Below are 72,089 nucleotides of genomic sequence, written 5' to 3' on the forward strand. Positions count from 1 at the left end.
TGAACTCTGACAATTTTCACCCAGTCTTTGGAGTGCTTCGAATCTTGGGAATTCATGTTAAGATTCACAGAACTTTAATGGCTACTTCTACATATAATAGAAAAAAAACAGGAGATTTCACTCCACTTACAACCTTTTGTAAATCCCCAGCTAATATCCAGATGCTAAAAGGACGACTGGTGTCCATAACAAATAAAGAAGAGAACTGCAAATATATATACAGTAAATATAATGTCTTGGGTGTAAGAAATGTAGCGCACAGGGACCATATAAATCAGGTGGTGTGAGAAAACATCGATTGGGACATAGAAGTGAAAACTACATATATAAAAATCAGGACACACAGCATCTGTTCAGTGTAACGGAAAAAAAATAAGTAGTAGATGTTTGATGCATTTTGGTTTATATTTTTATGCAGCTGGCACATCTCACGTCAACAGAAAAGGCAGAAAACAAAACAAAGTGCTTAAATCATATGTAATAATAAGTTACTGAATACTTTCTAAAATATAATAACTATTCTATTATTTTACATTTGTAAAGTTAAATCTTAGACCAACAATGGATACAAATGAAACTTTAACGCAAATGTAAAAAAAAACCCATATAAAACTAGTCTGGTAGGTTGTGGGAGGCGGAGGGCTTCCGTCATCACAGGCACCGCTACATTAGGTGAAGGAGGGCATGCCGGAGTAAAAAGAAACAGGTAGTGAGTGACACATTGGTAACATTTAACACTTTACAAGAGGCAGGAAAGACATGCTCGAGAGGGCCTGTCAACGAGAAGAGAAAAAGTCCAGCTACAAACACAGAGCAGATTACAGCAAAGTGCTGATGGTGTCTGAACCTTGAGAGGCCAAAAGTGCTAGAAAAACAAATATATATGTACACACGAATGAATTAGCTGCACACCAAAGGGCTAAATACTGTACATAAGGTAACAGTTTCTTACACTAATAGAATAAGCTTTTAAAACAACTGAACAGGCTACACTAATACAGGGCTTCTCTCTTTGGTGTTTATTCACTAACACCAAAGAGTCAGACCCCCAAAATTTGGGGAAAGTGTTTTACGCTCTCAGGTTGCGTCACCTCCACCTCAGGTGTGAGTTCTGGCAAATCCTTTAAAAACTTTGCAGTTGTGATATTTGATGATTTTGTCCTGAGTTGACCCGTCTGGCTATTGTAGGACCCAGCTCTGGAGTTGAAGTCATCCAACTTGCAGCCACAGACTTGCTGGGCATTTTCCGGTGTCTATTCAGATGGGGATGTTGATATATTTTTTAGGTAGTAGTAAAGGCAACATTATAATTCACAATTACATCAGAATACATTTTTATATATAACTCCAATTGTCTTTTTTTACAAAAAAAAAAGGTAATTTGGCCTCCACAATTCAATAGTTTTAAAATTAGATTTAATAATTTCAGCGTTCAGGTTACATAAAAACACATGCATATGATAGCGTCACCTCTGGTGCTGTAGTGTTGTTTTTTTACACAAGGTTAAGTGTTGTTTGCTGGTGGGGCTGTATGGAGATTACACTTTCCCTTTAACGGTATCCAAATTGTGGCTACGCGGAAAACATAACATGCAGAAATACATACTTTGGTTAATGTAATAATGCTCCAGATGCGGCTGGCTTCACTATTCCCTCTGGTGGGAGATACTGGGATATACAGTACTTTAACATTTTTTTTATTATTTAGCCTAAACTAGAGGGTTACTTTAGTTAATTGGATGCTGGATATTTATCCTATCTGACTTAAAGGGGCGCTCCAATTTTTCGTATAGCTTCACCAATTAAATGTTTTTTATTTATTGTTTTATATAGCACCATCATATTCCATAGCGCTGTAAAAATGCATATTGAAGAGCTTTGTGCGTGTAAGAAATACAGTCTGCTCTTGCTGACAGTTTTGGATGCTGGAAAAGCCCAATAGCTGGCAGGAAGGTACTCCAATTGAAATCAATAGAAAAGCTGCTTATCAGGGGGCACATTTATTAATGGAGTGTCTGTGGTTTCCAAAGCACATTATTATTACAAGCAAAGGAGTGGGAAAAATAACACTTTAATTGACAATATACAAAATTGAACTTAACATTAACACACGTTAAGACATACTGGTACAAAACGAGTAGAGGGCACTGCTCTTGCAAATTTACAATCTTTGGCAGAAGGGCACAATAAAAACATACCTTGCAGGATTCTCGTAAACAAGAGACGTCCACTACAGCCCTGTATATGCGTAGGGGCCCGCTTTAACTCATGTGTTGACGGACTGCTTACCTTAAAGGGAAACCCCCATGGCAAAAAAAAAAAAAAGTTTTTATCCTTGAGCAGAGATTACAGTGCTGTATACAGTAATGTCCGTAAGCATTGACAGGTTTTATCACTTTTAAACTTCCTTTTCTGCAGACCTGGAGGCTGCCATTGTCAGTGAAATGAAATTAGGGATGGCTTTCCCTGTGCAATCACCACACAGAGTTTGAACATATACAAATGGCTAATATACATTGCATGAACTACAACTATCTTAAGAAAAAGAAAACAGCACAATATTTGTACGGAAGGGCACTTCATTCTCAAGACAGGGCAGCCAACCGTACATAATAGGAAGGATCATCGGGGGTTATCAAAGATCTCCCTCCTTTGGGTGCCTCCCAAAGCATGCCACACTTGAGACAGTTGGAAAATCTAACAACCGTTATCAGCCAGAGTGAAGACATCATAATAGCTTCCTCCAGGCTTCCGTAGCAGCATCGCTTACATCCTTTCATATACGCTGCAGCCCATCCTCTTCACAAACACCCAAAACACCACAGCAGACCAAGGGCTACATGAGAAGCAGGGAAATACAAGACATTAAAGACACTCTCCTTCATTTCTGTCACCACATAAAGCAATTATTTCTAGTTTGCAGGGTCTTATAATCACGTTTTAGAGTGATAGGGGGGAAAAAAATCCCTTTGACAGAGTTAATCCTTCCCACCGACGATAACTCCAGAAGTACCCAACTCTCAAGATCTTTATATATATATACTGTGTAGTATAGGGTGTTTGTTGTGACAATACAGCTGTCCATGATCCTTGGAAGATTCCTAATTTTTGTGGAGCCAACGTTTAGTGAAATTAGCTTTTGTTTATGGAGCAGGAAATTATTTGCTAAAGCCTCTGTCCTGTCCAAGTTAAATTGTAAAGGATGATAAAGGGTGAGAGAGTGAGATCATATCATCTGGGCATGCAGTTACTTTATATTGTCACTGCCCCCACAGCAATCCCCTTAATATTAGAGCGTGAATGAATGACACGAAGCAAGGGTTCCAAAGCAACAGGAAACAATAAAAGAAATAGGGGACAACCTTGCCTTGTGCAATTATCAATGGGCACCCTTTCTGTGACTGCAAAAGGGCTGTTGGACAGTGTGGAGGAAGAACCGCCTTAAGAGCTGTTGTGAAGTGTGGGGTAAAATTAGGACTAAATAGGACTGCAAACATAAAAGGCTAGCTGAGCCAATCAAAAGTAGATCATGGTTGAAGAGGGAATCTTCTGATACACTACTGAATAATGCTTCTAGAAGAGGGATTAATATGCTAGAAAAAGTGTTTCTATTAGAAATTAAACCAAGTCCAGAGGCTTTGTTGGGCATTAATCATTTGATGGTATCGGCTACCTTCAAGTCTGTAATAGGTGAACATAAAGACTATCTGGTACTTTAAGGTGAGCAAGTCTAGGAAACCTATGTAACAACATATTCACTCCTGAAAGACTGCATCGCCCAATATATTAGTGGGGGAGTGATGGAGGGAGAGCCTGGATCTGAAGACTTGCCTGATCCATCAATTCTGTGCGGATAACTTTTATGTGCATGCTCTAACCGGCTTAGTAACATCTGATGGTTGGTTAATTGTTGATATTTATGTTTTTTGCAGCGTGACCCAAGGCTTATGAGAGCCTGTTATGTGTCACCAAACTGTAGACATGGGCCCCTCAGGAGAAGAATTTATTAAAGCAAGATTTAATCACATCGCCACCAAGTCAGGATGATGGAATACATTAGACATGCGCAAATGGGCCAAAATGATTTTGACAAACTTTTCGCCCTATTAGTTTTCGAGCAACGACTTTCATTCCCTGACCATTTGGTTCGGCAGCAAACCTGAGGGCATTTTTCATCTCAAAACTAAATTCTTTGCCCAGCGCCCACATTTACTTGCTGTCTCATTCTCGTTCACTCTCTCTCTCAAGCTCCCTAAACGTTTCTCTACCTTCTCTCCTGACCACTTCTACTTCTTTTTCACCTTCTCTCTTGAATCCTTAATCTTCTTTCTTCATCTGCACCGCCGCAGACATAACCCAGCAACTTCCGCCAAAATGGTGGCACCGTGGTGATGCCCTCCTTGATGCTCCAATTAGGGGTGAAAACATGACCGCAAGCACCGTCCAGGAGAGGACGTCACCACAAGAGCCACTATATTGCTCACAGTTGGCGCTTGCGGTGACATCCTCTTCCCCAATTAGATGATCGAGGAGAACAGCACCACAGTGCCGCCATTGTGGTGGAAGTTGCCGGGTTACGGACGAAGAAAGAAGCTTAAGGATTAAAGGGAGATGATAGAAGAGGATGTAGATGCAGAAGATGTGTAAGCAGACATGGCAGGTAGAGAAGGTAGGGGAGCCTTTAGAGAGCGTAAGTGAATGTGGATGAAAATGTTGAGCTGTTTGATTCATTTTTGGTCCGATTAACTTTCATCCAGTAAATTTATGATTCGTAGGAATCCGAATGAATAGACCATGGTCTAACTCAGGGCTCGACAAACCCCGGGTGTGCAATGGCGACTGTAAACCAGTTCCTGGCACCCAGTGTTTTAGCTTGAGTGTGTACGTCAGCATATAGTGCTAGACTGTGTGTGTTAGTGTATGGTCTTAGCAACTGTGTACATGGGTGTAAAACATTAGTGTGTGTTACTGTAAGGTGTTGTGTTTGTGAGCATAAGATGTTAGCCTGCATCTGTTACAGTATAGTGTGTGGACTGTGTAACTGTATGTTAGTGTAGTGCAAGGCTCAACCAACCCTGGCTGCCAGGAAAATAAAAATATGATTTGATGCACCAGGGTAATTAACTCATACTAACTTTTTAAGTGAAACTGGTCCAGCCCTATACGTCGCTCTTAGAGGTAAGTATGTATTAGGGGGATACTTAAGCATTAGAGGTCAGTTTAAGTGTCAGTGTCAAGATACCTCATAAAGAGGGGAACCACAGCCAGGAGCACCATCGTATTCCACAGTCCTGCACAAAGGCTAAACAGGACATAACTAGCCCATCACAGAAGAATTTGGACTTCTGGAAGGTAAAGAAGACCTTTTAAAAGAAGTGTTCTCTAGCGAACTTATTTCCCAAGTACCTATAGGCATTAGCTGCCCCCATGTCTGCGGCGTACAAGGCCACCTCACACCAGATCATGGAATGTAGTATTTCACACACAAACACTCTCTATGGTAACAGAAAGCCGGTCATTTTGTTGGGCTATATCATCTAAGCGCTACGCTAGTATGCTCCGTTCCATGGTTTCCCGCGTTTCTTTTGAAGCATTAGAAGGCCACCATCCACCCGCATGTCCTCACCGTACCACGGGCTTCATTCCTCAGGCGCGCGCACCTGACTCCCCGACCCCGCTGCAGCTCGCTCTAACCCTACGCTATCCAGTCACACCGCCGTCTCTCAGCCGCCCTTAGTTACCAAGCGGCCCGAAGCATTCCACTGCCAGCACACGGAAAGGGGGAGCCTAACACGGTATTTTTCGATTTGGGTCTCACATTACCCGCAATCCCCCGTTTGTTGGAAACCGTGTTCAATATAATACACATTCTAGGTTTACTGTTTCCTCGCTTTTTCACGCACGAGAAAAACAAATCTTTTGTCAACGCCAGTTTCGGCGTCCCCTGCGAGCAGCTATGGATGGAGCCGCATCCCTGGCCAGTGACAAGCTACGCGGGGAAGATGGCGTCCGGTTGCTTAGCGCTGCTCCTGTAAATCCGGTCTGTTAATCCCTAGTATAGTAATTGGTGTCGAACAAGGCCCAGGGAGAAATGTCTGACTCGGAGGAGGAGAGCCAAGACCGGCAGCTCAAAATAGTCGTTTTGGGAGATGGAGCCTGTGGGAAGGTTAGTGTCCCCGTCCTCTACGGTGTCCACTTTCTCACACAGTGACCGTATAGTCATACATAGTGCTATTCTCCTCACCCGTACTTACTACAGAATTAATTCCCAACACACGCCATGTGTCTTATTTATATATACCCTGGTGCTTCATACTGTGTCCTTACTACACAAGCAAGGCAGTGATAAGGCTCTTCACACATTGGTCTTTATCACCCCAATTTTTAAGTATCAGTTACCGCTACCCTTGCAGGGCTTATTCACTAAGTAGTGTGATAAAGATGTGGTAAATAATAAAACGTGCCTTTTGCCTGGGTAGCATTGGGTAGAGAGGAGGTACTTGGGGAAGTTCCCAATGTTCCCTGTTGTGATTTGAGTACATGGTGATCCGATACTTACTGAAGTCATCTTGCAGAAAATGTTAACATCCTATTTTTTTGGTTATGAAACTTGCATATATTGTAAATGTGTTTAAATGAGAGGTTCTAAGCTGTAAATGTGAAGATGAACTGAGTGGCGAATCCCACCCTAGACAATAACTCAAGATCATCTTGGGCCATCTCTCATATTTTAGTCTCATTTCACAAATTTAGCTTCTGGTATTAAGTGCCGGTTTGGCCCCTTACTTACTGGGATTGGCTCTTTATGACACATAGGGAAGTGACTATAAACCCCTATAGGATATTAATCTTTCCCCGTCCGTGTACAGACTACTGCTTCCACCATAGCATCTGCCTATGACATCAAGCCACTCACCCGATTCTCTGTTACTCCCAAGCGTATGAAATATGGATTGCTCAACATGCGCCTTTGAAGCACATTGTCCCCCTCATGTTGTTAATGGGACATTAAAGTGTCCCAGGCAACCTAAGCAATGAATCATACACATGTAAGGACTTTGAGTATTTAATATACATTGTTCAGAATGTTAAAAAATAAACAAATCACTTAATTTTACAATTAGCGGCAACACACGCATGCACAGACACGCGCACGCACATACAGCGCCTCATCTGTGGTCTTGTTTTCACACCACTGATTGGCAGGTGGAAGCAGTTATTCGGCGGCAGGAAAGAGCTCTCATCGATAGGCTGAGTTGCTATTTTTATTATTTGATGTGCACAATCTGTTTTTGGCACTTTGGAATCCGTAGGAGAGGTCTCATTAGATCACGGTTTCAACTCCCTGATGTCACTATTCATTATAAAGGACAAACACTGGCAGTTTATCCGGTAAGAAGTGCTGAGCTGGCCCTGTATAATGCACAATTCAATGGATGAGAAGAGATCTCGCTGATCTAACTATACTTAATACAAGGCCAGTCAAACTCTTCCTGCAGCGGGGGCTCGTTAGGGTGAGACATTCATCAAGGAGCTAAGCCACAACTCTCCTGCCAACTCTTTATTTAGTAAATAGGCCTCGTTGTTACTTATGTCAGCGTCCATGATCTGAAACAAAATATCATTGTGTTGTGTGAAAGGAGCACAAATTTCTAAATTGTTGCATAGTTTCACGTTGATTTAGAGATCATTTTATGGATCATAGCGATGTATAGATATAATAGGCTGTAAGCTCACAAGAGGGCCTTCATCATCTTCTGTACTAATGTGTTTGAACATGTTAATATTATTATCATGCTTTTTTTGTGTATTGTTGTTAATTTTCACTTCCCTTGTTGTAGTAATGCCACAAAATCTGCTGGGTGGTGGAAATAAGATGAAATCCAACTCCAACCAAATTACACCCAAATTTGGTGCTTGTCTGATTTGTTTGACACGCTAGGTCGTGTGCCTCTATATTCAGTGAAAGCAGTTATTATGGAGAAGTGTTTTAAGACCGTGGTAAACAATATCTGGCCTGATTAGGGCCAAGCTTGCCCAACATATATTGGCCCTTGCTGTCAGGTTGAAGTAGCACAGTGCGCACAGTGGTTCAAAGCTACATCATACCATGTTCCAACGAAGATCCTAAACACTTTGCATAGTTGTTGATGCGTCATAGTCTGAAAACAGTTACACAGCCATTTCTAAGACTCATTTCTAATATCATCCAGGAATCTACAAATGCCTGTAGAACAACTTCCAGGGATCTGATGGGCTTTCTTGCCTTCAGTGTTCAAGAACGATTCAGAAAGACGCTGGCAAAGCATGGGACTCATGGCAGTGTAGCACTGAGGAAGCCACTTATCTATAACGATACTCTTCTAGGGTCTGCACATGAATGCTCCTCAAGATTTCTGGAACAATATTCTATGGGCATGGATTTCTCAGGCCTAGTTGTGTCTGGAGGAAATAAAGTACTGACTAAGAACCTTATGCCAACAGCCAAGTATATTGGTGGCAGTGTCATGGTGCACGGATGCCTTGCTGCTTCAGGACATGTACAACCTGTTGTCGTTGATGCCGTCAATAGGCAGCTTAAAGCTCACAGAGATATTGTGGCAAGGCTTGAAACAAGCCATTCGTGCTCATAAACCCACATATGTCATGGTGTTATTATAAGCAGTTCTTCATAGATGAGCTGGCTACAATTCCTCCACAGCACTGTGAAAGACTGATCAGTGACTAGTTGATGGCTTGACATGGTTTTAAATGTAAGGAGGAGATTACCTTTTCCATCAGGAGTGTTGGGTACATTCAGAATGATGTGTTGTTTCTTCATTCAGGATCTCTTTTGTCTAATTTTAAAATTATAACACTGATCAACAAAAAAAATAAAATAAATGAAAGCCCTCAGGTTGGGAGGTGACAGCCCTCTCCTGCATACAAAATAGCTGGAGGAAGGGGCATATACATATGAGGGACACTAAAAGCAACACCATGAAAATTGAATGGGAGCACACAGCTTATCCATATGCATCAAAGTGCATTTGATGGCTGGATTGTTTAACCATGTTTCCCCTTTTCTATATTGGCTTTTCAAGTTAGTTGGTGGTTGTCATGGTAACATCAGTAACCACGAAGATAGCTATGCTGACAGGGGAGACTCCAGGCTGTCTGACAGTCTGATCTCCGGTGTTTGAGTGGGGACGTGTCTTTGCCAGTGCAAAAACCGTAGGACATGTTATTACGTCCTTGGTCGTCTAGACCATATTTTATAGTTTTGAGGTCCCGTCATGCAACAATGTATTTGTCTCAAGTAAACTTGAGGGTTTGGTATTTCAGCCAAAAACATATGAACTCCTCTTTAATGCCAAGGCGCCACGTGAGAGTTAAGAACATGACATGCAAGCCCAGGCCAGTGGCACTCACACTCGCCTTTACTGCAGTGTCCCCTTTAATAAAAAATGGACTAAAATCTTTGACAACATTGTAATGTAGGGATACGGTTTCCAGCAGCATATAGACATAGGCATAATACTTTCAGCATGTAAAGAAGTATATTAACATATATTTCAAAAATAGCCAGATATAATAATTAGTTGATTTATATAGCACTATTTTATTAGGACATAAATATGCTTATTTTTTCTTACGGACTTTATATTGTTTAATTATTGGGGGTTTGTAGGTCTTAAGAGAAAACGTGGCCAAAACGGAATGACTAGCAAACCTGAATATCATAAAATAAGAAGAAAACCATGAACACATAATCATACAATTGTAATTGGTAAAAATGTGAACTTTTTATCCTACTTACTATAAGGGTTATAACCTCTGACTGTTTTATAGTTCTCTGATGGAATCTAACTCTAGTTTCCCATATTTATTTTCTATAATATGTGAGCAACTGTAGCCGTTTAGTATCTGATTTGTGGTTTAAAACCATGGGTTTGGCAGATGTAGGATTAGGGGCTTAAGGTATAATTCTTATAATGTTTATAAAGGCTTGTATATATATTTTTTCTGTGTGTGTATATATGTATATATATATATATGGGTGTCTAAGTTAAATGCACGTGATTGTGTTTAATGATCTTAATCACACACGTCATATCTCTTGAGGCTTGATCTTGGCCAGTGCCCCCTAAACCCCCCTAAGGTCGGCATTCTTAATACATTCAAAGCTTTTTAAGACGCTGGTCCCCGGAATATGTAAAAGATCTCCCTTGTTTCCTTAAGATATATCTATATATTTACAGGAACTCTTAATTCATGTGACACAAGCATGCACTGATTGGTTGTTGCCATAGAAAGTCGAAAAAGGTCTCTGCATTGTTTTTATGTGATTAAACCCTCAGAGATAATGAAATCTCAGTGCTACTTACATTTATTTGCTTAACATTCTAGAAAGGGCAATTCATGTTTTGTCTAAGTGGAACAGCACATTTAATACATGAAGTGATTAGTCTTTTTTAGCCACAGTAATGGATCTACGGCTCTCGGTTGCTTGCAGCACCTAATCCTCTCATCCTATTACAAGCCACTTGTTTCTGTCCAGAGCTTTGCTTCGCCGTTCATTTAGTTTCTGGAATGATGAACAGAGATCCTAATTGTAGCGCTACTAGTACTTCTTCCACATGAGTTATTGGGTTTAGTTAAGGGTTGTTTTGAAAGTGCAAGTACCTTTTTTTGCCAGACCAAACTGTTTAAATGTGAACATTTCACACATTTTCTTTTAGACATCTTTGGCCATGCGGTTTGCTCAGGAATCGTTTGGAAAACAGTACAAACAAACAGTGGGACTGGACTTCTTTCTAAAAAGAATAACATTGCCAGGTAGGATTTTGCTAGCTTTTTTTAGGTAACTGCTGGAACCTCATTCTTTGGTGTTATTTACTATGAAATATGCCTAATCCTCTTTTTCAGATTAACTAATCCACAAAGAGTTGTATAACATTGTATTTTGTTGGAAATATTTCAATTGCGTTGGCAGAATTTTCCATTCATGACCAAGCCTTGGTGTGGAGTCTTCTTTCTGGATGGATGTTGGATTCGGTTGGATCCCAGCATAATTTGCCTCTTCTCTCTCAACTTTGAGCTGAGAACTATGATTCACGAGAATGCTTTTTTGAACAGTATCCAAATATATTACTTAATTTAAAAAAAAAAAGGGGGGAAACTGTTAAAGGGTAAGGTAAAATTATTTTTTTCAACCCGCATATTTTACTATAATGAAAAAAATAAATTCAAGACAATCCCTGTGCCCTCATGCCATTATAATGATTATAATAATGTAGCACCCATTGAAAGGCTCATTAGCAATAGCCAGTGATATAGCCAATGACATGTCCCATCCTACTAGAGGTTACCCAAAATTCCCCAAGCAAATTGTACCTCCCTTCCAGGTATGATCCGGATAATAGGGGGTTAATAAAGGGTAACACTTATTTAAGTAGAGTATATATAGATGTATGCTGTTTAAATCAACAAGTGCACCATCCTTGCTGTTCTCAGTCTCCGGCTAAACTTTCTCTATTCCCTTAACATAGCTTTTGGACACATAACATGTTGCAAATCCAACCTGCGTTCCACCGCAACAAACTGCTTCAGTATTTTACTGTTGCGCTTTTGAGTGATTCATTTTCCTACACAAAATCTGCAGCCCTTTGTGGGCAAAGCCAAGGCATTTCACTCAAATTTTCCCTTTTCTACCCAAGATTCTTCAGTGAAGAAGGCGTTGGAATCCTACTCGGTGCATTAAGAAAATAAAATGCAGTTCCTCTCTAAAGCCATTATCCAACATTTTTTGGGTGAGGCACCAGTTTAAAACATGTGATGCGATAACATTGTTGCAGCTCCAATGTATAGAGCAACAGAGATTTATAGATGCTAAGAAAAAGTAAAAACAAACAAAAAAAAAATATTAATATGCTGTAGATGAGTAAAGACTTGGGATGGAACATTTGGGTTAATTAACCTTTGTGATCGTCCCGTATAGAAATTGCAATGAAATGTATGTAACTTTTGTGTCAGAATAAGAACAGTCTGCAAGAAATCTGTACTTGAGGGCACAGCACAATATTACTTTTATTTCACGTAATATGTACATGATCTTGGCTGAGAAGTGTGTTTATAAGAAACAAAGCATAATGTTTTTAATGGAAATTAGTAATCTCATACGTCTTAAAAAGCTAATACATAGCTATGTAACCACCGTGTTCTAATATGTGAATGCTGTTTTATGCAAGGCAGCATGAAATTGCTGGCATTTAATAGACCACTAAAATTTAGTGTCCCAGGACACTCGTAAAAATACAGTTTGAGCATTCAAGATGTTTCAGTTCGTGGTGCAAAGAAACCATTTAAATGCTAGCTGCCGTACATTTCGCAGAAAAATAAGATTGTTCGTTAACTATTTTACTGCTTGGCCCTGGAATCTACTTAAACGGTTATCAGATTATTGCATAGTTCAGAAAAAAACCCATGATTAAGTCAAGCTAAGATTCATTTATACACCAGTCACTGAGTTAATAGATATTTGAGTATGTTAATAAACTTGAGCTTCACACCGTCACTAAGAGCATTCAACTTGTGAATCTGATTTAAATTTAAATTGAATGCCACAAAAAAATTGGTTGCTATAGGTTAATAATACCGGTGGCGGCATACACAAACATGAATCATGCTTATTTTATTATTATTATTAATATTATTTTTATTATTAGTATTATTATTATCAGTATTATCATTTATCATTTGTTTTACACAGCTGATTTGTTAGTCCATGAAACATGATTATCCTATTGAAATTGGTTGTGTTGAATATTGAGGGTGTTTATGACCAATTATAAAGTGAAAATGGCAGATCTGTCCAATTTCACAGCTCATTATATGAGAGCAGCCATCTATACTTTCTGGTTACAGGATCTATATGATAATTCCTCCTCATGAGCTTTTCCTTATCCCACTTTAAGTTAATGTCAGTCTTTGGTGGCAGCTGATTGGTTAGGTTAGGCTTTGTAAAGACTTGGTAAGGCGAGAGAAGATATAAGAAACTAACCGAAAAGCTTGTTCTACCTCGTCTCCGATAGCTTGTCTCTTAGAGATTTGATGGTTTTTACAGCTTTGTTGATATGAATCTTTTATTAGTTTTTACTTTAGTACATAAAGTTTAATGAAAGTGGGAGGAAATTAACTACATAACCGTGTAACAGGCAGGAATAGGGATATGGGAGATATATTTCACCATCATTGTGGTAGAATAGCCCCTTACTTACAAATTAGATACCAACAAAACACATAATTGAACAAAGAGCAAAAAGTATACGCTACGGGTAGTTTCTTTAATTTAGTTCTGCTGAAGGCTGTAAACCTGGCAGCTTTTTTTCTACATGATCTGTATGTTACTATTACATCAGGTAAGCAAAGCGTGCCGCTGTCGGCTGGTTAAAGCCCCTGCAGATCAGGCCTGAGCGGGCCGGAGTGTTGAGAGGAAGCGAAACCAGCTGCCTGCGGCTTTCTGTGCCGCAAAGCACTGACAGTCTGTGCAACAGGCGAACGAGAGGCCGCACTGATGGGACGCTGTACCCACGGGAAGGCTTCGCTTCATCAAGAGTAAGGCCCAATAGAAACCTATTTCAAACGAGGAGAAATGTTAGAACAAGAGGTCATGGTCTAAAACTAGATGGTCAGAGGCTATAGGACCTGAACAAAGACTGATAGGGGTCTAAACCCTTTACCTCAGGAAAACGGTCGGACTAGATGGGCCGAATGGTTCTTATCTGCCGTCCAATTCCATGTTTCTATGTTTGCACCAGTATAGGCCGGGGAAGCTGAAGAGCCTATAATGGGTGAGCAATGAGCGAGGGAAAGGGCTGGCAGTGGGGTGAGACACTGGTCTGAATCTGGTAACGCGAGAGAGGGAGATAGTTTTTAGCAGCGTAACCATCATCCTTGGTTCTGTGACATCACATGAGTCAGTAGATTTGTGGGAAGCATTAGTTGGTATGTGGTCGTTTAGTGAACCTCAACAGGATGCGGGTTAGTGTCAAGTTTTGCCTGACCTTCCTTGTGTTCTTATCTGCACATTTCTACATAGAGTCCTAAAAGCGAATTAGAAGCTTTGCATGTTTAGTATTCTGAGGAAGATTCAGTTTAGTTGTGACATCGTTGTAGTTATGTACTTTTGCTATACACACATACACACATATAATGCATATTTCTATACAGCAAATTAAGTTTGATTGGATTTTCAGCTATCCACAAACTCTTCTAGGAATTGGTCAACTACTACATGCTGAATGATCATGAATAATAAATATAACAAACTGTCTGTGTTAAAATTAGGCAAGTAAATATGAGAGTTAGTGGTTAATATAGATTCTTGTGAAAGCAGAGCCTCAGAGATGCGTCAGAGCTTGTTATTAAATGACAGCTTTCCGTTTCCAGGAGCAGATAACTTGGTCCTCTGCACTGAGAGGACACAGATCGGAGTAGTATATGAGTATATTAATGAGGATACTTATGACATGGGTCTCTTTTCCCAACATTGAACAGAGCATTAATGATGTACAGAGTGTTTGTGACAGCCTGTCCATTTAAAGAACCGTATACTTGTATTGAAACGTGTAATAAATACATTTTTTAGCCTTCCCATTAAATGTTATCATATTAAGACTCTTCAGCTGCAATGAAAGTGGTCATTTTTATGGTAAATTTTTTTGCAGTCGGTGAAGCAGATGCGGCTTTGTGTCATTTAGTGCAATGTTCTCTTCCTTCTGAGTCGGACCATCTGAAAGCAGTTACAGACAATGGAGCAGTGTTGCCGTTTGCAATGTAGGAAACGTTTGCAATGAGTAATATCCACATAACATATAACCGCTAATAAAAAAATATTTACAGCCAATAAAATTGGAAAATAATCCAAGGAAATGTTGTTTTGTTTATATCACACAGTAACCACCCAGGGAAACTAAATAATTATACCTAATAAAAAAAAAAAAATACAACTTCAGATTCAAAGTTTATTTTAAAGGGATTCTGTCGTCCAGACCAGAAAGAGTCCATCAAGAGTTGCTGCTACAAGGAACTCTTCCTGTAATTGACCACCACAGGTCTATCCAGCTGGTCCTAAAAGCGGGCTCAGACTTGGCAGGTTTTCAGCGTTTCTTTAACATAGACCAGTCACGATTTTATGAGGGTTACAGCATTGGTAGTCTCACAGTATATACACAGAATGTTAGGCAGCGCTGAGCTACCGTACTTAATGAATGCAGGTGCCCCAAGAACTACACAGCTCGTAATTTTATGTTTACCCGCCAATACCCCCCCCAGTATACTTGTGCCATATGTATGGCGCCATCTCTCATGGCACACAGAGGGATCTTGAGGTTACAAGGCTCTCCACCCATTTAGTGCCTTCGCTTCTTGCGGAGTATGATTTATAGGTAGTTGGTTCTTATTATTTTATCTTGAGGCAACTTTCGGTTATTGTGTCTCCTGATATTTGTGTTGCCGCAGTACAGATCAAAGTGATTTTCACAAAAGCCCCCCACTTCATGTATAAGGCAATTATAACAGCGTTTTGCTTCACGTGAAGAGGCGTGTTCTAACCATCTATATTATTCACATAACCCCGACATCTACAGCGTCCAAAGCAATACACTGTTGTGGCCATGGAACTCCGCTGGGGAATAATCTGAGATGGGTCCTTAAATGAAAATGTATCTGCACCTGAAGGTCATTGCAGTAGGATTGTGGGATATGTCAGCGCTCTGGCTTATTAGGTCATGAAGGACCTGCGATTAAGGTCTGCGCTCCACAAGGACAGTCCTCGATCGGTTCTTCAGATAAGTAGGCCGTCTCTTTGAGGTCCTTTTAATCTCTCTCACCGGCCTCTGATCACCACTGCCCAAAAAAAGCAAGACACGTGGGCATCTTGGTGGGACACCGGGACAATACCTGAAAATTATGGTTGGGGGAGGTATATATGTGCTGGTGCAGACTACAAAATTTGGTCTCCTCAAAACAGTTAATGTATTAATTTGTTGCCATGGGAATGGAGGCTTGTCTAGAAATGTATATAACGAACCTTACTATGTACTGTGTGAACCCGCCAAGTTTGTTTGGTTCTGGCGAAATTTAATGATTTCTAGACCATTTCCCAGAATCATTTTTTACCGGGATGCAAATTTTATAGGTTGTTATGTATTTAATGCAAATACTATTTGAATATTTATATACATACAATTATGTGGTTATATGATCCAATAAAACAAGATTTCAGAATCCCCATATGGGGTTGTGGGACCAAAACATTTTCCATTTAATATAGTTAGAAATATGTTTTACATTATTAAAGTTTTATATCATTTGTCTGTCTTTTTTATATTCTGTGGGATGGGGTTTTCACCTGATACTGCTGTGATTGTTGTAATTGATGCCTGTTAACTTACTAAAATAGTCCCTGAGCTCCAAGTAAAATTGCCCCCCCCCCCCATTAAATGATCCCGGGTGCCGGTTAATATATATATTTTTTTCTTGCTTTTTTTTTTTTTCTTTTTTTTTTATTGGGGAAAAAAAAAAGTTTTTCTAAAACATAGGTAATCCAACAGACATCCAACTAGCGATGGCTTTAGGAATATTTATACAATTTGATTAAATTTGTGAACGCCCTCCGCATTTAGAATCATGCACACGAAGCATGTGTAAAGGTATACAATATGTGTGTCTAAATCATATACACATACAAGCATGCACATATAGTTGTGTATGCATTTATTTGCATGTGTGTGTGTGTAAATATATATGTGTGTGTATATATAATATATATGTATGTAATATATATATATATATATATATATATATATAATTTGCTCGTAATAATACATATATGGAGAACGAGGTGGATTTATATTCTCGTATAGTAGTAGTAGTCTGCATACCATTAGCACAGGAGGGTCCTACAACGCTTGCAGCCAAACGTGTCACACACCCTTCAACGGTGAAAGCGTTAATTGTGTATGGGCGTTTAACTCGAATCTCATAAATATTTTCTGAGACCATTACATCGCAAATACTGGCCCATTCCGGAACGCTTGTAAGCCAGTGCTCTGTGTAGTCTAGATGCATTCACTGTGCACATTTTATAGCTCGCTATGGTGGACCACTGAACCAGCAACGGCAGAAAAAAAAAAAAGATTTGTTTGGTTCGCAGACAAAATACCTCCAGGAAGCTTGTGGGTATAAGCCAGCAAAAAGGTTTCTACTGTGCCGAAGATATTTTAAGCCCTTAGTGCTAGAAGTGGGCTGGCGCGTGTTTTCACTTACATTTTGGCCGTGCAGCACTTACATTTTAGGTTAACCGAAGAACCTTGGATAATTTTATGAGTTTACTGACAGAAATTCAGGGTGGCAATATACCAATAATCAAAAGCACCCCGTTCATCCTGACAACGTCAGTTTTGTTCTCGTATTTTTCGCTACCCTGGGTTATTAATCATTGGAAATTCTATTTTTAATGTAATTTGGAAAAATCTTTTTGAAATGAGGTTGTTTGCGTAACGGTTTGCAGCTAAACTTAATCTGCTCTCGATTGCTGTTTTTTTTTTCTTTCATAATTTCCTTATTTATTTTTTTTAACAATTGCTGTTTGTTTCAGTATTTGACAGTTCTGGTAGATATTTGTATATCTATTATCTATTTATAATACGTGTGTGCATGTGTATATGTATGTATATATATATATATATATATATATATATATATATATATCTTATACACATACACTAGCTAATGTGTCCATCGTTACAATCAAAATAGATGATTAAAATGATTAAATGATGATTAAATTTCAGCGGCTTGTGTGATTGATTTGGGTGCCGATTTATACAGCTCATATTGACAGCAGTTTTGATCATTTGTAAGCAAATTGAAATTGATTTGTCATAAATAAAACCAGTGATGGTAGACTTTTGGACCGTCGTGTGTGTTTCATATACACACACATCCCGTCTAAAATACCCCGGAATGTTTCATTTCATGTTTCTTGTGTATGTTCAGTCCGATAGCCCCCTAATGCTATGAAGCGTATCTTTTTGTGATCGTTTGGTTTTCTCCTTGTTTTAATATGGGGAAGGTAGGCTAGAACACCATCGGTGCAGGAGGCAGCTGGCCTGGAGAGACATAAACACAGTTGTGCTGACATGACCATAGAGCCCCGTAAGCTTCAAGAGATGGGGAGTTTGTTAAAGGATATTATTATGCAATTTGGGGAAAAAAAATCTGTCAACATTACCATTATTACGTACTTTTTATTAATTAGTATAGTGATTGTAAACGCCTTAACTGCTTTAATTCACCATGGGCATTCTTCCACTTTATTGTGTTTTAATGTTTTGTTTTTTTTTCCTTCCAATACAATGGTTTAGTGCCCCCAAACTTTAGAATATGTGAATTTAGTTTCTTTTTTCTTCTAACCTTGGAGGTGTTTTTTTTTTTTTTTTAGAACCCTGGTGGTGTCGGAACAGAAATGTCTCATTTTCAATGCTTATTGGAGTCCATTTTACCCCCTCCATGTCTGTCTATACTGGAAGCAGGAATTGAATTTCTTTTCATACCTCCAACACGACCTCTTTCTGCACATCAGTAGTATTCATTTGTATCGTGCCCATTAACAGGCAAGAAGGAGCCTGCAGTTTCAATTATTTGCTTAAGATATATATATATATATATATATATATATATATATATATATATATATATATATATATATCTATTGTAAGGAAAATACATGTTTGTGATGACTGTATAATGTGTTGATATTGCTGAATAACATTTTCCAACACCTTCTACATCAAGTACACTTAAAGAAATATTTATCACCTTGAACTTGATTGTTTTTGCGAACAGATACCTTTTTGTAGGTTTTGTAATCATTATAGCCTTTTGAGCAATTAGTGGTTTTCACTTCACAATTTGACTCCCGCTGATGTGCTGTGAGATTATTTTGAATGGTGTTAGGGATGGTAATGGCATCATTATATACAGTTACGTGTAAACCCCGTTTGCAGTACATTTATTTTGATTGGATTAAGGTATAATTACTTTAAATACGAGCCACATGGATTCTTATACAGGTAGACTGTGTAGCTACAAATGGAAGTGGAGTCTTAGAAGATGGTTGGACAGAAGACCAAGACATTATTGGGTGACCTCACGAGGATAGATGGCTCTATGGTCCAAGTTTGCAAGTGATACATGCACTGACAAATGACTGAAAATGGAAATTGAATTACGTTAGGGTAGAATCAGCCGTATTAAAGATAGATTAGTATACCTTGGGGGTCTGTTGGGCAAATGATGATAACACAGTTTCTATTCTGTTTCATTTATCTATAAGGTACTGTTTTCTTGCTGCCATCAAATGGTTTAGTACATTAGATTCTCAGTAAAATTGACCACCTCCTATATAATTACATTTTTGCCATTATTTTTGGCTTGTGTTAAAGTTTTAATTTAAAGAATTTTACAAAAATTTAATAGTACCCAAACAACTCACGGAAGTTATACAAAGGAATTGCATGAAACTGTCCTTGGTGTTATCTCAGCACTTTGGGGAATGATCATTTCGATCAGATTTTGTATTTATTTATAGAGATGTGTCAATGGAAAAGCACTTTTAAGCAAAAATAAAGAAATGTCCATTACAAGGCAGGTAGGCCAATAAAAATGGTATATGTACGAACTGTATCATTAAATTTACTTGAAATAAAGGAGGAGAATTGTGGAAAACATTAAAATTATAAATGTATTAAAGGGACAGTCTAATGTCCCTGATGCCCATGTAGAGGAATGCATATTAAAGAAGTCTGTGAGTAGCCCTAACCTTCCGTGAGTACTTTAAAAATAATTCATACAAAAATAAAAAACTTTACAGACAGAATTTGCAGCCATGGTGCAAAATCCTTTCTTCCTCAATGATCAAAACGTTCTTGCTGCTGATTAGCTGTTTAAGCTGTCAATCAATGGCTAGAAAGTATTCCCATCAAAATCAATTGGGAGACATTACACATGTGCACCGGGGTCTAAATATATCTCCCTGGCCCTGAAGTGCTCACCTCCTGACTCTGCTGGACCTTGGCATGCAGGAGCTGATTACATCGGGTGCGGGAAGATATTTGACCGAACGCATTTCTTGTAGAAATCGCCATGCGTTTTGCAAAATGGACCACATTAAACACATACATTTTTAAAGTGTGCGTTATGATGGCTTGAGTGTCCATTTAATTCCTTGATAAAACAGCATTTTCAATACCACAATATAGAAATATGTATAAAAGCACACAAAACAAAAACCCTGAAGACTGGGAAGCCTACAAGTTATATAGTTACACAACAATAATATGTAGTCACGGCAGTAATTCATAGCAGACTGCAGTGCCAAAGAAGGAATAAACCTGTAAAAGGGTAACAAATAGTGTGTGAAGACCAGGGACAGTCCTTGCGGAAGACATGGTGGCAGAGTTGAAGTGCTTCTTGGGTGGCACACTGAGTGGATAACTAGAAAGATAAGATGGTAGTTAAGATAGTGTGATAAGATGAAGGCCAGAAGAGCTGCAGGACAAGAGGAGTGTGGTGCAGTTTGTCAGAACATCAGAGAGATCAAAGAGCATTGGTATCCAGCAGTAAACCTTTGACTCGGCAGAGGGCAGCCGGTTGACCACTGAGCTCTGTGTGGTTGTGGTTCAGCGCTGTGGGAAGAATTGTATTGGAAGTGGTTCAGTAGGGAGCTATGGGAGAAACACGCACAAATATCCCAGGCAAACGACGGTGAAAGAGCTGGGATAAGGAAACTCATTATAAAAAGTGTGTATTTCTAAAAGCCATTTTCAAAAGATGCTCCGTGCTATAATGGCAGGACCGTTCATACTTTATTGTCAAAGGTTTCAGAATATGTTTAACCCCCGAAGAATACCTCTCATCCCTCCGTGTAGCAACTTAAATGCGGATTTTCAATTTGGGTTCTGACGTGTCCGTGATTCAAATAATCTCCATGAAATTCATTTCAACCTCGGCCATGACTTCATAATTTTTATGCCATGTTTAGTTCCATGCGCAATCGTAAAGTTTTTTATTTTCTGCGCTAATGAGGAACGTTTACATTTGCACATAGTTGCTTTGAATATGTCTTCGCGCGAAGGAAATGTTGCTTTTACTGTTAGTTATATTTGTGTTCCTTCTGAAGTTTTAGTACATACTCTGGCTTTCCAGGATGAGTTTAAGGCCTGGAATGCACATGGCGCAGCAGAATTTAAAAGTGTTGCGTCTATATGCGTATAAACAGACTGAAATGCAAACCAGATATGCTTTCCAGCGCTGTAAAAGCACCTTTCTGTAATTACATGTTAATTGTAGACCACCTTTCAGGGGAATGTTATACATTTTATAGCGCGGTTAACCTTTTATCTGCCAGTAGGGACTGCAAAATATTCCCTTGCAATATTTTACTGTCCCGTAAGATCCATCTTAATACGATGTACGTTCTTTATTATTGAAATTTTCATTTTTTTCCCGCTTTTTAAAAATTGGACCGTGAACTATGATGAGTTGAAGTACAGTAAGCTACATACATTTATTTCTGGTTACATCGTAACGGTAAGATATTGGTCTAGAAATGATTAGCATAACTATGAGCAGAGCAGCAGGGCTCCCCGGATATCCCACTCTTCCCTTTTTGCTGTTTAAATGAAAATCACTCGTTTGAGTAGGGCCCTCCTCACCTGTTGTCTCTGTAAGTCAAATTGTTATGTTACATACTACTTGTTATGTCCTGTCCTCCCATTGTACAGCGCTACGGCATTTGATGGCGCTATATTAAACAAAAAAAAATAATAAAAAGAAGGTGTATAAGTTTTAAACTCTGCAGGCACTACATTTCTCAGGTTTACAATGGAAAGTCTAAAGACGTGCAAGATATGATGAACATATTACTTCTACATCATAGGAAAATGTGTATCAAAGTCATTACCGGCTACATATAATTTGGCGGTGTTTGGTTTGGCATTAAAGGCTCTCTTGTCCCAGGTTACCTGAGGCAAGATGTTAGAAAATCTGAACCTATAAGCTGTTTCATAAGTTTTCACAAATACATTCATGTAATACATATTGAGACGTTATAATTTGGAGCAATATGTTTAATAGATTCATATGTGAAAATGGCTACGGAAACAAATAACGGAAATAAATAATAATAATAATATGGAACAAAATACTGTCAAATGCTTACATATACAACTAAAGGGTCTGTAACGGCATGGATTAGAACATTGTCGATTGAAGATTTATTTGCCATCTTCCTGCATTCATTTTTGTAGCTTATTTTTGTTTTGTTTTTTATCTTTTTATATAGGAAGCATAAATGTTACTCTCCAAGTCTGGGATATTGGAGGGCAGACAATAGGAGGCAAGATGCTGGATAAATATATTTATGGGACCCAGGTATTGTATTATCATACATTGTGTTCATTAATTTTAATGTGGAATTGAAACCACCTTTCCTTTTTATGTCATTGTATAATATTTCTAACTCAAGATCGGTTACGCAATAATCAGAGAAATTATGACATGATTGCATCACAAGAAACTAAACTGTGAAAAACAAACAGAAAAACCCTGGAACTTCAGAGGCATTTAATAAAATCCACTTTCTTACTTTTGTAGCAGATCTGTTAAAGTTCCTAAATACTAATTTGTCCAGTACACTAAATACTATGTAATAGTGCTTACAGATCAATTACAAAGCCATTTCATGTGTATATCGCACAAGTTTGTTTAATGGTCTTACAACCATGCTGGTCCCTCCGAAAAAGTTCTGACAAAACCTGCGCCGCTGAGGGAAAATACCTTTTAGTGAAATAGAGCTGCTTTGTGACAGATGTGTGATCAGCGCACTGGGAGAATTAGAACATGTAAAACAAACAAAAAAAGTAATTCAGATAAAAATATACGGCCCCCAGTGGTGTCTCATCATCATTATCATGGTTACCCTCTAGTTACAAGGGTGTCGCATTGTAGTGTATCTAATAACATCTATGCAAAAGGCAAAAATAGTCCTCATTAAAAATATCAAATTATCCCTACCAGTGATAAAAATATATAGAAGATAAAACATGACAGGTGTAAGGGAGCATTTTTCCCCCAAAAAACATAAAAATACAAGCTTATCGGGTATGTCTGTGTTGAAGAGGTTGGCTTTATGAAAAGTGTGAGTTATTGCCCATTTTTAAATTTTAGTTCCAATAATTTTTGGGTTGTATGTGCAAAAACAGCGTAGACTTCATTTTATATCTGTCCTTATTAATCTTACTGATTTTTCCATGAGCCAGCCCTAGAGTGCCCCTTCCAGCCCAACGCTATGCTTTTCCTACGCTTAACCTGCCTTTGGTTCAAAGTTATTTTCAGTGGGTTTTTATACAATGCACTAAAAAACTAATCTAATGGTAATAAAAAAATAAAATAAGGATATGTGTGTGTGTGTGTGTGTGTATGTAAATATATGTATGTATGTGTGTGTATATGTGTATATATATATATATATATATAATTATTCATTTTTCTATTTATTTCTGTAAATTTTCTTGACACTTCCAGCCAAGATTTGTGATCCAGAGATAGGATGATTGACATTAACTATTTTGGCCACAACAGAGAGATTAATTGCTCAATCATCTTTTTTTCTTTACTTTTAAGGTGTAATAATTATACATATATATAACTTCTAACAGAATCCCTCATAAAGTTGTAAAGCAAACATTAAGTCGCCAGTCAGAATGTTACATGCCTGAGTGCTTTTACTTTATTGCAAATCCAATATATGTAGCTAAGTGAGACTGGAGATTTGAGGAGCAATAAGGTTTAATATTAATATAATTTGGATTTATGTAGACATGCAGTAAAGCTGTCTTGACCTGACTTGCCAGTTCAGCGCCGAGAACGGCCTCGTTTGTAGATCCCCAGCTGCCTGGAAGAGACGACTTCTCATTTCCAGGCATTGTGGCTTGGGTCAGATGTGAAAATCGCAGTAATTAGTAGAGGATTTTGGGGGAAACCAACACCGCAGGTACAATTTTCAGAGTATGTGTCCCCTGGAGAGAAAGCAAGGGAGTGAAATAAGTACAAGAGGAAATTAACAGTGATCCTACACCCTCCAGTTTAATAATAAACCATTAGGATGATGTAGCAATGGTTAAAAAAAGGTAGAGAGAGATTTCTCCAGATTTTACTATAATAGAACTCCCACCAATACGTTTTTATTAGTATCAGATTAAAAATATTTCATAAAAATCATGCTGCTTTAAGTTTTAAAACTATTTTTTTGCATAATGTTTTCAGGCATCTGCATAGTAGTCATGTATATGTGCCAAGTCTACCCTGACTCCTTATCATACTGCTTTGGTACAGAATACAATGGCTCTGTCTTAATAACTTAGCCATACACTCAGACTCATGAAAGTCTAAGGAGAAACAGTCTTCATTAGCATTGCCATAAAGTATCAACTCCGTGCGGTGTCCGAGCAGACTGGCAACAATAGCAGCCCTTAGGTTTGCATATAAAGGAAGTTTATTGGAACAAATTGGAAAACAACCAGTTTTTGTCAAGTCTAACTTACAGTACAGTATATACAGCACTGTATTTTAGGCTGGGGGATATAAATATTTCCCCCTTTTAATAAGATGATCATTTATTATTAAAATAACCAATTTTAACATGATCAAGTCAATGTATACTAGGAAACTTTCTGTCTGTCCATCTAATGTGTATAATGTATGCTAAATGTTGTTCTGTTTTGGTTGTTTAAGTATGTTAAGTAGGCGCTGTCTATCAGGCAGGTATCATTTGATGGCAGCACACAAGTCTCATAAATAATGTAGAGCATGGGGGGACCTTTTACATATTACGCTAATATGACAGTCTGGACCGATATTGCGACGTTAGCACCTGCTCTTCTCTAAGATTTAGTAACGCCATAAGCTCTAGACGGTTTTACAATCTTTGGAGTTGACGGCTCTTTACAATATAAAACATGTACTGATGTTGGACTGATCCCAGGAGCCAAGCAGCCTTGGGCCCTAAAACGTTAAAGCTGATTTTGTGCTCTTTTACATTGGTCTCTATAGATGCAAAGCTTCCTGACATCTGTAAAATATAGTCTACTCCGCATACATACTGCTCAGTGCTCGGTTCGGTCACCGGGCCTGTTGCTCACACAGCAGGTTACATTAAACCTCATATTGCAGAGATTTTTTAACCATTGCCGAAAACGATCACTTGCAGGGTGCAAGCCACATGGTAGGATTGTAGCCCAGTTAGCCACTTACATTATGTTCTGTATAGCGGGCACTCTAGGTTTTAAACTAGATTGAACACTTCCGTCCCACCCTCGCATATCTCAGGACCCCAATCAGGACGATAAATTGTTTAAAAATGGCTGTGTTGAAATAGTTATCATCGGTTAAGCTTCAGATAACCTTAACTAATCCCCGAAATGCATGCACAGAATTAGTATTTGTCATAGCATCTAAACATTCCCATTGTTTAAATGATATGTAAATGTTTATCATCAGGTACAATATCGGGTTTATGGTGATTATTAACAAATGCAAAGTAAGCTGTTGGGGTGTTTGTCTTATTTTCTCAGGGAGTCCTGTTGGTGTATGACATCACAAATTACCAGAGTTTTGAGAATTTAGAAGACTGGTTTTCCATGGTAAAAAAAGTTAATGAAGAATCTGAAACGCAACCATTTGTAGCCCTAGTAGGCAATAAAAGTAAGTTATTCTTATTTAGTTATTAATATTGCATACATTTTGTAACACATATACAAAATAAACTGTAACGCCAAATGTCCTCTTAATTTAGAACTCACTCACGTTCTAGATTATCCTGTTCCCCTCGTACCTAAATCTATATACTGCTTGCCAACATATTTTTTTACATAAAAATGATAACTTTTTTCCTTCTGTGTTAAGTAAGAGAACCACATAAGGTTTTAAATTACCGCAACAGTAGCTATATAGAGTAACTAGCACATGTGCAGTTTGATGAAACAAATATGGTAGAGACTGGAAATGTTACAACGCCACTTGGTTTGACAATAAGATTCCTAAACAATCTTCACGAAGGGATTATGGGACATGAAGGAAAACATGCTTTAAATACCTGGCTGTCCCTCCAGTGGATGGAAGAGCTGGAATATATCAGAATAAATTTCAAGGGATACTTTAATGCACACCGAACGTTCCTTTATGTTTTTATGGTGTCCCTATTGCAAATGCATGGAGGGGACTCTGCAGAAGGACCCTATATGTATTTGCCCCTTTCCCCACCCCTGGCTAAAATGAAACAATAAAAGCAAATAAAAAAAGCAATCAATGACAGATGTGCCTTAAGGTCTTTATATCAGTTGTGGTTTTATCTCTTAAATATGACAGTTCTCTGTTAAAGTCTGAGACATGAGAAGGCTCTTCCCCTCTTATAATTGACATTAGTGCACATTGTTGCTATGGCAGAAGCTCATTGCCGCTAGCGTGGTCAGCTATTGTTTGTTGATGTTTGTTTATTTTTTTTCTCCTTTTGCCTCTCTGTAATTGGGGTTTTGTATTTTACAAATTATAACCTGTACAAGATTAACAATATTTCTGAATACCTTTCCCACTGGGAGGTCTCATTTTCTCGCCCATAAAAAAACGATGTTAACAGTGTTACGGAAATCATTTTCGAAGTCTGAATATTTGTCGCCATTTATTTTGTCTATATTTACTAGAGAACGGTTCCGTGTATAGAAAGACTGCCGTTTTACATTTTAATATGAGATAAACCCTGGAGCTTCCTGAGAATTGCTTTTAACACATCACATGTTTGAAAAATGTTTATTGCTTAATCTTCTTTTTGCATTCTGCCTGTTCACTCTCTAAGATGACTCCTTAAGTGTCAAACATACATTCGGAGTAGAGGTATTATAAACAGATATTAACCCAGGATGTATAAGAACTGCACTTCTCGTGATTTATAGCCCCTTTGATAGTCTCAGGGGCACTGGTTATCTACAGCCGCTAGTAAGGGCAGGAATTATCAGGCACCAGAGTACCATAGATGGATGAATGATTTCATCATACAGATATTAACCAGATCTGTTCCCTAATACGGACTAATAACTTAGATTTTTAAACAGTCTTCTTGACAGATAGGGCCAAGGATGAGAGTGCCTCAACCCTAATTAAGAATGTTGACTGTATGTAGCTTTAGCCGTGATTAATTGTTCCATTGTGGCTATCTCTCTGTAAAATGTGATGGGCTGTTACCCAGCGAAGTTTAAAGGTTACATCTTAATGTACTTTTTAACTTGTGTTTTCAGCTTTCAGGCATGATAAATTATGCTTACAACACTCCTCAAAAAAAAAAACAATTTTTTGTTGCTGAACGATATTTAAGACTAGGTCCCTGTATTGAATACATTTTTAGAAATATTATACAACAATTTAACTGCTTGTGGTACAGCAGCTTATGGATAGTCTTTATTTTATATATATAATCGTTCTTTTGTTTATACTTTTAAAATATACATTAAGCTATGTCTGCATTTTCTTGGTCTAAATCACACAGGAACAAAAATATGTTCAGTGTTTCAAAAACCGGAACCTTATTGTCTTCTTCTGTAAACCTGACTGGGCCCACTTTAGACCACTCTTTACCTGATTTAGGCTCACAGCGTAACTGGGAGCAGCATTTATGTATTGAGTCCTATAGAACCGATAAAGGAATCTGTGCTTTATTGGAAAAACATTATTATACCATCAACAGTATGCAGCAGGATCAGAGACGACGCAAAAGCAAGCGATATGTTTTGGTCTTAGCATCATTAATCTTTTCACTTATTTGGTTTTAAATGAGGCTTAAATTATTACGTATAAATGGCATTTATTGGGGACATCATAATTGTTCCATTGGCGGTGATGGTAACTGTTCCTCAAGACAAATAATCCAAGGAAAGGAATGTAAGCAGTTGAAACGTACACAACATGAAACCGGATGTTACAAATGTTCCAAGGAAGCGTTCTTGGTGCTGTAACAATGTGTCATATTTACACTTCTCTAACGCAATGATTTGACCTTATGGATGGGCTGGTCATTATTAGGGCTGCAACAACTACTCGATAATATCGATAATAATCGAAAATAAAAATCGTTGCCAACAAATTTCATTATCGATTAGTTGAGCAAATGCTCTGAAAAATACCCCTCATTTTATAATCGGTTTCATTCAGTGTGACTCACAGCAGCAGTTACTACTTACCAGTCCCTCCCTGCAGCCACACTCAAGATTGGCCCCGCCCATTTCCTATAGCGTCCACATGGCTCAGACACTCATCTAACTGTGAGTATAAAATTAATATTTGGGGAGGTGGGGGTTAATTTAGGGGCAGTTAGGGTTAATGGGGTGTTTAGGATTAATTTAATAGTTACCTTAAGGTTATGGTTGATGGGGTCTTTAGGATTAATTTAGGGGCAGTTATGGTTAATGGGGTGTTAAGGGTTAATTTGGGGGCAGCTATGGTTGATGGGGTCTTTAGGGTTAATTCAGGGGCCGCTATGGTTGATGGAGTCTTTAGGGTTAATTTAGGGGCAACTATGGTTTATGGGGTGTTTAGGGTTATTTTAATGCGGAGGACTGAGGGTTAATTTAATAAAGTTGACTTAAGGTGCCGTTAGAGGTAAAGGGGGCCAAACTAAGGGGAATCTGAATCCGGGGGCAGTGAAGATTAACCCTGTATTTATTAATAAAAGTATTGTATCAGTGTGCTATGAACGAGTATGACTCTATGAGGGCACTATGGGATATCTGGGGGGTATAAGGCATATCAGGGTGCACAGTGGCATATCAGTGGCTTATAAGGCATACTGGGGTATAAGGCATATCTGGGGAGGACGGAGTGATATATCTGGGGTATAAGGCATATCAGGGGACACAGTGTCATGTCTGGGGTATAAGGTATATAAGGCATATGTGGGGGAGGCAGTGTGGAAAGCCTGGGCTCAAATGTGCATAACTGGGGGGGGGGGAATAAAAGCAAGAAATGCTTTTATCAGTTTTTTTTATTCTGCTGTTTGTTTTTAACATCCTGTTTGTTAAATTATTTTTTTTCATCCGAAATAAAATGGAAATAATCGTTAGTTGCAGCCCTGGTCATGATTGAAGTCTTTTACATTTAGACAAGTCATAACCACTACATGGCGAGTAATCACACAATCTAATACATATTAGAACAATAAATAATAATATTAGAGAATACAAAACAAAGCAAGAATTCAGAGCATACCCAGTGAACATCCTTCAAAAAACATATCAGTTTGTGGTCACTTAGAAATGTCCTTGTTTTTAAAATAAATTCTGCCCATTAAAATAACACCAAATGGATCAGAAATACAGTGTAGACATTATCAATGCTTCAAATGACTATTTTGAAACAGCTGATTTTTAATGGAATACCTTCATAGGCGTACAAAGTGCTTTTATCAGCAACCATTACGCCTGTGTTATATTGCCGTGTTGTGTTAGCTAATCCGTTTAAAAGCATGTGAAGACGAATGGGGAGCGGGAAGCAGAATATCTGTCCTGAGCCAACAAAGGTGTGTGTTTGTGTGTGACTAAGTATCTTATTGTGTGTTAGTGTGGGTGTACGTTTGTTAGTGCATGTGTAAGTAAATACAGTACTATGTATGTTAGTATATAGGTAAACAAGCATGTCACAAAGTGTGTTAAGTGAGTAGGGTAGTACGTTAATGTGTCTTATTATTGTGTGTGTGTATATATATATAATTACACCCTGTCATAATTTATTCAACAAAAATAAAGCCAAAAAAGAGAAGCCATGTGTGAAAAGCTAAGTACACTCTTACCGCTTCCATAGTAATTAAGAAGCTAAGTAGCAGGCAGCTGCTGATAATCAAATACCCTTGATTACTAGATCGCCAGCAAGTGTGACCACCTTTATAAAAGCAATTTGCTCTATACGTTAGCAATTTGCTTGTTTGGAGCATTCAGGTGTGTCTTAACACAATGCCGAGGAGGAAAGACTTCAGCAATGATCTTAGAGAAGTGATTGTTGCTGCCCATCAATCAGTGAAGGGTTACAAGGCCATTTCCAAACAATTTAAAGTCTATCATTCTACAATGAGAAAGCTTACTCAAAAGTGAAAAACATTCAAGACAAGATTGCCAATCTTTCCAGGAACGGATGTCCTAGCAAATTCACCTCAAGCTCAGTGGCTATGGGAAATGGGAAGTGACAAAGAAAATAGCAACAGCTTTAACAATACCCATTTCCACCACCAGACCAACAATTAAAAAGTTCGTCAACTGAAAATGTTATGAAGCAACATCGAAAAGTATGTGTGTCTATATTGTCTCAAGGCATTGTGAAGAGTAGTTTGAGTGGCCAAAAAATTTCCAATGATCACAGCTGGAGAATTTCAGAAGTTGGTTGCGTCTTGGGGTCAGTCTCCAAACTGAACTGTCTTCAGTTTGCCAGACACTACTGGAACTTCAAATGGGATCGGGTTCTATGGTCAGATGAAACCAAAATAGTGTTTTGGCGGTAAGCACCATAGTTGGATTTTGTGCACACAAGTGGAAAAGTAACTTATGTCCATGAAATAAATATGGTGGCGGCTCTTTAATGTTTTGGGGCTGTTTTTCTGCCAGAGGACCTGGACATTTTGTTAGGATATATGGAATCATGGACTCTATGAAATATCAACAGATATTAAGTGAACACCTGGCTGCCTGACGATGGTTAAATCTAGACACGTGCAAATGGGTCAAAAACGATTTAGACAAGTTTTCAGGTCGTTTTTTGCCCATTAGTTTCCGGGCAACAAATTGTGTTCCCTGTCCATTCAGTTCTGCTGAAAATTCGGGGGCATTTTTTATTTGTGATAAATGATTCCCTACCTTCTCTGACGACCACTTCCGATTACCACTTCAGTATCTTTTTTTTGAATCTTCTATGTTCTCCTTTCTCTTCTCTCTTCTTTATACTATCTTAAATCCTTAATCTGGTATCTTCTTTCATCGTCTGCATCTCCCCCGACATAACCCGGGAACTACTGCCAAAATGGCGGAGCTGTGGTGACGTCTACCCCGATCCCCCAATCCCCCAATCAGGAAAAAGGATGTCCGCCAAGATTAAGGATTGATGATTAAAGATAGAAGAGAGAAGATGCAGGAAACATTTAAAGTGAGAGAGTAGCAAAGGCAAGCAGCACAAAGTATTGACTAAAAGGGTGCCAATAATTAAAAGTTAAAAATAATATAATTTAATACTGGATTTTTAGAAAATACCTTCTTCCTGGTGGTAGTGACAGATAAATTGCTAGAAAGTAGTCAGGCACTAGAATTATGGAAATAAATATAGGAAGGTACAAATTCATTATGGGCAAGTCATATTTACATGCATTACACATTCTGTTTGGTGTGCATAAACCATTTTTTAACAAAACAATTTTCAACATATGTTTTTTCTGGATTAATTTACCTGTGTTTAGATAAATTCACTGCAGCCTGATTATCAACCTAAATGTACATATATATATATATATATATATATATATATATATATATATATATATATATATATATATATATATATATAGTTTGGCTAGCCTTTGTAGCTTAGGCCGAATTGGCAAATGGCTGTTGCTAGTATAGTTTGACTATTTTAGTATCCGTACGTTCTCCCTGATTATTTCTTCATCTGAAGAAAACACCACTGATATTCCAGAAGTTTGTAACTTTACAAATATTTCATATAGGGCCAGTAAAAGGTGTGGTACCGACAAAAGGTATCCAACCAAAACACTCCCAAATGCAAAGAATGCAAGTGAAGTTAAGGAGGTTCTGATGCACCCTGAGATCCTTTCAGAAGTTCCTCTTTTAGGACCTTTACTACAGCCGGATACACCTTATTATGTTGCTGTGTAGGCCAGTAGCTGAAGGTTAATGGTGGCCAACTCCGTCCTTTGAACTCACCTAAATGGCCACCTGTGCGAAAAATTAAGTAAAGGAAATTTTACAATTTATGTTCAAAACACACCGTATATGAATACATAACATAGTAACAGTTATATTATAAAGCATTACCACATAAAGTCTCAATCTTGGCGATCCTTACATAAATTATTTGTTTTTTTAATTTAATTTGCAAAAATATTTATTTTTTCTTCAGTTAAAATTCTGCACAAATCAACCATTTCTAGATGTTTTCCGAGACTAGGGAAACAATAGGGTGTTAAAAACGTTCCACTGTCTAAAACAAATATTCTGGCTGGGGCCGTGAATTTAGCTTTCGGTTTATTTAGTAATGTGGACATATGTCTAATGAAAAGATTCTGCATAGTTATTTTTTCTATTTTTTTTTTTTTTTCCTTGAATGTGCTTCTGTTTTTAGTTTAGGTAGAAATGTTGTTTCTGGCTGTGTCCTTCATACTCAGATCTTCTTACAACAAATGGAAAGCACTAACTGCACCCAGGGGAATAGTTAATCTACAGTGGACATATGGTGGACAAAAGTGGAGTCTGGTAAACGATAGAAAATTATAAACAGAAAATGTGTGAATGTCTGGATCGTCTACGCGAGGTATCATGACGCATATATTTAACTCACTTGTGGCTCAGTTGACAATCCCGTTTTATTGGCCGCATTCGTGTTTTAACGCAGTGGAGATTGAAGTTCAACTTCCATTTAATTATAGTGATCCGTATCTGTTTCCGCTTTGTGTTTCAGCCTCATCTGTTGGCTTATAATATTAATAAACATAATGTAGAAAGTTAAAAATAATATATATTTCGTACCATATTACATTCTGACGATTAATCATTTTTACTTTGGCAATTTTATATGTTTAAAAGTATTAAAATTTCTGTTTATAGCGGTGAATAAAAAATTAACTATGGGTAACATTTGAGCTTCCTGAATATAACCATTACATGTGGTTGAGCTACTCCAGCAAAAGGTTAAGTATTAATGGAAAATGTTCACAGCCTTTTTACTCAGAGAAAACATGTTACTTGTAAGTTTTCTTTTGATTTTTTTACTTTTTTTTACAGTTACGTTGAATGTCTTCATTCATTTAGCCATCCATAAAGCAAATATTGTTGCACATGCAGTGGATAATAAGTCTTTTTAGGACTTCTTGTGTGGCATGTCACAGATCATTAACTGCGAGTAACCACCTGACTTGAGGGAAGTCTGGGTGCATCATTACAGTGAAATAGTCTTTTATTTCTCTGCCCTGTACCACACTGATTGGAAAGAATGTCTCCACAAGTGAACTCGTAAACATCTTTCCTTGTGCATTATCACACAGAACAACTAATGATAGAACAGAACCAACCAGCAATAGTAAACTGTTCTACGAAGGACAAAATAAGAGAACGATAAAGAAAGCCAGATGCATTTGGCTTAAAGGTATTATTGTAGGCCTGAGATAAATCTGTCACAAGCCATCGAGGAGCATCGAAGGCAATGGAAAAAATGAAATAAAAATTAGAGCTATATTGTCTCGGACATGTTATCTGAGATGAAATGAATCGCTGTTTTTAAGTATTTCCTATTGTAGTCTATAGGAGGATTGCTGTGTTAGATTTATCACTGGCATTTAATCCATCATCAAATATTATATCTATCTGTAGAAACGTTATCTTTCTGGGCACTTTTGCGAATTTGTATTATGTGACTTTTACAAAAGCCCAGAACTATAGGAAAGGTGTGGTGGTACTTCTGTAAAGGGGTTTGGCAGTTGTACTAAATTAACTGGCCAGGAACACTCATAAGTGCCATCTATTGGGAATTTATTGAACATAGCGAATAGATCAATCAATAGAGTTTTACCTACAAAGAAAGTTTATGAAGACTTTGCAGTAGTGCAAACAGACACATGAAATAGGACACCAGAAAGACAAAGTAGTAACCTTTCATCCTTACACTCTAAGCCATCTCCTAATGAATTAGTCTGAACGATCAACAGATCATACAGACCCTATGAACTCATCCCCGTCCAAGCAGTCCTCACCTATCGTTTCACTTCCCCCCTTTACCACTGACTAGATTGTAAACTCACAAAAAGCAGGGCCCTTGTAGACTGGAGTAGAAGTTAATCTTTCAGAATTAAAACACTTATTACCCAACCAAAGCTATTTGAATAAAACATATTGATATTGCCTAATAAAGCCTTTTTTCTATTAGCATAGCTGATGTTTCTGCCATTAGTGCTTTAACAAAGTGGTTTTTCTAGGGAATTTGGCCACTAAAATGTTTATTTTTTTTTCTACACTGTAGACAAATGGAACACTTTTAATTAAATTAATGAAAATTAGGAATCTGCACAATCAGTTGGTTTGTGAATACCAGTTCTTCTTAACATAGAAGACCGAAATAATTGACAATTACAATTTAGACTTTTACCGGCTGGTGGGGCTCCTATCACAAACATGTAGCTATTATTAAAACCTTTTTGTCTTCATTATGTCAATAAACCTCTCTGTGAGGAAATTCAGGAATGTAACTATGCGTTATATAGTGACTTATTAGGTTTGTGAGGTGTAAGTTGGTGAGGTGAAAGCTTGCAACAGACGTACAATTCTTGGCACAGTTCCACATTTAATCCCTTAGCTCGGGACCAGTAGCATTGGTTCCAATTTACTCTATGATTTGCCATAACTGGTTGTGTTTTATGTTTTTGAGAATAGGTGGAGGTTCTTGTTTGGAAGATGTCCATGTTCGCGAACGAAGGCAGATCTTTGTAGGGTTTACAAGTGACAGATGTTTGTCTCAAAGTTTTGGGACAGAACTCTCACCAGATTGGTTACCTTCTCTGTGGGTTCTAGATAAATGGAAAAAAGAACACAAAAAGAAGTGCTTGACTGTCTAAACCTTACATTTAGGCTATTTCACCAGAGTTTTTCTAAAACGTTTAATGCAGCCATTACCCTACTAACCTCTTCCAAATTATGTAGGGCTGCAACTAACTATTTTTATATCGATTATATCGATTAGTTATTTTTTCGATCAATCGGATAAAAAAAATAAATGTACATTTTTTTTTCTCTTATTTAAAAGAATTTAATGAACAAACAGCAGAAAAAAAACCTCTGAGAAACATTTCTTGTTTTTAATTCCCAACCTGCCCCCCCATTACGAACATTCGAGCCCAGGCTTGCCACACTGCCTCCCAGATTTGCCTTATACCCCCAGATATGCCACTCCGCCCTCCTCAGATATGCCACTCCGCCCTCCTCAGATATGCCACTCCGCCCTCCTCAGATATGCCACTCCGCCCTCCTCAGATATGCTACTGTACCCTCTGATATGCTAGTGTACCCCCTATATGCCACTGTACCCCTGATATGCCTTATAACCCCTGATATTCCACTCTGCACCCCTCCCACACTTACCCCCATGCTTCAGACTCCTTGGTGTCTAGTAGGGGCAGCCGGTGAACGTCTGCGCCATGCACATAGACAAACCTCTCCTGCTGGCCGGCACTTTCTCTGGAGCTTCTATGACTCAGCACCGGAAGGTCATGTGACTCCGGTGCTCCATCGTAGAAGCCCCAGCGAAAGTGCTGGCAGTAGCGAAGGTTGTCTGCGTGCATCGTCAGGTTGTCTGCCAGAGAGGAGGATCCCCCGCAGCGCTGCAGGGGACCTGGATCTTCCTCTCTGGCAGACAACCTGACCATGCGCAACCGGCGTGCAGACAACCTCCGCCACTGCTGGACGGTACTTCCACCAGGGCTTCTGTGATGGAGGACCAGAAGGTCATGTCACGCTGATGCTCCATCATAGAAGCCCTGGCGGAAGTGAAGGACAGTAGCGGAGGATGTCTGTGCGCATGGCAAACGCCCTCCGGCTGTCGGAGAGGAGGATCCAGGTCCCCTGCAGCGCTGCCCTGTTGTTATCCGACCTCTATTTGAGGTCGGATTATAAAATGAGGGTTTTTTCAGAGCAAATGTTCTTATATTCGATAAAATCGATTCAACTAATCGATAATGAAATTCGTTATCGATTTTATCGATTAGTTGTTACAGCCCTAAAATTATGTGGTATTTTTTCCATACCCCACCCAGTTTGGGATTACATCCAAGTGCAACTGTTCAGCAACATGTATGGATGCAAATGATACAAAAGCCAGTAACTCACAAATCTGTGCTCATTTAGATTTACATGATGTGTATGTGACTATGACAAATAGTCACCAATACAGTAAACATCAATCAGTAAAATAAGCTACTTAAAATAAGCTACTTAAAGGCACACTCTGACCACCATATGCACTTTAATGCATATAATGGCTAATAAGTTACTAATTTTACTTGGTATTCCCCTTGCAACTTTATGGACGAATTCTGCAGGATCATCCCTTTGATCGTAATATAGTTATTGAGACACTTCTGTGTGTTAAACTCAATGGAAAATTAAACAGCCGGTCACTGCAAGAGTTCACTGACCACAGAGTGGGTGGGAAGCTGCGCGCCTCTGCTGGTTCTCCCTGAAGTAAGGACACACTTTTTTGAACTGTGAACTTTCACATTTTAACATCAGTGTTCTCAAAAACTACAGTACTCATTCTTAGTGCGGTTGATACAGAATTAAATGTTATTTAGCAAATTAGGACAAATTATGCCCTTCCCAATGTTGTAACTCTACTTCATGGGTCAACAACATTCAAAAAACAACAAGATATGCGCAAGAAAAAAAGGCAACTTTTTTTTGCACTGAATGAAATGCCCCAGCTATTCCACCATTAAATAAAGACAATTTTACACATTTTTAAGTAAAGTATGAGTTCTCTTTGTTTTCAGCCGATCTAAAAACAGGTGGAATTGAAATGACAGACAGAGAAGAATTAACTAGTAGCAGCAGATGGTCTGCTATAATCTGAGGAAATAAAACAAAAAAAAAATGCATGATCCCAATAACCGCTACATATATGTCAAACTCCTGTAAATATTATATTTCATGTAAGTTAAACATAAGTTGAAACTTTACCCTCTCCAGCTACATTGCACATATTGGTGTCTGCTCTGTAGTATGAATAACAAACCTTTTTGGTTTTGATATATTGCCTTTGGTATTTGTGGTTTTTCGTATGAAAAAAATCATCCTTGTCTTTTCAATGTAGGCATATATTTAACAGATTAAAATGTAAACTTTAAAATAACTACTTGATCTCATGTAATAATGTTTTTGGAAACCAATTTTGAAATGAGATCATGTTATGGTCACTGTTCCTCAAATGCCCCATACTTGAGCAAGTTATTTTCTTCTAATTGAAGTGTGTCATTAAAGTATTTAAGGACAGCAGGAAACTTTATGAGGAGCATAGTCATTTTATTTAGGTATATGTAATTAAAAAAACCTGCAGTCAATTATCCATGTTAGGTTTCTGGACGAAGAAATTCAAATTTGTTTTTTAACCATTTTTCATCAAGTTGCAGGACAGAATATATAAAGGGGCTTTAGTGTAGTATTCCCCTATTTTATTAAAGATCAGCAGGGCAAACGGTGATTACCTTACTAATGCCTTTCTTTTCTAGATTTATTTTTTTTCATTCCCATATAAACAATATGTGCACAAAATTTTAAAAGTCTAGGAAACTATTTTGTAATGTTTAAACATTTATTATTGTAACACGATCATGCAAAATGTGGCATATCTGTATGTAATCAAGCAATCCAGATAACATTGCCTCAATAGATTGTTAACTATACGCAGTTCTCGAGATGCACAAAAGCAGAAGTGGCCATAAGAAAATATACCATCAGGGCAATAATTAAGAAGTTCCAGTCAACAGGAAACATTATGAATCGACCTGGAAGAGGACGTGTGTCTATATTCTGTCAAAACACTGTGAAGACGATGGTTCCAGTGCCCAAAAATCTCCAAGGATCACAGCTGGAGAATTGCAGAGTTTTAGTTGTGTCATGGGGTCAGAGAGTCTCCAGAAGTACAATCCAATGTCACCTACATCACCACAAGTTGTTTGGAAGGGTTTCAAGAAAAAAAGCCTAAACTTTAAATGGGATTGGGTTCTATGTTCAGGTGAAACCAAGAAAGAGCTTGTTGGCAATACCCATTGAGTTGGATTTTGTGCACACAGAGCAGTAGCTGTATGAGCTGTACCTCATGCCCATGGTTAAATATGGTTTTGGCTCGTTAATGTTTTGGGGCTGTTTTTCTGCCAGAGGACCTGGACATTTTGTTAGGATACATGGTGGCATGATCTATGATCTCAACAGATATTAAATGAACACTTGACTGCCTCTGCCAGAAAGCTTAACATGGGCCATGGTGGGATCTTTCAGCAAGACACTGATCTAAAACATGCATCAAAATCAACACAAAAATGGTTTACTGGCCACAAAATCAAGCTCCTACCATGGTCATCCCAGTCCCCATGGGGACTCCGATCCCTTGTATTCTCCAATCTTAGGCATTATAGGAGAAGTCTTAGAGCTGCTAAGTTGGCAAAGGGAGGTAGCACAGAGAATTGAGTAATAGGGTGTCAGTAATTGTGCTACACATATATATCACTTTTTTTTTTAAACATGTGTTGTGTTTGTAGTTGTTTGATATCCATGAGAACACAGTATGTTTTTTAAGTAAAAGCTCAAAGGGTTAAAAAAGGACACTTTTTTTTCACAACATTCTTTGATCTTATTTACAAAGGTTGCCAATATTAGAGGAGAACACTGTACATCCATAATAGTAATTAAACATTGCAAAGTAACTTGACGACTTTACCTGATGTTCTTTTTAATTATCCCCAGAAATTTTTAGTCAACTACAGCAATAATAAAATACAATTTTTAAATTGAAAGTGTTTAAAATGAAAAGTAATTGTAAATATGATTATTTGGCACATTACAGACCGTTTTATTAAATGGCATTGTGTCAGAAAGCTCCCTTTTAACGTAATGATACTGAAGCCCCGATTTTCTCGAGCCTTATAAAAAGAAAGGAGCAGTTGGACTTTCTACCCAGGACTGTGGATGAAAACTGCCAATTGATTCAAAAAACTTTTAATGCAAATTGACTAGTTATGGAAGCTAAATGTCAAACAGTGTAATACTGTTTAAACATTAGTTTAATTCAGTAATATTTTGGTGATAGATTCCCCTTAAGGGCATTGGAAATATTTGCGATATTATGATTGAGTTTGTTCCCTCTTTCAAATTACCTCTCAAAATAACCCAGCAGTCCATAGCGAAGGGCTTTTAATATTCGATTTCATTTTGTACCAACATTTATTTAAAAAAAAATAAAAAAAAAATCTCATAAATCTCCTTGTTTTTGATGCTGATTATTTTAAAGGCTAAAGCAAAATAAAAGGGAATAATAAAAAATACAATTAATAAAGAGTGTAAGAACCCCCTCCCCCACCCCCAAAAAAATCTATGTTGCAAAGTTTAAAGGTTGAGAATGTATAACATTAGCCAAGGATAATTTGAACAGCCTCTTTTAATACTATAATTATGTTTCCCTTAAGTGATTGCTTTATAAGTGGAGAGTAACAGCTTGGTCCCAGCTGGCAGTGTATAAAAATGCTTGGGCAAATATTGGAGCTCTTATCAAAATGAATAATCTCAAATCCCACAAAGAATAATACGATCATTTTGCCAGCTCTTCATGAATAGCCTTTAGACTTGTAGACAAGAAGCGCATTTATGAGAAAGTGTGCATTGAAGACTAGGTATGATTCAGTAATATTTTGGTTTGATTCTGAACAACACTTGAAGAATAAGTTTGGGCAAATGTTTATCTATAACCCAGTACGCAAACAGCAATCGCTAAGATTTTAATTCAAATCAAATTGCTCGTTGCATGTTCCGCACACATTTTCTGTGTGTATGAAATTAAACATTTCCATTTATTTTTCTCTTAAGACCGATGTCCAACTGAACACCGATCTGTCGCTTTTCCCAAATTTGACATTTACATACGGTTCGGTGTGATGTCTAAGCCTCCGACGTGACGTTTATATTTTAAAAATAAGAAAAGTACAGGTAATAAGACCACACCTTATACGGATAACGTCCTTCTCTTTCAAACATTCTCCTGCGATCTGGATGATGATGATGATTACTTGGCCAGGAAAAAACAGACGTAATAGCCTGTTGCCATAATAAGTTAAGAGTTTCAGGGCTGTACTCATAGTGGGAATTGATGTCTAGAAGTCCAAGTCTTGGGAAAATGGCCTATCTTCTTTAAGAGCTGATGAATAGCCAATTTCATTTACCTATACAGTAGAAAAGATGTAGCCACTCTGCTTACATGTAATGGGGTTTATTTACTAAAGGGGGGGGTTGCATGGGAGTTGCAGTTTCACCTCCCCCACCTACAACAAGAAAAAATCTCACTGATTTGACAATACATTATACAGGTCCAGACAAGGTCTTCCTGCAGCAGAAGCTCACTGGGGTTGGACCTTCATATTACATCCATGTAAATAAAAGATACATCATGGGAGAAGCGCAGCACTATTTTTTTTTGTATGTTTTAGGAAATGTAAAACAGGTTCAAATTAAATTTGAGCCCAAAACATATACATCTACTACATTTTTATACTATATGTATTACAAATGTGCATTACATACAACACCTTACTGTATATGGATTCTCCAATGCAATACATAGATATTGTTATTTAAGACAGCTGTAATTTTTTTTTTAGAAATGTTTTGGAAGGTAAACCAAAAGTGTAACATTTGCCATTGTTTTAATCACTACTTGGCCATTTCCAACAATACTTACAATACAAGGGGTGTGATTTGTTACAGTGTCATCGTAATGAGGCATCAGATTTGAGCGTATGCGGCAGTTAAAATGTAAACACATGCTCATGATCAAATTAATGTATTTCATCTGTCTTCAACTAATAACAGTCTGTCATGCTATCTATCGGAGCAGGGGCATAAACAGTTTATTTTGTGTTTGGACTAACTTCCTGGAGGTAGTTAATGTGACATGCAGTTTGTCTAAAATGAAGGAAACCAGATCAACACTCTAGATTTTTTCCGATAACTGAAAAATGTTGTCAGAAATCTGAACTGGAATTACAAATGTGGATCAATTTCAATGTGTGTAAGATATACAATGGTTAGTATGTTGCAGTCAAAGAATCATGAACGGTTTCCGTGTGCATGTAATGTAACTGACATCAATTAGATTTAACTTTTTTTTTTTTTTTTTTGTTTGAAGGGTTTGTTTTGGTGATATTGTGTAGTCAGTAGGGTACTGAGTGTGTAGATGTAAGTGTTCTGGAAAACATACATGACATTTCGCATGAACGTTCTGACTTTCTGGCTCTTCCTGGGGAGCGTGTCTGTGGGAAATCTTGCCCATTCAGCCTAAAGAGCGTTTGTGAGGTCAGGCTCTAGTGTTGGACAGAGTAAGTAGGCCTGGCTCGCTACTGGCATTCATCCATCAAACTTTATAGTGGGCACTATGCATTCTGGTAGGTAGCGTTCTCCTGGCATCCGCCAAGCACAGATCATCCATCAAACTACCAGATAGTGAAGCTTGTTTCATCACTCCAGAGAACACGTTTCCACTGATCCGAAGTCCAGTGGCGATGTGCTTTACACCACTCCAGCCGACACTTGGCATTGAGCATAGTCATCTTTGACTTGTATGCAGCTGCTCAGCCATCAGCGCTTGAACTGATCTTGCTTCCAGAGGCAGTTTAGAATGCTGTGAGCGATGCTACAGAGTACAGGCCATTTGGTGGTCCCACTACGTAAGCGCGATCCTCTACTCTGTCCTACTTTATAATAATAACACTTGCAATGGACCGGGACAGATCTAGCAGGGCAGATATGTCCTGAACCGACTTGGCAAAGGTGGAATCCTTATATACCTGATAGTAATGGGTGAGGCTGAAAAACCTAAGTTTAATAATTAGGAGGGCGGTCCACATACTTTTGTTAAAAAATATGTATATATAAATGTGTACCGAGTTTTATTGTAATTTATACAAAAACCAAACCGGGGCATTAATGACACTTTCTGGCATTGGTGGAAGCAGTCCTGTAAGCTATGCAATGGTACACAGTACTCTTTGTTGGCTCAGTTACTTAGAATCTTTGGAACCAAAGTACCAAAAAAAAAAAAAAAGAAGAAAGTTTTGTGTAGAATGTGATTGCCTAATTGCTTGTAAATGCATGTTTCAAACTAAATAATTGTTCCTTTCCAACCCTACTTTGCGCTCCAGAGAGGATATTCTTTCGTATTTGTTAATAATTATAACTCTTCAAAATTCTTCAAATGATACATAGTTGCTGCTAAGTAAATCCACATACAGTATGCTGACATATTAATCTGTTATCAATTTATTATATAGGTTTAACTCTGTATCTTTATTACAAGCAAGTCTTATATCCAGATCTTGAGTATTCTGTGAAAACATATTAAAAGGATAAAGTACAAAACAATACATTTTACAGATGACCGTGAATCATAAAAATATGTACCTAAGTTTTCAAAATACCCTTTGTGTTATTCAAATGGAGAACAACACTGGGTTTCATTCGCTAGAATGCGTCTTATTCACACACACACACGTGCACTCTGCATAGGTGACCAATATTTAGATGCATGAGGTCATTACCTATATATTACCATACCTTGTTTAATATACAGGGCTGAACTGGGGATAACAGAGCGGCCCTGACACTTTAAGGTGGAATTGGGAGGCTGACCGTGTACGTTCTTGTGCTCGCGTGGTGTGTGGCCCGGCAAATCCGGCTGAGTGCTGGAGCAACAGATCGGGTGCATATTGAGCGACGTTGGCAGTGGCCAACCCGGCATGCCTGATGGCTAGTCCAGGCCTGATAATATATTTTATACAAACACACATATATCTACAAAGTACAAGCCCTCTAGGAATTCTAGGCAGAGACTTGCCCACCAGAGTTTGTTGTTTCTATACTAAGTGTATTTCATTTTGCTTGATTTACTTCATACAGCCATCTTTTGACTCGCCACAAGTGTACTGAGGATGTCTATGTATGTATTTGTCCAAAATCTGTTTATGTGCACAGAAGAAAAAGCTTTAACCAGCACCGAGAAAGAAATTACAAGTCTGATCTAAAAAGCTAGCAGCCCCCCAATGGAAAATCAGAATTTGCCACCTTGTTCCTTCCATTTTTGTACGTTTCATGTACAGGTGGACTTTGTGGATACATCTAGACATATACTTCAGAAGAAAAACTCTTTGATTTGGTCGACTTTAAGTAACGCTTTTAGTGGGTCTTTAAAAATCTTCTTTATAAAGAACATGCAAATTTTAAAAAAGTACCAGAAACACCTTTAGGCTGCTAATACGTCTTAATCCGCTGGGATCTCTAAAGTTAAAGATCCAATGGAAAATATTATTCAAAGTTTGTAGTGTAAAGACATTTCTGTATCCTTGGTCCTCTTGACTATGACCCTAGTGTATTTTTAGGAGAGAAAATATGTACATAATTTTAAGCACATGTAAATCAAATTAATAAATTATTAGTGCATTTTGCTTGTCATTTCTGTGTGGGCTAATCATGAGAGGTCATTATTTAAGCATTATGTAATTTCACAACTTGTATGAACAGCTGCAAGTACTTTGTGGGGAGAAATTTGGGTTTTTTTTAAACTCATAGCAGAATCGTATACAATTCCGCTGCAGTGTTTTTACAATATTATTTTATTGCGAGCATAAAATGCATACGATTTTAGGTTTGCATACAGATAGATGTAAAGATGTGCACATGTGCTAAAAGGCTGTGTAGGCTATGCAGATGAAACCTAATGTGTTATTTTCTTTAGTCAAACATTAAGCTTCGTGCTTTTTTTTTTTTTTTTTAATTTAAGGAAATGTTCTTATTTCTGTGAAATGTTAGGTTTTAGTGTGAATGTTTCACTGCCTATAAACTACACCATCTGGATTGCCTTGTACTAGTTTTGTAATTATTTATGAAGCACAAGTATCCGTAGTACTTGATGCCTTCCTTTGAAATCATAAATATATACCTTTTTGTGTTATTTTCTTCCAGACGTTTCTTCTTCTTTTGGTGGGGGATGTAAATTTGGCATGGGCAGAAGTCATGGTGTCTTCAACATTTGGCGTTCTCATTTAGTCCTTATCCCTAACGTATTAGGAAAAGAGCAGACTCATTCTTAATATAGAAGACAAGGAGAAACTTAATTTGATCCACCCTTGCACAGTCAAAATGTATTAGTGAGTGTATTTAATCAGAGTACGACTTTAATGAGTTGTGGCAGCATTCAGATCAAGGGATACAATTAGCTGTCAATCAGGCTGACTCGAAGGACTATGCTTATGTTTTCTTCTAGAAAGGTTAAGGAGAAAAATGTAATGTCCCCTATTAAGTCAAGTTGAGGGATGTGTAAGTAGACATCAAGCCAGCAACTTTGGTTAATTGCCCTTGGTTTTGTTTATAAAATGGCTGCTGGTGCGCTGTACAAAGGTTTGTATTTTGGAAGTATGAATTAGAAATTATTACTTTTAAATGTCTGTATATAAACATATTAGGCTAATTATATATATATATATATATATATATATATATAATAAAGATAAAAAAAACAGATACACGGAAATTGTAGTGAACAAATTAATCAAGTAACTTATAAATGGTGTGTGTGTGTGTGCGCACGCACGTGGGCATCACTTGTTTAGTTTTAGATGTATTTTGGGGCATTGTTCTGTATTGCTCTTGATGCAGTCTGTTTCACTTTAGTTGACCTAGAAACGCTCTAAAAAAACACGCAGGCCTTGTTGTGTTGCAGTAAATCTAAATATTAGCTAATGCAAGTAAGTTAAGTACAACTCTGGAATTCCTTGTAAGAACAGCAAACATCTCCAGAGTATACAAATTAAAGACCTCAAATATGATTTTCTTTTTTTCTTTTTTTTTTTTTAAACTAAAGCTTTTTTTATGGAGTAGGTGAACATTTTGAGTTGATAATCAAATGACACCGTTATGCAGACTTACTAGATTTGCAAATTTACAGGTTTTTACAAGCCAGTTGGGTCCCTTCCTCAGGAAATCAGTTTAAGTTTTTTTGGGTTTTTTTTCCTGTATTTACTCAAAGAGCCTGGTTGTCCTTAAATGCTTGTGAATATATTTGCCCTATAATTTGACGGCATTGAGTCAATACCATTATAGAGGCAGTAATGCAATAAAAAAGGAGAAACTGTTCAATGTAGCTTCCAGTCACCTCAAGATCTGATTTGGAGAAATTGGAATGTACACAATAAAACCTGTACATGGTTTGAGTACCTTACCCTTTGCAATGAAACATGGCATTGTTTGTTAGGTTTGGCTCGGCTTCCAGTGGGTATATAATGCTAAAAAATAAATAATATACCTCACACTTAATTTATGCATTTTCTGGTTTAATGTAGTTTTTTTGGAACCTAGGCTTATGGGATTAACATTTGCCCTTGGAAATAAAGTATGTTGACTGTTAGAAATATTTAAAAAGAGCTTACGCAGCATTTCTCCCGTTCAGTACACGGGCTTGCAAAAAATCTACATTAAAATGCTGCTAAATGAGCTTTCTTCAAATTACGGATACATTAGCCGATTTGTACACTAAAGAACATGCCATAAAATGAACAAACAAGACAGCAAAGGCATATAGAATACCATGCGTTTTATGTGTATAGCAACATTTACTACAGTTAGTCAAAATAACGTTATTAAGAAGTAGTCAAGGAAGGGGCCTTGTGGTTTAGGCTTCTAAGGTAAAGATGTATTTTTTTCCCCAAAAAATCAGCCTTTGCCGTATGGAGAAACTGCTTGTTTGATTAGTGTAAGTCACATTGCTTAGCTTCAGGTGGAGACCTAAACACTGTTTTGGTCTACAGACTTTAAACTGAATGAAACACAAGGACGCTTGGTTTTATGGGAAGATGTGGACAAGGCTGGAAGTGTTCTAGTGTGCTCAGAGTTGAGTCGAGGCAGGTCAGATACAAGCAGCGGTCACAGACATGGGCCTTGGTTTAATGGAGCCAAATCAGGGTAACGGTTGTATAAGAGAACCACACTGTAAAAATTCTTACGGGGAGCATTAGGAAAATCCAAAAGGATAATAAAAAATAGCAGGGGAAAAACTGTAAATCCAGATTATCTTTAGACAAAGTCTTAGTCTGAAGAGTAAACTTTTGCAGGGAAGTCATAAGATGAAACCGGTGATCGCTGAATACCACCACTGTGTAGGAAATCACCTTGGATAATTCTTGATTTATTTATTTTTTAAATTAACTTTTACAAAACATATAAAACAGAGAACTAAAACACACTGCCTTGTTGTGTCCGCTTGTTTTTTGAGAGATACTACACTAAACAGCCTAAACCGCTAGGACATGAACACCTGAATTAAAACGGGAGCCGTGGATGGGTCTCGGACCCCTTTCTGGGGAAAAATGGCTAAACCCTCTGATTAAAAAGAATACGCAGTACATCCAGAAGGCGCCTATGATGAGCATACATATATTTACTTAGGAGAGACTGACTATTATTCACCAGCTCTGCTCTCTGACTGTTCCTGGCACCGGCAGCATTTATATATCCAAGCTGAGAAAACAGAGAAGCGTTTGGATTACTTGGACCATTTGCGTGCATTTAATACGTCGCTGACAAGAGAACCGACCAGATAAGACGGTTATGTTAGTGCCGTCAGATACGGAAGAGAATGAGTGACAAGTTATCATCCACTCCAAGTTTATTTGTAATTAACCATATCCTTCATAATCAGAAATAAGAGGCTTTTCTACATTGTGTTTTACCATCACTTTATGAGTTAAAGGGCTCGTGAGATGGAAATATTTATTTACTTATAAATCTGTTGTCTTTTTATCAGGTTTCTCCTTTTTTTTGTTTTTATATTTACGTTTATTTACATTTTCTAATGATGTAAAATCAATTTAAAAATCAATCAATTTTTTTTTTTTACCATTTTCGGATAAAGTAGCTATTAGGCTAATATACTGAAATGATTGATTAAATGCCTGCACAAACTCTTATCCTCTGGACCAATGGACTTCCATCTAGTAATGTTGAGGTGCCCTCTACATATTTATATTAATAGGGGCGTTATAGACAATGTTAAAACTTTGTAATAAAAAAAAAAAAAAGTTACAAGAAAACCACTTCAGGAGGTAATACTTTAGTAGTCAATCTAATCTATTCTATATATGTTCTACATTTCTTTAAATGCTAAATTATTTTCTTTTGCCCCGAAATGCTTAACCTAAATCTCTGTTTGGAAACCAAGGATTTAACATAGCCAGCCGTTTTTGTTCTTAATGAATGGCTGCATATTTATTTTCCGTGTTGGCATTTAACATAACATAATGTGTTATTTAACATAAGTATATTGACATAATACATTGATATTAAATATTAAATACCCCATGTCTTTATTGTGTCTTTTAGTTGACTTGGAGCACATGCGGACAGTAAAAGCTGATAAACATCAGAGATTTTGTCAAGAAAATGGTCTGGGGAGCTATTTTGTTTCTGCAAAGACAGGAGATTCTGTAAGTTGAACAAATCAGTTTCATTCATATTTAATCTAGAATTAATTTCTGTTAAGCAATATGATTCTCTCCCCTTTTCAAATAAAGTAATTAAAAATAAGCTTAAACTCACTGAAATAAAAAATGATTATGTGGACCCCAGTGATGTCACTGTGACATCATTAGGGGCACCCTGAAGTTACAAGAGAGACCATTGTATTCTATGAAGTCTGCAAAGGGAATCTCGAGTCATGTAATCCTGACAGCACTGATCCTTTGAATTAAAAGAAATGGGGAAAACTGCTGCTGGAACCAGCTTTTACAAAGGGGAGCGATAACCTAATGGAAAGGGGTAATCATGCAAATCCTGTCAACAAGAGGTTACAGTGGCTTCTTGCACAGTTAATATAGAAGGTGGGTTACTAACATGCATTTCTTAAGGTCTGCAAAAACCATTACATGGCATTGAAGTCCATGCATTCATTAGCGTCATTCATTGGGTAGCGGCGTGGAAATGGTGTGTGTGGGACTGTTTAGCATCTGATGCTGTCCACACAAACCATCTCTAAACCAGTGAGTGATTCAGCATGATGGTGTCTAAACACGAGACTTCCAATAAGTAGCAGTGTTGCATTGTCACAAGGCTCTGATTGCAGGGAGGGAGTCCCGCTGATCAGTCAGTGACCAGAAATGCATAGTTCTTTGGGGGTATTTTGAACTGGAGGTTTGCCAAACATGCCAATTGAGGCATAGGACCAGCAGAAATTAACTGTGGAAATATCTAGTTTGGAAATATATTGTAATATGTTCCAGTTTCTGCCCTGTGATCATGTGTTGGTTTTTGTTTAGTTTTTTTAATAGTATTCATAGTAAACGTTGCACTATACATTTGGAAGTGTCATCAAAAGAAAGTCCTATCTGATCTTGAAAAGAGGCCTTACATGCTTTGTTACACACACTTGTTACACATTAATCCAGAGCTCACTGGCAGCACAGTTTATGAACAGTAGATCAGCTCAGACCATTGCACATCAGATAAGTCTACTAAAGTATGAGGACGCATTGCCTCATACCCCTCTGTGGAGCAATAGGTTTGTGTGGTAAATCTAGCCCTGGAAGGTGCCTCTCCTTTAGAACTGGATCGGCCCACATGACACAATTGGTTTTGGCACCCTTACCCACAATAGAAGGATCTGAACCATCTACTCCTCAATGGTATTTGGAGGTATGCACTATTCTGGTGTTATTACAAGAAGAAATACATTGTTAAAACATACTTACTTGGATTAGAGTCAAAGTATACTGAGCTCTCTCTCTGTAACAGAAACATTTATAGGAGATAATCAAACACTGAGTTCTAAAGACAAATTATAAAGTCAATATTAATTATACAGGGGGGACGCTTTATTGGCAGGTTATTGTAGGAATTAAATAAAAAAAACAAAAAAAAAACATCAAAAGCTGCAGAGGTAAAGAGAGGTAAAGAGAACTCACCAACATGCAATAAATGCAGTAGCTCTTCAGATGTGATGAGTTAATATGACAGTACGTGATCATGCGACCTGTTCTATTACAAGGTACTTGGAGGCATGCTCTCTAACTTACATGCAGTAATGAGTTAACGAGGAACGCATCTCAAACCAAATCCAAATAGCCGTGAGAACACTACAAACAATGGAAATCTCAAAATAAACATGCTTATTTATCAAGACTTCATAGTAGCCATACAAAGGTTTTAATCACGCTGAGACAAGTACCGGCATGTTTGCTATGATTATTTATTGTTTTATATAGCGCCATCATATTCCATTGCTCTGTACAATGGGTATTAAGACGCAAGACTAATTCTTCCTTAGTCAGAGGTGCGCTTAATTTTTCATAGAATGCCAGTCCATTTTTCACAATAAATTCTAACCTTAATGTGGTCATAATCTCAAATTTTATTAAGTTTGAGCCAGGGCTGGGCTAGTCACATAAGCTGCATTGGATGTATACCTTGCTGGCACCTAAAACATTTCCGCTTTGGCTCCTATATTTTATTCCGCCCAATCCTACCAATGGTAGGATTCACTTTCCATGCACAGATCTGTGGTTTCGTAATTCTAGTGTAAGATTTAGGGTTTTGGGTTTTTTTTTTTTGTAAATGAAAGCCTCTGATTCATGTGAGGAAATACACTGGTTAACTTTACATGTTTAGATTTTGCACGGATTGCCAATTTAAATTTAAAACAACAAGACAAATGTGCGTTCTAAGGGGAAAAAATAAATCTGGTCTATGTATTAGAATATTATTACTAAACACGGAATATTTCTGTATTATAAAAAGACACCGATTTCAAAGCTAAAGTTATTTTAAGGGCTGTTGAGTATAAATTCTGCGTTTACATATCGTCAATGTTTACAACTCAGGAAAGGTTTGATTTATTTGAAAGTAACTGGAGGATGTCTGCTTTTAATCATTTAAAGTCCCATTTTTTTATTTCTTTTTTTTTCTTTTTTTTTCTTTTTTAGGTCTTCCTGTGTTTTCAGAGAGTTGCTGCTGAAATCCTTGGAATCAAATTAAACAAGGCAGAAATTGAACAATCTCAGGTGATGATACCATTGACATCAATAGTTTTTTCCCTTATAAAATAGTAAATAATGCAAAATAACCAATAGACCTGCGTGGCACATGTTTACTTCTATGTTGTTCTACATGTACACTTGTTTTTAATGTTTTGTTCTTGTGTTTTGTTTTTTTGGGGGTTTTTTTTATTGATATGGTGATACCAATCAGAATTATACCATGTAATCAGACCATTGGGATTTATTTAAACACATTTTCCAAGTATATTCATTTCTGACAATTTCGCTGTATTGTTCAGTATAATTTACAGTGCTTTATAATATGTCAGGCGTAAACTTTGATTGCAAAATACTCAACAAATGGGCAATCATTCATTTTCAAGCACATCTTACGGCCAATTGCGTTATCGTGCTCTACTTTGCACTCCTGTGGAAACCTTTCCTAATACTAAAGCTATGTCAGTAAGATTCTGTAAAATTGTGTGTCCCTCCACTCCCATCCCTAAACTGTGTGATCTGCTTGTACAAAATGCCGTTAACAGACGTGCTTGCGAGCAGGGCTCTCTCCACCAAATGTATCGGTTTGTCTTAGTCTGTCAATTCTTGTCTTGTCATATCCCTTTAATTTATGTATTGTATTAAGCGCTGCGTAAACTGTTGGCGCTATATAAATAAAGGATAATAATAATAATAATAATACACTGAGAGGAATGGTACTCTTAAAATCCAAACCGTATACAGATTGGTTACTTGGTGTTAAATCCGAATAGAACCAGAGTTTAGATCATGACCTTGATCAGAACTTTCCCCAACTAATTATTGTCCCACTTCTGCTGTAAAATCCGATAAACTCTACTTTTCTACCGGTATTAAAAACTTTTGTAAATGTGATCTTCTATATAATCTGAATGGATGTTTATAAATTGCTTTCTATGTAGGTTTATAGTTGTTTCCCGTAATATATTCCATAGCAATTCTGCCCAGTTCAAATGAAGTTCTCCTTTTCTAGCAGAAACCATTAACATAACTTGCCAGATTTTAAACCTATACAAATACTGAAAAACATAATATTTGGAATAAAAAAACAAAACTCTTTTTAGGCCATTTGGTTGTTTTCGTTTTTTTATTTAAAATTCATGCAAACATGTTTTAATATTACATTAACTTTTCAATTTTTTTCTACTGTATTTTTTTCCATATATTTAACTTATAAGTAGCAGTCCTTTTGACAAAGTAACAAAACTTGTGTTAACCCCTGAAAAAGAAAGGAATCTGGTTCACTAGCTGTACTGTTTGTACATGATGATAGCATTTATGTAAACCTTTTCAGAATGGTTAATTGCTTACTGATTGTCTGGATCTATCCTACTTTCTGTTCTTCACCGGGAACTGTGCAACTGGCAATCTCATCTTGCTGCATTAGATATCACGGCTCAACACTGACACATTACAAAGTCACTACAACATTTTACAGATAACCCAAGCCCTTATAAATAATTGCCTCTGTCTAGCAGATAAGATAATAGGGTTGCAATCAATTAAACCGTCCGTGTACCCACTGCCGCTAAATGTAAACCCTTAAACGGGGCAGTTTAAATGTTCTGAACAACACACACTAACACACTTCATTTAATACTGCGTATAATACTTCTAGCATCGAAGCAACCAGAAATGTTATTTCCACCTAAAAATATTACAATGGAAAACAATATGTCTATCAAATAGAATACAGTCCAAGTAACTCTAATGTATAACTTTTTTTTCTGAGTATAATCCACTTCTGATTATACTTTCCTAGCATATCCATTACCCTTTGCGTAGGTTCTAAAGCAGGGTGTTGAAGGGGCGTTGGGCAACGTGTTTGTTTCTGGGGCCTATACATAATCATTTTCAAATGGTTTCCCCTTGTAGTAGATTTACAGTATATTAACCCATATGGAATGCCTCACATTGGATGATAGATGTATATATTTAAAGGAAAGCTGTTATATGTAACTTTTGAATTTGAAGCAGATTATTATTATATAAGAACATTCTTATTTTTATACATTCAAGTCTGCCTGAATGCCCATTGAATTATCAGGTTAAATTGTATTACAGTCAGTCACATCGATGAGCTTTTAAAAATGGCAGACCAGTGATGTTGATCGCTAGCCTGTCAATCATGCCTCCAAATCCAATGCAAAGCGGATGAGGGTCTTCCGGATTCCTCTGGATTGAGGCAGGCCTGGAACGCCGTAAAATGGGGCTGTAATTTCTGTGACTGCTGTCCCTCCATCACACTCTCTCATTCATGCTTTCATTCACTCTCACTCAATGTCTCCTGGAGAAAGAGAGGCGCAGAATTACTTCTCTTTCTCCGCAAATCTGAAATATCCTGGCCTCTTGGAGTATTTCCACAAAAGGGTGAGCCACAGCCCACCGCTTCTATTCCCTTTTATGCCCTATATAAAGAAAGAGACTATGTTCAGTTACCCAAAGTGTGCCACGTGATACATATACCACAAGGTGAACAGCACTGAGGCGAGAAAGGAAAAGAAATAAGGTTGGAATATTCATAAACATAAAGATCAATATCGGGACAGGAGGATTAAAGAACAAGACAGGTGTCTAAAACCTAGAGGGTATGTGGTAGGATAAGTAACGATTTAGGCTCTTACAGCAAAAAATAAAAATGGGCAGATTAGATGGGTTCTTGTCTACTGACACATTCTATGCTTCTGTGTTTCTTAAAGGGATTTTGGTGTCTCCTAAGCAGCCTTTGTGTTGGATTTGAAGTTTCATGTCCCACCCTTCGCTATTTATATTGCACCGACACATTCTGACGGGACTTTTTATGATCTTCGAAATTCAGAATTTAATATGATGTGTTTATTTCTGACACCTAAACGTCCAATTAGAAAAAACTTTTATACTATATACGACAAGAGCCGTGGGCACAATCCTCAGCCCGTTTCGTGATGCGGAAATTGTAAAGAGTAGTTTTTACTATGGAATAAAATGTACTTTTAAATACACCACTGCAAAGATCTTGCTGCAGCCGTGACCAATTCATTTTGACATCATCTTCTTTTATCTTCCATGGTATTCCAAGTTTTTTCCTTGCCGATGTGCTCAGCTTGCATGGTGTCTTTTGTCTAATTTTAGTTTTGCTTTAAAATAAACGATATTTAAAAATATTTAGTTTTTGGGGAATTTAGCTTTTCTATATTGTGCTGGATTTAATGCCAGAGATTTTATCCCTACTATTTGTGCAACGGAAAACCTATGCAATTAATTAAAAATTGTGATACTTTTTATCGCCATTAGTAACTCTAGGACCTATATACCTCCTATTTTTATCTTTTTTTTTTTTGCAGTCGATACACGTATTGCTGTTTAATTACATGTGATAGATATGTATGGGGGCATTGAATCCAGCACATTCTTTTATAAGCATTGTATCGTCACTGGTTCTACTGTTTTGGTGAGCGTGTAGCATTCTTTCATTTTATTCATTTTTTTTTTTGTCCTTTCTCATCTCTTTTCCATTCTATGATCTTTTATTCCATTGCTCGCTTTCTGGTGCATGCTCCGCAGCGCATTGTCAAGGCAGACCTAGTGAAATATCCGGAAGAGGAGCCACAACTGAACTCTAAAGCTCAGAGCAAAATCTGCTTGTTGCAGTAGAGAAGGTATTATCCAAGCAGTACTGTATTGTAGTAGTTGGTAGATCATTGCTTCTCATGGCACACAAAAGATTAAAACGCCTTCCACCAACACCTTCCCACGCTCCGAGGCGTGCCTGATTCATGCCCATGTACTCATTCATCGAAAAGGAGGAAAATGGCACTGTTCATAAGCAGGCACATTGTGACCAAAATTGCCTTTATTCCCCCTTAAATGCTTATAGGAGGAATTGCGTGCCCTTCCGTAGTGTACACATCCCTGCACTGCGACGTGATTAGTCTGGGCATAGCAGTGCTGCATTTTCTGCTTGTTATCTGGAAGTAGTAATATCATGCCATTCCTTGTAGTTATATACATATAATGGTAATCGTTAAATAGTGAAACGTACTGTTTAGACTGAAACATATTTTCAATGGCATTTAATGGTTTGGTTGCTCAAGAATTTATCCACTTCAAAGTATCGAAGTTGGAAAACGAAACACTGAACAGAGCACTGTTGGAAGATTGGCTTGGAGTTTCAGGATACATAATGAAGCGCATGATGAAATGTATCGTTTAAATGACTGCTGACAAATTACGCTAATGATCAATGTGAGATGCTGTCTGTATCATGAACTTGTTACTAATTATAGCGTAACAAATTTGCCAGAACAAGCTGCAAAATGAAGGGGGGAAAAAACCACATGTAAATGAATGATTTATTCTGGCTAGAATTGCGGGTGCGGATCTCTGCACTGCTTATGTCATTGATTCTCTATTTTTTTTTCTTTTATTTTTTTTTTCCTACCATAGAGGGTCGTGAAAGCCGACATTGTTAACTACAGTCAAGAGCCGGTTACGAGAATGGTGAATCCTCCTCGAAGTTCAATGTGCGCAATTCAGTGAAATCCGTTTAACTTGGACCAACGCATTTTGGAAACTCTTCCTTCCGTTGCACAAGCGCATGGTTTACCAAGAACTACGTTTTAACAGTGACAATCTACGTACTGCGGTTTTGAGATTTCCAAAAGCTACTAGAATATTTTGGTTTCTAAAGCAGTAGCGAGTAGTTAATCTAGCCAGGGTGTAAGGTTTGGACCAAACACACACACATGCACAAAAACCCCTTTAAATTATTTTGATCAGAATATTAAAATCAATCTATGGATAGTTTGCAAATGATTTTGAAGGGTAGCTGTGTGTGATGCAACGGGACCGGTTACCATTTTATCACATGCAGTACAAGTATCCAAAGTTTGGTGACTTAGATTAAGGGGTTAATAAACCCAAGAGCAACTCTTTGTAAACCACACATTGAATGTATATTTTATCCACAACACTCTTTCTTACATTCCGTTAATTAGAAAATATCCGGTTATCGATTTTCTTCCACCATCAAATTCGGTGATGCGTAGTATTATACCACTTTTACTTAAAAAATAGTAATCCCTAATTTATTATATTTTTATATTTGCTTTTTTTTTTCTCTCTGCACTGTTTTTCTCTGTTGCCCACACTTTAAAGCGTTTAGTGCACCGTGGTTATATCCGATCTTGGTAATTAATTGGGATTGTTAACTATTTAATTTCCGAAACAAAACAAACAACATAAAGAAATAAAAGCATTTATTAATAGGAAAATAAATATTGAGATTTTTAAAACTGATAATATCTGTCAAAGACAACCTTTTTATTTCTCTTTCAGAATGTATGCATTCTGCATATACAAAATGTAAACTGCACAGAGCCTAGAAACTTCAGATGCATTGTGGGCTGTGTTCATTTCCTTTTAGTCTTAATGGGTATTGGAACCCTGCGGTTACAGATTGATATGTATTTGTTCAGCGCTGTAATGCCTCTGCGGCAAACATACTCAATGATGCAATATGGAAATGGTTCCAGTATTAATTCACCATCAGTTACCGTGTGGGGTGTATCTATTACCACATGTATTGGCTGTCCAGCTACTGGCGACCCACAAATCACAAAGGGATTATCCAGCCGCTTGGAATTTGTCGGGCTCTATCTTTGGTCAAGTGATAAAACAGAAGACCGCTGAAATATATATTTTATTTCATAAATTATGGAAAATTATGAAAAGAATTAAGAAATGCATCACAACATAGAGATAATAGTATATAAATAGATGGTTATCTATGTAAATGAGCACAGGCAATATTTTTTCATCAGTAGCATATAGAATTATCAAAAACAATATTAAGATTCAGAATTCAAGAAGAATTAATAAAAATGCCAGAAAAAATACCATTTTGTTGCAAATTGTTTATTAAATCAACTGAAGAGTCATTGGAGTGTCTTGTATATTTGCCTTACCTTTTGGATATATCAAGAGTTGGTACTTATTTTCTGTTAGGATCTTCAATGAAATGACATCAAAATGGCCATGGACATCTGATGTTGTTGGATTGACATGACATTTTTTTTAAATCCTCTCGGGATTGGTAAAAGTGACAGGTAGATTAAATTACTTTTTTTCATTTTTTTTAGTTAAACATAGAAATGTAGAATTTGATGGCAGAGAAAAACCATTTTACTCATCTAGTCTACCCACTTTTAATTATTCCTTGGTCTCATCTTGGATTCAGGATCGCTTTATCCCGCTGTATTAGCCTCTACCACCTCTGGTGGGAAGCTGTTCCACTTACCTACATCACTCTCAGTAAAGTAAAACGTCCCCAACATTACATCTAAACCTCTGACCTCTAGGCCAATTCAAATTAATACAAAATGCACACAAAAATGTACTAGGTGAAAAGACTAAATAGTCATCCTGTGTCACTGGTGATGATGATGATGGTGAAAGAAGGAGTATAAACTGCAATAAAAAAGAGAACCTTTTTTCTTTTGAGTCAGCATGATAGTGCTGTGTGGGTTGGGGACAGTCCTAAGCACCTGGTCCTCCTCGCTTTTAATCCCCTCCCAACAGAAGTATTGCACGTGTTACTCTATGTGTAAAAATTCCAGCAAGGAGGAAACACCCAAACTTCTTTTTTGGGAGAAGTGAAATCTGTCACCAACCGACCGGCAGCTCTTCTAGGAAGTTAAAATTACATCTGTCCATGGAACGTTACGCCTAATATAAGTTCTTGTTACTGTGGTAACCAACATTTAAAAAAAAAAATGCCAGCATGCTGCCAGCTGATCTATTGCGAAATCGTCAGTCTAGCATGTTGTTACAGAAGTCTGACCGCTGCTATATTGTAGCCTCAGCGATTGGGATGTCCCCTAACTATAGCAGAACTACCCACAGGGAAAAATCTTCCCCCAACTCCTGGAACTCAAAGGGTTCAACTGCATAAGATGGTTGGTGCGTACATTTAATAGTATGCGTTAGAATGTGAGAGCAAAAAGGATTGGCTTCTCCGCCAGAGCCTTATTAAGTAGATTGCGCTGGGGGACCCTCTAAAGAGTTCACAGAATCATCGCTCCTCACTGGCCTGTGGATGAACAAGTCTTCAGAGAGTCATAGAATGTACAGATAATTGGTAGAAGACACTTTTAAAATACTTGTGCAGATTTTTAGGGAAGTGAAGGGATACATTTTACAGATCACCCTTCATTTCCTGATCAGGTTCTATTTTGGAATCTGCTGCAATGAAATATCGGGGGGGGAAGATCCTCATCCTGCTTCACCATTTACAGTAATTAACACTTTCACTAAGATTTGTTACAAAATGCTTGCTTACAAGAAATGTCTTTAATCATTTTTCATTAGCAGACCCCTTTATTCTGTTTCTTAAATACAACTGAAAAATCTATGATTTATTTCTATCATACAAGCAGAATTATGATGATGATGACAGGAGTTGCAGCCCTCAAAAGCAGAGATGTAAACATGTTATAAGCATAGAATTTGCATACTCACTGTTTTGTATATTTCCAACCTATATTCTGTTTACTGCCGATATAACACCTTCCTATGTGTGCCCAAATTGTGTTATGTTGTGTACTGTCATGTACATGGGCTGCATGTGCAGTCTACAATAAGGTGCATCTATTGGATACATTTATTAATGGGGGCAAGAACACCCATTACTATTAGGATTGGCATTTATGGGGAAATAATGTTTTGGGGGTGTTTTGATCACAGTATGGGATTGGATGCATACTTTCCCCTAAAGTTAGTGTCTAAAAGTATCTTAACTAGGAAAAAAATATGTATAGGTTTCCTGTACAATGTAAAAAGAATTTCCACCAAATTATAGCAAAACTACTTTTCCCCAACTCCTAACACACAAATTCCCGAGCCTATAATTACACAAATTCCTGTGCCTTTATACAACTAGTGTGATACCGGCACTTCAGATGTATGCGGCGTGACTGTGCGCTCTCTCTCTTATCTAGTTTTTGGGGGGTTTTGGGACTGTTGCATTCTTGGAAAAAAAAAAAATCTGCAAAATGGTTTTTCACATTAGCACAATCTCTGTTTGTGCATATTGTCTATTTTATGCCAGCTTCATCATTGTCTATCAATTTTCTTCTTTTTTACGTCGGCTACTATGCTTTTCTCATCGCTACCCATTAGATTGGTAATAGGAGAATTTTCTTTCTCTCAACCAGTTTTCCCTGTTTTGAGAGACAGTTATTTATCAACATGCAAAAAGCAGGCTAAGAGTTTTGGCCTAAGGGGATCCAAAGCAGAAGAGCCCGAGATCAGATAGTGAACACATCCATCTCTTGTTTATATTTCCAAATCTGAGTGCCGACGCAGAGAATAAACAAAAGCGGCTTCATCATGTTGGCATGTGGAAAAATATTTGAATGACTGCATAGGAAAATATGAAGTGAGATATCTGGACGTAATCCAGTCCATTGCACAAATTTGGTGGGACAATATTTCTGCTCTGGAAAGAGTGAGGAAATTTCACCCCCCCTCAGCCAAAAAATGTAGGTACTTCAAATCGAGGATGGAAATTAGCATAAAACCAATACAAATGTAAATACTGCTTAAGGTTTTTGTATGCAAAGTCTTAGTATTTATACAGTTAATAGTTAGTGTTCCTATTCTTTTTTTTTAAAATCTTTATTTTTACAGTTTTTTTTAAGTCGAAAAGAGAGAACAATGTTAGTGTTCTAGGTGTACATAAACATACAACAACATGGGTGTCAATATGTTAGAGAAAAACTGCTGCCAAGACCACTGCAATAAACGGACATGTAGAAAGTACTGGACCACCAATCCCATATGTCTCCTACCAGATCGGCGTGGACTCATTAGTCAACCAGGGGACCCAAACTGTTTGAAAGGCTTTAGTGGTGGCCAATGGACCACCACTGTCACCAAGCCTACATGCACGTCACCAGACAACAATAAAATGATATAGGATAGAAGTAAATATGGAACACCAATGTACCCAGACCCCCTCCTGGAATAAAATCTGCTACCATTTCAACCACGGGTTTATGAAAGGAAGTATCATGAACCTGGGCAGTCAGACTATCCATTTCTATATCAATATCTGCACATGGATGCACATATAGATGCACATGGATTTGAAACTTTTTGGATACCCATGCAAAATACCCAAATATAAAAATGTATTACAAAAAAAATGAAAAAATCCAAATGTCTATAAAAAGAATCCAACAATATGTTGGGTTTTTTTTTTTAAAGATATGTAACGTTAATCAATTAGCTGCACACAATTAACTTGCTGTCCTTTTTACTTTTACTGATATATAACTGATTTATGCCTGCGTTGTCCCAGAATCATCTGTCCTCTAGCTCTGATCATTGGCCAGTGTATGTTATGTTACTCTACTGCATATGATCTCAATGTGTTTGAGTGCCATGAAGTCCTCTTAGTTTAGAAAACATCCCCACCCTTAACCCATTTCTTGCTGGTTAGTAGCTCTGTTGGAGGTAGAAAAGTACAGGCAGCAGACATTCAGATGTCCCAATTAAAATAAGTGAAAAATCCAAATTGCCGTTAAAAAAATAAAAAATAAAACACCAATATAATTATTAAAGGCATCCAACAGTAATCATTTAGCTGCACATAATCAATTAAACCTCCTTGGTAAAAATTATGTCTAGACCCTTAACCCTTGGTCTGCAGGTTAGTGGCACTGTTGGGGGTTAAGGTGCCAAAACATATTGAAAACTACAAATAATGTCTATTATTTCAGCACCTGCTGAAAAATAAACTCTTTAAAAAAAATAGTCCCTTACCTAACACCATCACCAAGGCTGATAAACTACTGTCGCTATTTTCCATTTATTGACAATATTATCTGGTAATAACTAGGTCAACCAGAATTTTATTTGCAAATTATATCTGATAATTGTATTTTTAGCATTTAACTTTTTTGTCTTTTCATTTTTACATTGTCCTCATTTTCTCAGGTATTGATTATTTTAATTGTATCGGGCAAGTAATGTTTCCAGTGGCTCCATTTTAAATATTTTAAGAGCTGCCAATGTTAAACTCCAGAAGTTCCTCTTTAATGAGCCTCATAATCATTAGAAGAAATAACATTGTATTTATTTATCTTTTCTTCTTTTCCCACTTTACTCTTTTGCTAAAATATTATTGGAGACCAGACTATGTTTACTTCCTTGAGAAAAAAAATAGACATTTCTAACCAATTACTTGACAAGATCAATCACTGCCGTCAACAGTGACAATGGTCACGTTTCTACATTCATTTTTTGCAGATGTTATTTCTTTCTCTGTTTGGAAAGGGAAATTGGCTTCTTTACAATATTCGGGCAGCCCTAGGCATCGCTACAATGAAAAGTATCAAAAGTGTCATACTTTCCTAGTTTCCATTTTTTTTCTTTTTCATTTTATTTGTAATTTGAATATAAAAATAAAATTTGTAACAATAAAACATTTTCTAAACAAGTAAAAAAAATGAAATCACAAACTACTTTATTAATAAATGCATATGTAGTTTCGATATAATTGAAATAATTTGTATTGAGTAATATATTGATACTGAATATGCCCTTTGTATTCAAATTTTTTATTCCTCTCATTTCAAAATAGATCTTTATGATAGTATATGAACTGCAAGACATTTCTTTATTTACCCTTCAATTGTTGGACATTGTACTAAAGTATTATTATTAGAGGCAGGTGAAATTATTGCAAGAATATATTTAGCTGTAATATGTGCTAAAGAAGTAGTCGTATATCTCAGCATTCATGGAATAACATAGAAACATGAAATGTTTCTCCGGCAAACATAAAACTTACTCTGCTCACCTTGCATGAATAATTCTACTCCACCATAACAAACTACTGTGCGTTATCTCTGCTATTTAAAACTTCTAGGCTAGATTTGATTCCCAAGAACGTTTTCGGCATCTCCAGGCATGATTGAGAACGACACATTACATGTTTGTTCCTTTGGTTTGCTCCACCTTATTCATATGATATAATAACATGTTTGTTCCCATGGTTTGCTCCACCTTATTCATATGATATACCCAATAAACAATATTTTGGTTTTACAGTTTAACAGTTCAGGTGGGAATGGCCTGTTGGCCACAATAAAGTAACCATCAGAGATCTTTATTGTTTTCATCTTCTTAATGCAGTTTTGTCTTAACTTTACCTGCCAAAACTTAGATTTGGCCATATAGCATATAGTAAAATTATGTAAACACCCCACCAAATTATTGAGTTTAGTCCACACTCATTGCTAACAGGTGTATGCAATCAAGCACATTGACGGCCATCTTCATTGGCAGTAGAGTGCGTTGTACTAAGGAGCTCAGTGACTTTAAACGAGGCACTGTCATAGAATGCCAGTCTTAATTACATGTGTTAGGGGCTTCTTAAGAGGCCTTCTTATGCAACTTGCATGACCTCACAAATGTGGACACAAATTCCCCACAGACAGCTCCAAAATCTTATATCAAGCCAGAAAACTGGAGACAAAGTGTGGGTCAACTCCACATTATGTCCATGGTTTTGTAGTAGGGTTTCCAACGAGCTCATATAGATGTGACGGTAAGGTGTACATATAGATATAGTATATTTAGTGAATCAAGAATAAAGGCTGATTTGTTTGTCTGTTAAAAATACAAGGATGATTTGTATCAATTCATTATGATTTGTTAAAATTCACCTCATAAATTCACCTCCAAAACATTCAAGTCCTTTCTTTCCGCATATAAAATACTACTAAAACACTAATTCATAGTTTTATCACATCAAGATTACTGCTACTCCCTGCTAACTGGGCTGCCCCCTTCCTGACTTTCACCGCTCCCAATACATTTGGACATTGTCGAGACACGGCAGCCACCAACAGGACCGACCTCATGTCTCCAGGTGCCATGAGTTTGGTGTGGAACAACTTGCCTGGCCCGCACAGAGCCCTGACCTCAAACAAACACCTTTAGGATGAACTCTCTTGCCTTTCTCTTTCCATTTTTTCCCTCTCTATAGCTCTTTATTTATCCTTTTCTTTCTTTTTACCTCATCTTTTTACCCTGTCTGTTTAACTCCCCAGCTCTTTCTCACCAGCCCATCACAGAGGAGGCACCCCCACGAAGATCGGTGCTCCAGGCTTGCACCTTCCTTGCCTATAGGTAGAGCTGGCCCTGCGAGTAAAATGTACACAATATCTATGTGTTCAGGAGACATTGAAGATTATTTTTTATGCTTTCTTTCTTGTTTTAGGTAGCCCAGCATGCAGCATCCTTTCTGAACATCTGTTCTATCAGGAAATATGTAGGTTGTAGGGGTTATTTGGTGTTTTGGGATAGTTATCCCTCCAAAATCAAGAGCTGCACATTTTTTACACACCTGCAATTTTTTTCCGCTTGTAACCACTTTGCGTATCCATGATTTGAGGAACTCTCACGACTTGATAAAGCTGACATACCGCACATATCATTGTATCTATGAGCTTAAGAGACATAGGAGATTCTTTTTTAGTGTTTTTGTTCCAGCTAGGCCAGGATGCAGTATTCATCCTCAAATATGCCTGGAGCCTGAAAAAGTTGAGGAAAAAATAAAAATCCTCTTTTCTTGAAAGATTCATGGTTGCTGTGGTTGTTCTCCAATGAGTAGGCTTTTAATAAATATATAGTTTGCTAGGGGGCATTTTGGAAAAAACATGCAAAAACATATATTTCGGAGTTGTTTGTGGCCCATTACATTAATAAATAAACTTGTATTTATGGTATTACCCTTTCGGGGAAATATATCCTTTATTTATTTTGATATTTTTCTCCAGTTTGACCATATAATTTATCACTTGTACCTTTTTATTAAAAAAAACCCCAGAAATCATGATTTTGTGTTACTATCAAATTTCAGTTGTAATATTTACAAAAAATCAACTTAACTCTGCACATATTCATTTAAAATATACTCAGGGAATGTTGTAATTTACATCAACAAAAAAAAAAACATTTATTTTAGCATTTTGGTTCTTTTATTGTTGAAAATGTCCAGGCATCCTAGGTGGAAAATTTTGGCCAGACCTCCCTGACTCAGAGGTTTAAATGATCCTTATCCACATGGTCCCTCACCTTCTGTCTAATCTTATACCTCCTAATAGACTGAAAGCTAACAGGAGCAGGGTCCTCTTCCCCTTCTTTATGTCTTACGTCTGTTTGGGTAATTGTTAATTTTGTATTCTTCCTAATTGTACTAGCAATACAGAAGCTGCTATAAATAAAATCTAATGTAAGACTGTATATATATATATATACATATACATATATATATATATATATATATATATATGATATTTTTTCATTATGACGCTTAGAATTTGTATTTGCCAACATTCCCAATTTCAAACAAAGGTTTAAGAAAATCTTTATTTCTATATTTAATGAGGGTTCGCCATAATTTATAATTTGTTATTCAGAAGGCTTGATGGTATCTGGCAGAGGCATTTCTAAATAAATAGCTTTATTGCATGCCAACTGCTAAATAAAACAGAGACATGTTTATTTTTCCTGCCAACTCCGATCGGGCTCTGTTTCTATAGCATGCGCCACAGCTCTGCAGTCTCCCCTAAATTCCCATGATGGATAAGGTGATATTACTCATAAAATCCCACATTACTGTAAAAGTGTATTTACCTTTAATGGACATCGGAAAAGAAAGCCTCATGGGAGTGAAGTATCCTTAAAATCATCAAAATTAAAATTAAGCAGAACTGAAAACATATTTAATATAAAATATGCATTTTTTTTTATGGAAAATATTCATTAATTCATTAGAAATAAAATCTAAAAGTAAAAACTTAATGTCTTATTACAGGGGGCATTGGGGGGGATTCCTTCTAGAGGGACTATTTCATTCCACTGTACCCATGATAGATCACCCAGGCATGGGGTACCTGCCACCTTCCCTTGGGTAATAAGAGTTCCCTTGGACCAAAACTATTTTAATTTAGTAATAATTATTAATAATTCTTTAAGGGATATCATTAACTCTGTTACTCGAGTGTCATAAAAAAATATATTTATCTAGCTAATTGGCAAAAAAAATGTGGCTTTGAAAATATTTTCCCTCTCTTCTCTTTTTATATATTCAAAATATTTTATATAAAAAAAGAAAAAAAATCTGAAATAAAATGGAAATACAGAAATCCTAATAAAATCTATATTTTCATGTCCCCAGGTGGTCAAATTAATTCAGGTTAATTTCGACATTTATTTATGTGCTCCTGGGCCTCGTTTATAGGCACTGCAGGCTTGATCAATTAGTACTTGGAGATTACATACGAGACAGGTGAAGCCGTATTGATCTGTTAGAAACACACTGACTGTTCTTTCTTGCAAACAGAACAGCTTTAGAACCATTTTATCTTAGAAACCAATCAATTTAATAAGTTTGGAATATTTGCCAATAGTGCTGGTTTCCGGACTCTGTTATTTTATATTTTAAGCAGATATAGTTTAGAGATTTTAGAAACTGAGTGCAACTGAGTATGTACCAGATTTGGTGATCCATTCATTCCGACTGCAGACCACCTGCTTATTAATGGGTTATACATTTTTAACGTCCCTATAAATTTCTGGGTCAGTACAGGTGTAGTTAATTGTTCCCATTTCTTTATATAATAAAAGACTGTGGAAAAAATTAACACTTCCTTGCACAACTGTCTGAATAGTCAAAGGCACCTTTCACTATGCATTAACAGAAACTGGTAGTTGTAGTTAAATATTACTTATTCGAACGGACATGGAAGCACAGTAACGTCAGGGAGTTGAAACCACAACTCCTTTTAGTGAATAAACCCCATAAACTTACAAGCTGTGAATGGCTCTGCAGAATTTTGCCCATGTGCCTGCGATAATGCAAGCCCCTTACCATGTATAATTACAGAAGGCATAGTAAAACAGTATAATGAGTTGTGTCGTTGCTTTCTAAAAAAATAAATAAATGGATCAAAGCACAGTAGAATGTATGCGTTATGAGGGTATGGGTGATAGCTTTTAAATGGGTCTTAATTTGGTCCTATGAATTACCAGATCAAATGGGGCCACTTCCTTTTTTTCATTGGCAGCTTTGCATCTCAGCTTTGCATCTTTGTGTACTAACATATCAGTGAAAACGATCGCTCCGCAATTGAAGAGCCAGCATTCCAAAATAATAGCGTAATAATTAGACGTTCTATATTTGAATCTGAAATTATTAAAAATAACACTGTTCTGCTTATTCTTTTTTTTGTCTCGTGAAGGTCTATCGTGGCAAGGACAGCCGCCATATTATTATCTAAGAGTCCCAGCTAAGTGGTAGGCAAAATGCTGAACTCATCAAATACTTTCCTAATCACTCAAAGCAAAGACTCCGGGTCTACTTGTCAACACCAGTGATATGGCCAGGCTGTTGTCAGGGTCAGAACCAGAGCAAATATATATATATATTCTTTCCTGATTTTAAAGGGCTTTTTGACTACAGCATTAGATAAGATGGGGTAGGCTATTCCAAAGAAAAGGGGGCAACCCTTGAGATGTCTTGTAAGCATGGATGAAAGGTAGAGATTAGAGAAGAAGACAGGCAAAGATCAGATCAGTGAAGGGACCTGGTAGGTATGTATTTCAAGATAAGCAAAAATTGTTTTAAGATATAGGTGGCTTTGGAAGCAAACAAAATGTGAGGGGCAAATGAGAAGTCAGAGTCAAGGGTGACAAAGAAGTAGCGAGCATGTGTGGAAGGGATGATAATTCCACCATTGGTATTGAGGGAAACTGACAAATGAATGTGAGTTTTGGATGGAGGGAAGATACAAAGTTCAGTTTTAGAGAGACTGAATTTTAGGAATCATGCAGATGTCCAGTCAGAAACAGATACAAGGCAATTGGGGGCATGATCAAAGAGGGAAGGAGAGTGATTAGGGAGGAAAGGTAGATAGAGCAAACAGGTGGTACTGTACGGCAATGGATAAAATAAGTTTGTCATGGGAGGCTGTGTAAAGTGAGAACGGAAGCGGTCCTATGATTTACCCTTGGAGTACATCAAATGAGAAGACAAGCGTTACTTTAAATACACTGTTCAGTTCTTTGACATTGATAGGGTTAAAGTTTTAAGTAAAGCTCATGTAAACCACAGCGATGTGAAAGAAGAGGTATTTTAGTTACAAATATAGATTTACAGCTTTTCAAAATTGATTGTTTAGTAAAGGGGTAAAAGCCTTTGGCTACAGGTGAGAATTCATAGACAATGCTATTATGATCCTTTGAATTTTGCGTTTGTAGATTTTTTTATCCAAGTCACTTGATATTCCATTCTATCTAGAATTCTGTCCTGAAGGGATGCTCACTCAGTTTATTGATCTTTGTTTTCAACAGTATTTAGTTCTGCAATTTACAAAAATAAATGGACCAGTGTAATTAAACTGAAATGTATGCCAGGGAGTAATTATATGAACTAGTTAACCATTTCAGGGCTGTTCGCCACTGACTATTACGTGTTTGTTCAAATAATTTTAGCATTTGGATTAAAAGTCAAAGTAAAAAACATATATAATTACAGTGCTAATAAAATGACAATATTAAGTGAAAAAATAAAATTTTATGTTATGAATAAATATTGATTTTAAATCAATGCACATAGCTAATGAAATTAAATGTGATACTAAATTAAGTAATACATTATTTTACAGACTGCTAAAATATAAGTTAGCAACATTTTAAAGGACATAAAACAAAGCAAGAATTCAGCTCATGCCCAGCGAACACCATTCAATAAACACCCATCTCAGGGATACGTCACATTAAATGGCCATATATTACTTAGCCCATCACTACTTCAAAGCCTCACAAGTTTGGTGAGTCCTATCTAATTTTTTATGGTTATATTGCTTAACAAGGAGCTGAATCTGTGGAAATGCATTAATTATCATTAATGGTGTCCAGAGAAGGCTTGAAAATGAATGAAAGTCTCGTTTGGGTTAAAATGCAGTGCATTCCCACATTGACGTTGGGATGTTTTGGACATTAGCATCAATTAACAAAATTAGCAAATTTCATTCAAATACAAATTTGTACAAATCCAAATGCACTACTAGCCAATCAGAACTTACTCTAGTTTAGTGATCACCTAGATTTATGTCAGTTTAACTGCAGTAATTTTATAAATACAGTAGATTTAAAAGACATTGGGTGTGCTAGTGCGAGGCGACACAGAGGTTTCTTGCCTGGGGAGCTATTTGGTCGAGGACCAGCCTTTGCTACGGACAGACACGCACACAGAAAATTCAACCATTTATGAGTGCTGCCAGGAAAATGGGCGGGGCTAAATCATAGCCCATCCTACATCGTTATTACTTAACCCACTAATGACCAAATCCCTCGTCTTATGTCCTGCCTAGTTCCTGTTAATGTTCCATTTACAAAGCATTCTATTGTTAAACATTTTCTGACCACTTTTTAGGTGGGGAAAGGCTTCCAATAATCTTTAATGCTTTGTGCCCGGGCTATATATCCATACTGTTTCACTCAAAAGAGAGGTTATTGATGTGCAGGCAAAACAAAACAGCTTAAGTGGTAGCCAAAAGCTTCAGCAACAAGGCCTCACTGCGCCATTTAATTATGAGACTACGTAAACATACCGCAAATAAATAAAGTCCAATTGTAACGTCAACTGACATCTGATACGTAAATCAATATACAATCCCAGCACTCTACTCCACTTGTGCAATGTTATAGGTTAATATGAAGACTAAGCTCTGCTTTATATTCACCAGACACAGCTACAACCAAGACGTAAAAAGCTGTTTAAGAAGAAGGATAAAGAATGGTTGGACAAAAGGCCTGGAAGAGAAAATAATGTGTAAAGCACTGCGTGACAACATGATTAATGATTTTTGACACTGTAAAATGTATTGCCTTGTTTCTTTTCCCCCTTACACCCCTTGCCTGAAGTTTATTTTTTTAGTTAACTTGTCAGTCTGAAGCCATTTTGGGTGTTGCCAATACTAGTCAGTCAACCATATTTTGCTATCGAAACTGAGATCACCATATGTTTATAAAATATTGGAGAGACTACATACACATGTACGTTGTTCTGTTTCTAAAGTAACTCAAGTTCTTTGTAACCCAAACACGCAGTTGAATTACATGCATTCAATTGGTATACATACATTGTTTGAAAAAGACCATATGCTACTCATTCACTAAACTGCGTCTTGATACTTGCATTATGACTTTTTTATTGCTGAAGACCATGTTTTAATTTACAATTTAAAAAAACCACACATACCTAGGATAGAAACTGCAGCCCTGCAGCTGCAGTCCTCCTCTGTAATCTGACAACTCTAGCAGCCAATCAGTGACAGGGAAGTGCATGTGCATGGGTTTCTGAACAAACCATTACCTAGAGCAGAGGTGTCCAACCTGCGGCCCTCCAGCTGCTGTAGGACTACATCTCCCATACTCCTCAGCCAGCCCCTTAGCTGAAAGAGCATTGTGGGAGATGTAGTCCTGCAGCAACTGGAGGGCCGCAGGTTGGACACCCCTGACCTAGAGCATTCCCAGAGCCTGTACTGGAGTTGACTGGAGGTAAGTATAAGATGTGCTTAGAGAAAATCTCCTGCATGGAAAATAGCAGGGGGTGGCCAGGGGGGCAAATGGGGATTTTGCAGAATTACCCATGGATTTGAAAGGGGGACACCACGGAAATTTAACAAGAAAAATTATGAAGTGACCACAGTCTTGAGTGAAATAAAGCTTCTGAGAGGTTCCAAGGGTATACCTATTATTTGGTGGTCATCAATGTAGATTTAATTGATGTTAGATGGCAAAAATGTGTAGAGCTGCCAGTTAGTCACTGCCCTGAAAATGTGGAGCTCAATACAATCCATGCCTGACCCTGCTAGAAGATACATGCCAATATATACTGGTTGACATAGACTATGATGGCTCTATACCAAATACACAAATGTTTGGAGAAGTCACTGCTCTGTGATGCGCCTCCTGGGCTGCCTCAATTTACTTTAGTAAGGACTTCAACAACTCAAGTCCAGCTGTTTTATACCAGCTATAAAACAGAATCTAACAAAGCTTTTTGGATTGCAGAGGATTCCAGGTTTTAAGGGACCTTTATCAGTTCAGAAACCAAATGAGGTCCTACTACCAGAGTTATTGTATATTTTATGAATAAAACATCAGTTGCAAGGAAAATAATCCCAAGAAATTATCATGGTTGGATTTTAATAAATCAGCACTTATCTAGTTTGAAGTTTGCAACATATAGTCACATATACAGTATATCAGACATATTTGTTATTGTAATACCACTTAATACATATAGGAGTTTAACTATGATAGTAAAATATGCCAGTCTCATACAAGGTCTTATGAGGATTTGTGGACATATCAGAAGTATCTTCTTATCTGTAACATCATTTAATGGGGTAAAGAGACATTGTAAGAAAACCACTATGATATAGTTGCAAAATAAATAGTGGATACTTGGGCTATACATTGTATATCGCTGTTTGTATAATCCGGTTTGTTTAATTGGTCGGTTGGCTCTTGCTTAAAGAATGTTTATGCAGATCAGATGTATATGAAGGCATTCTTTTCCTCCACGAATATCTGGAAATGGTTAAAAAAAATAAATCATTGACACAGTACAGCTTCCTGTATTGTGTTATTTTGGTTATCCAGATGTTCACAGGTCCCCAAATTCCGGTTCTGCCAAAATATCTATCTGAATGAATAAGTTAACAGTTACAGTACAGGCATTTCTTTTTGACAAAGAAAAAAACAAAACCAAATACTAAAGCAGGCATTTTCAAATAAATCCCATGTGAGTTGAAAATCCACTCGTTGAAGTTATTGAAAAAGACTCTAAGAGATGGAAAAGTACTTAAGCGAGCCCCAGTGGCTGGAATATAATAAGCTAGATTTGTTTTTCTTTTAAATGTTGGACACTTAAGGAGATCAGTAGGAACTCACAAAGTGTTCTGTTTTATATTTAATTAAAATGAACATCTCGTGTATGGTCCCTTTGTTAAAACAGTCCTCGAGTCTCTTGCCACCAGAAAAGCATTTCACCACTAGGCTCCAGTAAGCTTTCCTGTTACTGAAACACTACCAGGTCCCAAAAAGCTCTACTCTAGATAGCATCATTAGAGTTAAAAATTGTTATAGGGTTACATTGTATTCAAAAGAATCTTGTAAACCAACTAGTGAGAATTTAATAGCATGTGGCCAATGGAGGGGGCAGTTATTAAATAGTTAAAACTAACTAGCTTTGAATAGCATTTATTCGTTTTTTTAATTGAACTTTAATGATGTAATCCTAAATATTATGCTAAATAATAATTACGATACATTATTGAAAGAGAATGAATAAGTATGTTGTTTCACAACTAGAGAAGTGAGAAAAAGGCACAAACGAAAAAAATAGATGTTTAGATGTAATTTAATGAAGTATTTACTAGACTTGGGCACCAGGGGGCTCTTCGTGTTCGTCTTCGTGCTCGTCTTCGGGGGGAAAAAATCTTCGTATTCCGCGAATATTCGCCCGTTCCCGGCTTCTCTTCGGGCGTATATTCGTGGACATTCTTCGTGTTCGGTTTTTCTTCGTTTCCCCGGTTAAGGGGTTAATACGGGGTTAACGCAGCTCTGGTGCCAGGAGTTTAAATGTACGTATGAGCAACTCTATTGGTCGTCAGCAGGGGGCTCGTCTGCCATTGGTTGATGGCAGACGAGCCCCCTGCTGGCGACCAATAGGGTCGCTTGTACAGACTGTTTACTCCTGGTGCCGTAACTTACCCGGCACATCCCACTTGTCTCCCTCCCTGTTCAATTAGTTAAAGACCAGTGGCATCTGCAGGGTAAGTTACATAGTTCATAACATAGTTCATAAGGTTGAAAAAAGACCAAAGTCCATCAAGTTCAACCTATATACATATTGTGTCCCTACTGTGTTGATCCAGAGGAAGGCAAAAAAACCCTTATGAAGCAGATGCCAATTGCCCCATACCAGGGGGAAAATTCCTTCCCGACTCCAAATATGGCAATCAGAATAAATCCCTGGATCAATGTTCTGTCCCTATTAAGCTAATATCCATAACTTGTAATATTATTGCTTTCAAGAAACACGTCCAGGCTCCTTTTGAACTCTTTTATTGAGTTTACCATTACCACTTCCTCTGGCAGAGAGTTCCATAATCTCACCGCTCTTACTGTAAAGAACCCCCGTCTGTGCTGGTGTAGAAACCTTCTTTCCTCCAACCGTAGAGGATGTCCCCTTGTTATAGATACAGTCCTGGGTATAAATAGGTCCTGGGAGTGATCTCTGTACTGTCCCCTTATATATTTATACATAGTTATTTAATCCCCCCTAAGCCGTCTTTTTTCCAAACTAAATAACCCTAATTCTGATAATCTTTCTGGGTACTGTAGTCCTCCCATTCCCCTTATTACTCTGGTTGCCCGTCTTTGAACCCTCTCCAGCTCCACTATATCTTTCTTGTACACTGGTGCCCAGTACTGTACACAGTATTCCATGTGTGGTCTGACTAGTGACTTGTACAGGGGTAGAATTATTTCCTTGTCGTGGGCATCTATGCCCCTTTTGATGCACCCCATGATTTTATTTGCCTTAGCAGCAGCTGCCTGACACTGGTCGCTACAGGTAAATTTACTGTTAACTAAAACTCCTAAGTCCTTTTCCATGTCAGTCGTCCCCAGTGTTTTCCCATTTAATACATATTCCCAGCCTGGATTTTTCTTCCCCATGTGCATAACCTTACATTTATCTGTGTTGAACCTCATCTGCCACATCCCAGCCCAAGCCTCC

The 72,089-nt window shown here is 37.4% G+C and overlaps 1 protein-coding gene across 2 annotated transcripts; it reads left to right on the forward strand.

Annotated features, from left to right (window-relative positions):
* Window positions 1–6,091: 6,091 nt before the first annotated feature.
* LOC149275869 (ras-related protein Rab-28) lies at window positions 6,092–54,739 on the forward strand. Of its 2 annotated transcripts, none has more exons than XM_089504216.1 (7): window positions 6,092–6,166; window positions 10,722–10,818; window positions 22,391–22,479; window positions 25,680–25,809; window positions 47,538–47,641; window positions 50,132–50,209; window positions 54,647–54,739. In XM_089504216.1, the coding sequence occupies exons 1-7, from the start codon at window positions 6,092–6,094 to the stop codon at window positions 54,737–54,739; spliced, it is 666 nt and encodes a 221-aa protein (XP_089360342.1). The 2 variants fall into 2 exon arrangements, with proteins under 2 accessions (XP_089360342.1, XP_089360343.1); XM_089504217.1 differs by lacking the exon at window positions 54,647–54,739 and adding an exon at window positions 53,765–53,854.
* The last annotated feature ends 17,350 nt before the right edge of the window (window positions 54,740–72,089 follow it).

The sequence above is a fragment of the Sceloporus occidentalis genome, unplaced genomic scaffold (genome assembly GCF_023333645.1).
Source record: "Sceloporus occidentalis isolate IW3139 unplaced genomic scaffold, rSceOcc1.0.p SCAF_260, whole genome shotgun sequence".
NCBI classification, from domain to species: domain Eukaryota; kingdom Metazoa; phylum Chordata; class Lepidosauria; order Squamata; family Phrynosomatidae; genus Sceloporus; species Sceloporus occidentalis.

Bases quoted from the DNA above. Each gene is read 5' to 3' on its own strand.
- LOC149275869 (XM_089504216.1), top strand. From the start codon at position 6,092: ATGTCTGACTCGGAGGAGGAGAGCCAAGACCGGCAGCTCAAAATAGTC. The intron at 6,167-10,721 runs GTTAGTGTCCCC...ATTTTCTTTTAG, and splicing joins GAGATGGAGCCTGTGGGAAG to ACATCTTTGGCCATGCGGTT. The intron at 10,819-22,390 runs GTAGGATTTTGC...CTTTTTATATAG, and splicing joins AAAAAGAATAACATTGCCAG to GAAGCATAAATGTTACTCTC.